Here is a 72089-nt window from a genome sequence, read left to right as displayed (position 1 = left end):
CTCTATTGTAAAGAGAAATTATGCAATATATAGACAAGTACCTTACCATGCAACAAAGTCAAGATATTGAGAAGATATGATCAGAGGATTGCTATAGTAGGGAGAATGCCTCGAGTAATATCTTGGCCATATGGAGTTTTACAATAGGAATTTGTTTTGGAAAACTTGGAGGCCTTGATACATAATGAGGATGCTCTTAGTAGAGAGAAGCTTGATGGATTGGAAAAGGTGATGTAATAAATTTTTGGTCATGTTTTCTAAGTTGCAAAGTATCAAGCAACATGACAAAGCTAAAAATCAGTCCTTGGATAATGATGATTTGAAGATTGATATGTCCCTACATTCCGTGAATGTGGGCAAGTCTTTAGGGCATAGGAGTTCCAGTCTTGGCAATACGAGCGACTAGGTCATGTGTTAACTCCTAGTTAGTTCTTTGGAATTGAATTAATTCTTCCTAAACGAGTCCCTTCGCGATTTTTAGGTGTTTAGGTTTAATTCAACTTGTTTAATTCTTGAAGATGATTACACTATCATTTCCATAAACACATGACTCATTGTCTACGTGTAAGTTGATTTTCAACCCTAACTTTTCGGTTTAAGATCAAGCATAGGTTAGGTTATAGCCCAATTCCAATTAATCACCCTATAACTTGCGAACAAGATTCATGCTAAAACATGCAGCCTTTTACGAATAAATATGCGGTTGAAAAACGATATTTATACCAATTTACTAGAGTTATGCAACCTAGGAATCATTTCATGCCTTGCAACTTCCTATGGATTATTAGCACTTTCCATAATGACTCATTCCGAAGAAGATATGCCCTAATAATGAGATATGCAATTTATACTTCCATGCCTAAACGGTGTGCACTATCTTAATTCCATTTTGTAAATGTGGACATTAATCTAAGTTCAGTTCATTGCAATGCATAAAACTACTTGCTAGAAATGCATATCAATTTTCTGCTCACTTTATTTTGTTCGCTTTATTGAAAATACTAATGACCGAACTTTTCTGGCTTGTGAGCTAATTCTTTCAGAGTTAGCCTCAGTATTTAAGATGAAAAATGCATCCTATCTCCAACAATTATCCTCGCATGATTGAATCATAACAATACCAAATAAAAATTAGGAAGGAAAACCTGGACTTGTGGTGAGATGTCCACGTGGATGCTAGGAGACGATCCTCCTGCGGTTGCACCTTGGGCTTTCTTAGGAGCCAGTTCGAATTCAGCCTTTTCGCCTTGGGCGCAAAGCTACGATCTTGTCCGTCTCCTTCTTACGCGAACACCCTTAGTGAATTGGGGGAAGGGATTTAGGTGGAATTCACGTGAAATTGGGTGGAAGAATCCCGGAGGGTAGGGGATATAAGAACAGTGATAGGGCTTTGGGAAAGAGCCACAAGAAAGGATTTTAAGGGTTTTGGATTGCGGGGGTGGGGAAAACCCACGAGAAGGGTTTTAAAACCCAGGGAGGAGGGAATTTATCAAACCTCTTTGGAAGGCCCATAGGAAAAGAGGGGAAAAGGGTATAGAAGACCCTCTAGGATATAGGGAATCCTTTTGTGGGAAAAAGGGCCTAAAGAGCCCTTAGGAGGATTTATGGTATGGGGAAAAAAAAGAGGCTTATAGAGCCCTTAGGAGGATTTAAGGTATGGGGAGAAAAAGGGCCTATAAGCCCTTGGGAGGATTTAAGGTATGGGGAGAAAAAGGGCCTATAAGCCCTTGGGAGGATTTAAGGTATTGGGAGAAAAAGGGGCTTATAGAGCCCTTAGGGGGACTTTGGTGTGGGAGGGGGGGGGGGGGGGGGGGGGGGGGTTTGGGGGGGAAGAGCTTTAATAGTCCATATGAAGGGGGGCCTTAGGAGCTATAGAAGCTTCCTAATAAGCTTCTGTTGCTGTGAAAGCCCACGTGGGGGAGACCAAGACTGGCGACGTGTCGATGGGGCGGAGTGCACTTTGAGCTGCTGATGGCGGTGATCTCCTCACTCTCCACGGCAGCAGAGTTTCTCCTCCAGCTCTCGACAGCGGCATAGCCTCCTCTCTCTCTCATGGCACACCTCTCTCACCCTTGCACAGCGTCTCGACTTCTTTCTCTCCCTTCAACCACACAGCAGCATCAATCAAGTCTTCACTCCCTCCTTGAGCTTTCTGGCAGTGCCATCCCCTTAATCCTTCCACCATCCTTAAATAGGTGAGGGGAGGGGATCCTCCCTCCCCTGCGTGGCATAGTGCATGTTTTCCCTCCTTGAGAAAGCTCCAACAAGGAGCTTGCTCATACATGCTATTCCCCTCCCCTCCAGCACGACTGTCGGCTGGGGGTAAGGGGAATAATTTTTTTTTTCCAGTATCCTATTAATTATCCACATCAAATATTATTATCCCCATGACGGCCTCTTCCCAAGAGGACATTCATGCGACATATGCGGTTTCGTAGTCTCGGTTTTTGCCAAAGGAGATAATGCTACATCGCATCTAAGTTCATACCATCCGGGATCCAATGCCGGCATTATCTTTTGCCGAGAATTCACATGGCCTCAATGTATATTTTTGGTAGAAATATTACATTTTATCATGGGATGACACATTATAGCTGATGTTCACACGCAACTAACACTCAACCTGGGTATATTTTTCTGAATTTTAAATCTTTCAAAATCGAAAAACAATTTTAAAAACACATAAAATTTTACAAAAACCCATTAAAAAATAAAAAAATCCCATAAAAGTTCCAAATAAATATTAAATTTTCTGAGAAGTGCTAAAATAATTTGAAATTTTGTGATAATTTTTAGACTTTTTCTCAGTTGAAAATGTCCACAAAAATTTAGAAAATAATTAAAAACTTTTAATTTCATGAAAATTTACCCAAAATACTTGAAAAATGGTTTAAAATTTAAAAATATTCCACAAATATTCCAAAAAAATCATACTCACTTTTCTTTATATTTTTGGATCACTTGCATGTGCTGAAATGATCAAAATTGATTAGAAACCAATTAATTGAATAAGAAACCCTTATTTAACGTGTAAATTCTTTGAGATTTTAATTTTGCACTTCAAAAATGGCTAGAAATTTTTTGGAAAATTCTAAAAAATCTATTAGACCTTTGTGCTTCTCTCAACCCACTATTGCTGAATTAAAGAAAAAAGAAAATATCAATCCAAAATTCATATCCCAAATCATTAATACTAGCAAAAAAATTTAGTTAGTTAGATTTTCTTGTTAGATTACATTGTGGTTGCATCCTCTTCATTATTGATAGCCCATTCAGACTATACTTGCATGCATATCCCTCCTAGGCATTCATTGTGATTGTCTATGTGTATGGTGTGTATGTAAACCATGTAAATGGCATCTCGAACCCCTCCCCCAATCTAGTATGTGCCTTTTGTATCGCATGATAATTCCTTGCTACTAGATTCTGACCTTGTTGCTAAAGCGGGATTATCCAAGTTTGTGGTCCTTTCCTTATCATTAGTTCTAGATGATCCTAACATTTGTGATAAGTTTTTAACCTCTTATAGTAAGAGGTCTGGTCTTGTTTGTGGTACTACTATTCTTATGATGCCTAAGAGTCTAGGGAAGGCTCTTTATTTGCCATATCATGGGGAGTCCTTCCCTGTTGCCCATTAGTTATTCTCCAACGAGGATATTTTGAAGCTCTTATAGAAGCAAACTTTGGATGTTTTGGATCCAAAGAAGGTTATTACCACGTTAGGGGTTAGTGTCTCTATGATTTTCAATTCCTTATGGAAGCAATTGTGCCAATTTCTTTAGGACAAGTTTATGCCTATCAAAACCATGTCTCATTACCTCTCCAAGGAGTTGTTCATAGCTTCACGTATGGTCCTAAAGGGTACTATCATTGATTGGAGTACCTATCTCACTACAAAGATGGATCAACATTTCAATAGAGCTACTAGAGGAAATGTGACTAATGTCACATTTGGGTCGTACATTTATGTATTCCTAATGCATGCTGCCCTTGCAAAGGAAGTCCCTTTACCTCTAGTTGTGATCCTCTAGAGGTTCCTCCTCCTCCTCTCATAAAGATGATGATGTGATCATTGAGGATGATGATTCTCCCCCACCTCTAGTTATTCAAAGAAAGTGCCTGAAATGAGCCATTGAATTAGTGATAGTTCCTACTCCTTCAGTTCCAATTACAATTTCTACTCAATCTTACAGCACACTCCCTGCCTTTCTTCAAATGCCAAATCTTTTCAGAGCCCGTAGGGATGGTATGCTAGACATTTCTATTCCTTCTGTGCAACACCTGATAGCAGGAGATGCCATTCCTTTTTTGTGCAAGGATATTGAGAGTTCAATTAAACTTTTAGTTTTCTGCATGTATCCAATAGCTTTCTTCTTCTTTTTATGGAGAAGTTCAGTAGTATAAGAATGTAACATGTCCACTTGTATCTTCAGGACACATCTTAGTAGTCCATCGGAAAGGATATCTAGAAAGCTCTGCCCGGCACTCCCATGGAATGTTACGGGGTTTGCGATCTAGGCCTTTCCACGTCTGCCACGTAGCGGAAGTATTCCGGCCGTTCCCACTTAAGATCGACCTAAATTAGGGTTTTCCTTATTCGTCATTTCCTAATGGCAACTAGCGTCAGACCCAAGCGAACTACTTTACGCAGAAATGCCAGGTCCGAAATGGATTCACGCTACACTTGGTTCAAGGAGAATGGGAAATGAGAGGGATGCAAAGCTCAACCTCTCTGCCATAAGGCATAGTCCCATTCCGTTCCCCTAAAACAGCGTAAATCGGGTCCAATCATAACTCTAGGTCAACGCTTTTGTTGTTCATGTTCTTTGACAATCTTCTTGCTGTCCATTGTGATTTGAGAAAAGTTCCCGGCCAACCGGGACCACCCATCCGTAGGACGGACCTATGGCCCATCCTCCACACTTTCCTCGGGTTGTTTTAGTTATTTAATTACCTAACACATTATTTGGACATGTAACAACCAGCTTCTTTAATTGACCCATTAGGCACTGTTTCCTTCACGTAATCTTATCACTTGACATAGAAAAACAATATCAAACAAGTTCCTTATTAACAAGTTATCATATTTATCTTTGAAATACAAAGAGTCCAGCCCGTAGGCTTATCCACAATCTTCCCGAAGGCTATCCGACAATCCATAGGGATCACTAATCCAAGTTTCTGCCCGTAGACTAGTATGCGGGCCTCGAGATCCAATCCCGAGTCACGTTAACCTCTTGTGCAGGTCCCGGAAGGTGAGGGATTTATGGACAGAGCCCCCCTGGCACCAAGTGTCCTCCTGCTCCAAGGAGCGCTCAACAGAGAGACCTCTCGCGGTGGGTTCGGTCCACTTGCCCGGCGCAGTTAACAACCCTCTTGGTTAGGGTCAGGCAGGCAGTCGGGGATAACTGAAAATGCCTCTCCCTTCAGGCCTTCAACCTGAAGTATAGATATCCATTTATCTTTTAATTCATTGATCAAACAAAGCCAAACAGTGCTCTAAAATCTGTATCAAGCACAAACATTTCCATTGATCGTTTTTGTTGGCAAACTGCTAAGGAATGAATCCTTCCTTTCGAATGCATCCAATACTCGATCCGGGATGACTTGCAACTTGGCAAGATCCCCTATATCCTGGGTTAGGGCGTACCCTATTATCCCAACTTGGTCAAACCTTAAGTTCATTGGTTATTTCCATTTATCGGCTAGTCTTTAGTTTCCAATCAATCTTCTTTACTCAAGAAAGATACTAAATTAGGATGATTATTCATCCTTTTGCAAGATAGCTTGCATAAGGACCTGCCAACCTCGTTGTGAGAATTTGGCCATTCCCTTGTGATCCAATCACAATATCATATGACTCCACACTTGCCGCGCAAGTGTCACATCGAATAATGAGACTTATTCTACGCATTGAACGGAGTCACGAAACAATCTATTCCTGATTACATTAGGCTGATGTCGTCAGTCCTAGAGTTCCAAGTTCCATTTCGAAAGATTCTTAGGGACAAACCCTAGTTCCCTTTCCAATTACATTTCACTGTCCCTACATTTAGTGAATGTGGGCAAGTATTTAAGGTATAGGAGTTTCAATTTTAGCAATACGTACGATTAGGTCACGTATTAACTTCCTAGTGAATTTCTTGGAATTTAACTCGTTCTAAACGAGTACTCCGCGGTTTAGGTGTTTTAGATTTATGCCAATTTGTTTAACTCTAGAAGATAATTTCAAGATCATTTCCACATGACTCATTGTCTATGCGTAAATTGATTTTTCAACCCTAACTTATCGATTTGAGGTCAGGCATAGGTTAGGTTAATTCCAACTAATCTTCCTTTACTTTGCGAACAAAATTCATGCTAAACAAGCAACCTTTTACTTGATAATTTATGCAGTTGACAAACGATAATTTCCTAGAGATATGCATCATAAGAATCATTTCATGCCTTGCACTTTCCACGATGATTCATTGCAAAGAGGATGTAGTTTATACTTCTAGGCTTAAATGAAGTATACTATTTTAATGGACAATAATCTAATTTTTAATTCATTTTGATGCATAAGCTATTTGCTAGAAATGCATTTATGCTTTCTTTATTTTGCAAGTTTCATTAAAAGTATTAATGACTAAGTTCCTCCGTTGTGAGCATTTAGCACACAAATATATCCTATTTCCAACAATTAACCTTGCATGATTGAATTACAACATTACCAAATAAGAATTAGGAAGGAAAACCTGGACTTGGGGTGAGATGTCCACGTGGATGCTGGGAGATGACCCTCCCACGGTTGCGCCTTGAACTTTCTTAGGAGGCATCACAATTGTAGAATTTTCCGTCGTCGATGCTGGTTTGCAAATTTTCTTCTTAAGTTTCACCGTCCCTTACAAGTTTCTTTTACTTCCCTTCATGGAGACTCTTTGAAGGTTTGGGTCTGTGGAGGAGGGAAAAACCACGAAAAGGGGTCAAAAATCCGGGAAAGGGGATATTGTGAAAATCCCCCGCGAGTAAGGCTCGTTTTTACACGGGAAAAAGGCTAGGGGGGTTCAAGGGGGGGAAATTCGAGGAGGGGAAAGAAAAAGGGTTAAGCGGCCCTTTGGAGGAATTCCAGGGGGTGGACTTAAGGCTATAAGAAAAGGCCCTAAGGGGGGGGAAATTTAAAACACGGGAGGGGAATTAAGACCTTTAAGGTCAACTTTTAATGGGGGAAGAAAGGGGGCTTGTGAAGCCTAAGGGGGAATTTTAGGGGGGGGGGGGGGGAGGGGTTGGGGGGGTTTCAAGATGCCCCAAGGGAAGGGGGCTAAGGGAATTTAAAACACCGGGGGGGTGTGTGGTTTCAAGATGCCCCAAGGGAAGGGGGGATAAGGTAATTTTAAACACGGGGGAGGGGGGCAGGTGGGGGGTATCAAGAGGCACAAAAAGGGGGGCTTGGAAAGCCCAACCTTGGAAGCTTGCAAGAAGCTTCCAAGGCCTCTTGAAGCTGCACATGGAAGGGAGGAAGGCGTCGACGACGGCAGCGAACTCCCTCTCTGATCGTCACAGCGTCTCCATTAGCAACATGGAGACTTCCCTCCTCGTAGCACAGTAGGTGACAGCCTCTACCTCCCTCGTGATAGCAATGATGACATGGCATGAGACTCATGGCTCATCCTCTCCATTCTAGAGCTTCCGGCAACAGCCTTATCTTCCATCACTCCCTCCCTCACAAGTTAAACATGGAGAGTTACTCTCTCCTTTCTGCAATAGGGCGGCGCTCAACGTCCTTTACCCGGTCTCTGGCGGCCCCCTCAAAAATATATAGGGGAGGGGATAAGATCCTCCCCCCCCCTTGCGTGTCGTTGGGCATGTATCATTGCCCTGGCAAGCTCCAGCAAGGAGCTTGCCTACTTACTAATCCCCTCTTCCTCCAGCTCGACAGTCAGCTGGAGGAGAGGGGAATTTTTTTAAAAAAATTTGCTTTTATATTTAAGAAAAATTATCCCTATACTCCCATAGAGGTAGTTCACGAGTGATTGGTAGTGTTGGGTATATTACAAAGAAGGAGTTGTGTAAAGCTAATATTGAGTAAGATTCTTCTCAAGAGAAATTTTTGACCTCTGTATACAAATGGAGTAGCAAACTAAGATCATGGATACATAGAAAGATGAAATCTCTACTTTGACAGCTCAGTCAGCATCATCAACATACAGAAGCAAGATAATCAGGTTGCCATCTACTGTCTTCTTGGTGTACAAGCAGTGATCCACTTGACTTCTATGGAAACCTTGAGACTGCATAAATGTATCAAACTTATGATAACATTCCCTGGGTGCTTGTTTCAGCCCATACAAACTCCTTTTGAGTTTACATACCATCTTTTCTTTCCCTTTTTCCACAAACCCTTCAGGCTGCTGTATATATATGTCTTCATGCAGATCACCATGTAAAAATGCAATCTTTACATCCATCTATGTGAGTTCCATATCTTCAACTGCAACCAAGCCCAAAATGGTTCTCAATGTAGGCATCTTGACTACAGGAGAGAAAATCTCATCAAAGTCAATTCCAAGCTCCTGCTTGTACCCCTTTGCAACCAATCTTGCTTTGTACTTTGGTGAGGAACTAGAAGTGACCTTCATCTTGTAAACCCATTTGGAAGTGTTTTCTGCCCTTTAGGCAACTACACCAAGTGCCAAGTGCCATTTTTCTCAAGAGATTCCATTTCTCACAACATCAAACTCTACGAAAACAATCCAAGCTAATAGTGTAAATCAATCCAAACATTATGGGGGCAAATCCCATCAATTGCATTAGTTGAGCCAAAAAAGACCATTCCAAATGGTCAAAGGCTTTTTCCAAATCCAATTGAATCATCAAAAATTCTTGATTTATGCAACATGCACGATCTATCCCCATTTGGACACTCAAGAATCATGATATTACCTAGAAAATTCCTTCCTTCGATAAATCCATATTGTGCAAGATGCACAACATCAGGGAGGTACTCATGCAATCTATTAGCCAAGACTTTCATAAAAATCTTGTACACATCGCCCACCAAGGAAATTGGTCTCCAATGCTTCAAAGCACAAGGGAATGGCACTTTGGGAATCAATTTTATGACACGCTCCTTCAAAGATATTGGCATTTTCCTATCATCCAAATTTGTTGATATAGAGTGATCAAAGGCATGATCAGTTGAGTTGCATATGTCTTAAAAAACTCATTAGTGAGACCATCCCACCCATGACTCTTTAGGCAAGTGCAACAAAACTTCTATCACCTCATCTTTTGATATGCTTGCATCTAACAACTCTATTTTATGAAACAAAACTTAATCCTTAACTAATTCACAAAACAAAGAATGGGCTACTAGGATTGCGTTTGAAAAAGATAATTGCAACCCGAGCAAATTCATAAAGTAATCCCTACACATATGCACAATAGCTTGGGGATCTATAATCATTTCACTAGTAGAATAACTTAGCTTAACCACATTTTCCCGCATAAAAGATGCATGTAGACCATAATAGAATTTATGGGACTGGCAATTATTATATTGCAAGCCCTCTAATAATGCAACAATCTTAGCCTACTAGTAAGATTGCATTTGAAAAGTGTCAACAAGCTTTGATAATCTCACAAAGGCAAAGAGTACGAGGAGGTCCTATGGCAAACCCATCAGGAAAGAATGCACCAAAACTAGGAGCTGATCCGCAACCTACAATCGTTATCTGCAAAGCATGGCATGATGCATTTCATATTGCCTAGCAATTGTTTCTAGATTATAGATCATTAGATCAAGAGAGACAGTCCCTTTAGATGGGAAGATCTAGTGAGCACTGATGCAATAATTGTATAGCCATTAAATATTTCATGCTTAAGAAAGGAGGAATTAAAGCACAAAGGGAACTTGCTCAAAAATATCGAGAAGGATGAACAAGGTGCCTAAGCATCTCAAACATTGGAGGGAAGTTATCAAAGAGCACATATCATTGCAAAAACTATATTTTCAAAACATGTGGCAAAAAAGAATCATTGTGCATAACATACATGTGATCCAAATGGCTCCAAGTTTCCAAGTGTTGTGCTGAATAAAAGGTATAATCATGGTCAAGTGGAGATAACCAAGACCAGAGATCCTATTTCATCATGACCGATGCAAATGCATTCCAATCGCGACATTCAAGCCCATCCATCAATCCATGTCTAGAGGTACAATGAGATGGATCTATACACATATTAAAGTCCCCCATGATAAGGCTAGGCCTTCCAAGGAAAAGGCATCATTGCAACCACTACCATAATTTGCAATGGCTAGAGACATCATTGGAAGCATACACACCAGTCAGCCAGAATACTTTCCCATCACAAATAATCTCAACAAGGGATATACCTAACACATCCCTCTCAATCAACACAAGTTGAAGCTTCTCATCAACAATTAACAACACACCAGAATCAGTTCCTACACAAATATCAACATAAAAGAGCTTGAAACCATGATAGTGCATTATTCTTCCTACTTCTTTGTGACTCTTATGCTCCATAGCATACAAAACATCCCAACCATTAGAATGCAAAATTTGCCACATAGCGTGTTGTCTACTATAAGAGCAAACACCACAAGCATTCAATCTAGTCAACTTTATGAAGAACAGTAATAGCTACCCAAATAGAGAAGATTAAATGCACTATATCTATCCTAGACCAGAGCAATGCTCAAATTCAGCAACTCAAGGATCAATTGGCTCAGTCTCACTCTTCTTCACATAGTCCTATGCAGCCAAATCCTTCTTTATCCCTTGTAGACTTAGGAGCTCTTCAAAGACAAGCCACATTATGCCCTTTGTTCCAGGCTAAGGTGGAAAGACTTCACTCTCAAATGGATTTAATGTGGTCTTCATTTGAGCAGTTCTAGAAATATGTTCATCCAAATCACTCATTTTTTGTGCATTATTAGTAGCAGAAGATGGCCTTTTACATTAAGCTTTCCATGATTGATTTACCTCTCCCAAAGGATGGTTGGAGTGGGGCTTGGTCTTCTCACTTGTTTACTAAAGTATTTAGAATGGTTTTTAAAGACTTTGTGACTTCAGATACTATGCTTTTGTCTTATATGTATTTGAGAGGTGATTTGTTGATTCCAAACTATGAAGATTTAGCTTGGTATGTTGGGGATGTGGTACTACAAGATACTTTGTATGTCAAACATTTGGAGTTGTGGATAGATGAGATGTTTCAGTGTTATTCCTCCAAAGTGGCTAATTGTCTTGAGAGTTTATGGCATACCATGATTGACTCTGTCATTTTGAATCAATGCTAAATTAAAGCTTCAGCTCATGCACAAAACATTAATCAATTTTAGGTGGATCTTTTAGCCCATCATTCGAAGCAACCCCCATTTGATTCCTCCTTCTTTGAAGCTTTTCATCATAGATCCAACTTCTTAGATCCATCAGTACCTTCTCCATCTCATTATCAATAGATGGCCTATAGGTATGACACTTATCTTTCCCTTTATCAATCTAACATCCAAGTCATTTTACCTCTTCTCTTTCAACCTTCAGGGTGTTCCCCATCTATAATGTTTCTCTCCACTTTTCCTGCCTATCTATTAACACCTTTCTTAATAGATTCTCCTAAATTTTCAGCCAATCCCTCTTTAGCTCATTCTTCATTTTACTATTTTGCCTACCAATATCTTCATCCTCTTTTACTAGTTCCTCTTCCATCTCCTACCACTTCTATTCATCATCCCCCTATGTTGGTTAGTGGATATATAGATTTTGATCTAAAGATTCCTAGAGGATAGGGGTAGAGTTCAATTGATTCTCTTATTGGATCTCAGTTTGATTGGCCATTGATTCTATGGGAGTGGAAAACTGTTAGTCAAGCATGTCAGAATTATCTACATTTTGCTCAACAACATTCTCAATCTACATATCCTTTAATGATATTAATGGCTCACTTTGCTTGGTACCTAGCGTATATGCACATGCATTCACATAATGATCTGAAGGCCATTCCAAAGTTGTGCATGAATTTAAATGTGAACATTGATTCCCAACAACTAGATGTATTGTATTTTCATGCCCTTTGTTTGCCTAGCACATATCTTGTCTTGGTAGAGAGGATGTATTGCCTTCAGTTTTTCCAAAATCCTCAAAAGACTTTTGTGGATGAATCCTTATCCAAACCATTTTTCGCAATCACCAAGCTTTCAAGAGACATCATCTTCATTGATACCTGTGGATGTATCTTTCATGATTCATAATGATATATCTCTCTTTTGGAGGTGCTATTCAGATGGTTATTTTGTGTTTAGTGTTTGTGCTATGTGTTAATTTATATGTGATGGGTTCATGGCCATGGTTGGATATTCGATTTGTTTGAGAGCTATATTTTTGGATATTTTTAGTAATGGTGATGGTGGATGGATAGCTCGAGATGTAAAGATACAGAACCTCTTATATCCTTTACGAGTTTGTCAGATTTTATATTGTTCAAAAGATGTGTTAATGGATAAAGGGCTTTCCTTTCGTTGTATTCTTTATTAAATGTAGGTTATAAGATGGGGTCGTGGGTTGGATGGTGTTTCCTAAATATTATTTTGGAAGATCAAGTTGAGCTATTTGATGAAATTTTATTCTCTTTTTCCTAGGTCACAAGGATGCTCCCTTATTAAGTGTAGGGATATGTTGAATGCTGAAATGACTTGTTTATTTGGTTGATTTTTGTTATTTTTGTGGGTTGAATGGTCATGATGATGGATTGGTTTGGAAGTGATTTGAGAGTATTTTGGATAGGGTGGAATGGTTTTGATAATATCATGATATTTTTCATTAAAGATATGAGGTTCTGTGATGTTTTGTTATGTTCTGCTGATGTCCTAATAGTGTTTGATTGGTTCTGATAACTTTTGTTTTGCTTCTTTTTTGTTTTGTTTTTCTTTTGTATGAAGGATGGAGTAATGATTGATGAATTTTAAGGTTTTCTGAAAGCTCATTGAATGGTTTTTGATGGTTTTGATTGGTTTTAGTTAAGCTAGATGCTTTCTGTTGACTTTCTGTAACCCTCTATTGAGCTTCTGTAGAGCCTATGTTCCTAGTCTGTTTTGTTCTATATGCCTCTGTAAGTGTTCTATTGGATGAGGGTCTAGTATGGGAAAGTTTTATAGCCTTGGAAAGAGGTGAATGCAAGTTCAAAAGAGCTCAAAGAAGTGGAAGAAATAGCTGCTGAAGACTCAAGAGAAAATTGGAGTTAAGTGACAGTAGTGAGCTATGAAGAGTCATTGTAGTGGCTTTGGTGACCTTTCATATCAAACATACCTCTTGGGGGACATATTCACAACTAAAGAAAGGTTACTGTGAGTGATTATTGAGAATTTTAGTTAGGATATGATGCACTATTGAGAGAGAGGGAGAGAGAGTCAGAGATAGCCAATTCTATGCAAGACAATGTATCTACCTATGAGAGATCGTGAGAGGAAGCTATGGAATCTCTAAAGATGAATAATATGTGATATATTTTCATTCAAAGTAGTGTATTATCTTGTTTTTTTGTGGTCTATCACAAAATTCTATGAAGAATATGAAAATCATGATAGATTTTGTTAAAGTTAAAGCCGTGGGAGAATTATTTCATTGAAGATGTGTGAAGATTTCTTATTCGCTGTGTTCTTTTCTTTGTTGTGAGATCATATCAAATATGAAAAAGATGGTTGTTGATGATACAAGATATATTTTCTTTCATTAAAAACCTCTTTTTCCTTGGTGTTCCTTTTGGGGCTCCAATCTTTTCTGATGTGTACTTCTATCGAGAGAATGATTGTTCTTCTCTAATGCATTATAACCTAGGCATTAGATGTAAAGAAGTATGTATTAACCCCTCAACAATAAGCATTTTAAGTCTGTCTAGTAATCACCAATATGCCATACAAATCAACATGGTATTAAGAGATGTTTACACTTTTGTAAATAGACAAAAACATCAATATCAAAACGCATGTGAATATGTACATTGACACAAAGTATAGATTCAATTTCAAGGCATCACTTTAATCATACCATTTACATGAAATATAATGGAAAGAATAGCATAAGAATACTTAGAGAATTTTGCCAAAATAATTTTCATTATAATGAATAGAAGTCGGATTTGACTCAATACATTGTATGAAACGTGGCTATTACAGAGTAGTTGTTACAAGGATAGCAGCCACATGGCATGTAAATCTTATTATGCACATTGGATTGATACCTGAGATATTCTATGACTCAACAGATTGTGCATTATATGGATGATATGATAAAAGAGTTTCACAGATCATTGTCAATTGGCATGGAGATTCGAATGGACACATGGGACCAATAAAGCAGAGGATTTTTGAACCATCGACTTCCAACAGATCTATATCATCCACCACAAAGGAATTACTCGAGAATTATATGTTGCACCTAAACCTTGTATAATACCTACATGTACAAAAAATTATATGCATGAATGATACCTTTTAATTAAAAATATCTAGATAACTACACGAATAGAAGCAATACAAAATAGGGCCAATTTACCTATAAGCTCATCTCTTGAAGATAAGATTGAATCATTGGTAATCAAAACCCTTTGCAAATGATGGAGAAAAGAAAACATCAATCCCATCAAACATAAAAGTCACTAATCAAATGAATAAATTTTAGCACCACAAATTATGGCAGATTTACCTATAAATCGAGCTACGGAATCTCTGGTCTACCTTATGTTAAGTACTACAACAACTATTGATCCTTAAGTTGGAACTAGCATCAAACCCTATTGTAAAGATAGTAGAAAATGGAAAACCCAGAGAGGAAGAAAGAGAGAGTGTGTGAGTACATTGGAGAGAGAAAGAAATGAGCACCTATCCAATCTAGCCCAAATTGATCTCTACAAAAGACAATAGCAAGAATTAGTATTTACATGAAGGTATACTGAAAAAATAGTAGAAAAGAGGAAACATAGAGAGAGAAAGCGAGAGGGAGAGAGAGATGAGCACTTATGCAATGTCATCCAAAATGATCTCTGCAATAAAACAACAACAAGGGTTAGAACTACCATCATGTTGTATTGAAAAGATAGTAGCAAAAAAAACAGAGAGAGAAAGAGAGAGAGAGAGAGAGTTTAACACCTTTGCCTCTTGCTCCAAAAAAACATGGTAAGAAAACAACAATTAGAACCTACTTCAAATTCTATTGAAAACACAACATAAAAGAGAAACAACACATAGAGAGAGGGGGGAAGAAAGGGGAGAGAGAGAGAGAGAGAGAGAGAGAGAGAGAATCGCCTATGCCTCCTGCCCAAAACAACCTCTACAATATAACAACAATAACAATAAGAAATGACATCAAACCCTATTGAAAAACTAGCAAACAAGAGAAAATGCAAAGAGAGATGGGCACCTGTGCTTTTCCCAAAATCTAGAGCTTCACAAAGAAGAAAGTGCAGAGGTAAGCTGAACGCTCAAAACCCTAATTATTCTCACCAAGGAGCTTCAATAGAGATGAAAATTCCCCAATATAGAGAAGCGAGGGAAAGTGATATGCTGCTTAACTTTTGGATCAAACTAATTTTGTAAGAGGGATAAAAACCAAAATTGAAAAATCTCCAAAAAAGGGGAAAAATACAAGGTGAGAGAAACTCAAATTTTATGTACTATTCATTCTCCCTTTTTTTGAATCCCCCACTGCCCCTTTTTTAAATTAAAAACCCAAGATTTGGAGAGGGAAGATTCACCCTCCATGTATGTCGACATCTAGCCTTCCCATTGGACAATCTAAATGGCTCACATCTTAAACTATATTATTTTTAAGGGCCTATTTGCGAGTTCATTTTTTCCCTAATGCTTGGCACTCTTGATCCTAATCATTTACAATCCTTGCAAAGTACACGGTCACTGACTTGATAGGTATAGCAACACTCCCCTTACTTATGTAAACTCTATCTTACACTTGGCAAGTCTTTGATGTATCTCCAATTTTTATTGTACTCCCATATAGTCTTCGAGATATAATCAATTTTCATTGTTTCTATTAAACACTAGTCATTACACAAGGATGATATCATAGAATTTCTATATAACTCGTAGGTTTTATTGAATAGATACACTATGTCATGACATCCACCCCCTTCAAACCTACACATCCTCCAACATGTGTTAATTAGTTTGACACCTTTTTTAATCATCTCATGTTTCTTTTTGGTAACACACACACATGCACATACACACATGCACATGCACACGCACACGCGCACGCACACACACACACACAATGTTCCTTGTCTTTGATGAAATCATCGTGCCTTAATAGTACATGTTATTTAGCTTGGTAGTAAAATACACATGTATAACAATGATAACAATAGTAAATTGTGACCATTTGAGATGTGATACGATCTCTACAATTGAATCATCATTAACAATATTCTTGGTTGATTTACTAATAATAGAAACTATCCCTTCTACTAATGGCATTTAAAAATTTATGATTATTTAATATTCTTGGATCAATATCTTCTCTTAATAATAATTAAAATAATCTTGACATTTTCTATGTTCTCTCTAGCAAGCCCAACAGAAAATGGATAATTGTTCTTGAACATGTAGATGTATGCATGTGTATGTTTGCATACACTTGCAAAATTTCTATAATGACCCCATTAGTTAGTTTATTTTAATGTGCGTATACGTGGTGTTGCATATCCACAAATGGAAAAACTACAAAATCTCTATAGGATTGTAATGTGTCTGCTCATCCGCTTGTGGGACACGTCTTAGCAACCCATCGGGAGGAGGGTCTAGACGGCTCCGCCTGGCACTCGCAAGGAATGACACAGGGTTTGCGATCTAGGTCTTCCCGAGTCTGCCCCGAGAGCGGAAGTGTCCGATCGTTCCCACCTCGGGTCAACCTAAGGTCAGGGTTCCTTTTCTATCAGCAAAGTCTCTAGGAAGAAGCTAGTGTCGAGCTCCAGATGAACCACTTTGTGTAGAAAGAACAGAGTCGAAGCGGATTCATGCTGCATTTGGTTCATGGAGAATGGGAAACGAGAGGGATGCGAAACTCAACCTCCCTGCCATAAAGCATAGTCCCATTCCTTTCCCCACTAAAACAGAATAAACCGAGATTCTACATCTACTGACACTAGGTCTTCATAGTCTTATTATCTCATCATTTGAGAAAAGTTCCCAGCTAATCGGGACCACCCTTCAGTAGAACGGACCTAAGTCACGTCCACCGCACTTTCTTCAGTTTGCTTTAGTTATCTAATTACCTACCACATTATGTTTTGACTTACAAAAGCAGCTTCCTTAATTAATCAAATTAATTATGGGTTCCTTCACGCAACTTAGGCACTAATACAAAAACAATGTCAAGCAAGTTCCTTTTTCTCAAATATCTATTCTTTATTTATCATAATTTTGGGGTTCATCCAATATCATGCCCGAAGGCTATCCCAACAATCTAAAGGATTGTTGCTCCAAGTTCCGCCCATTGACTAGTACACTGGCCTCAAGATCCCATCTCGAGTCACGTCGGCCTCTTGTGCGGGATCCAGAGGCAAGGGATTTACGGCCAAAGCCTCCCTTGGCACCCAAGTGTCCTCCCACTCCAAGCAGCACCCACAGAGAGACCTCTCATGGTGGCGGGTTAGGTCCATATACCCGGCATGGCTAACGACCCCCTTGGATAGGGCCAGGGAGACAGTCGAAGGTAACTGTTCCTACCTCTCCCTCCAGGCTTTCAACCTGAAGCATTAAGTGTTTTTCCATGCATTAGTTCTTTGAGCAAAGAGATCAAATAATGTACCTAAGTACAGCATGGACATTTTGGAGGTCGTTTGTACGACCGACTGCTAGGGTGTGACTCCTTTTTTTTCGGATGCTCCCAGCATCCGATCCTGGGTCTTTTACCTGGATGCTCCAGCATCCGATTCTGGATTGTTCATGACTGGGCAAGATCCCATTAATCTCAAACAATATTACGCAAGCAAATGTTCTTGGTAAGTTAACATATTTTGACTTGCCCTTTCCCTTGGGTTTTACCATATGTTATCTTAACCTAACCCAAGCATTAACTAGTCAATCAAGGCAACGGACATGCCTTTATTCGCATCCCAACCAAAGGTCTTTTATTCATCTAGTTCTAACCAAGTTCAGTTAATACACTTGGCAACACAATAATCCTCATCTAGGCCTTTAGGATACAGCCTAGATGCATGCATCCCTCTTAGTGTGGTACTATGCAGAGATTTCCAATCAACGTTACCCATCATGCACATGGGGCGTTTAGTCTAGTTGTACATCCTAAACGACCTTTATCTCTCTTCATTCTTGGCAACGAATACTTATTCCTAATACACCGGATCACATGTGACTTGTGTATATGAAAGTCTAGGGTTTTGTCCAACGGTGCAAGTGTATCTCATGAACGGAAACTAACATTTCATGTGTTTCTTTTAATCATGATTGCGAAGCATGAATTCTAAATGACTATTCATGCACTGAACTGGTTTAAAAGCTATCATTTTATGTGAAGTAAGGCGAAAACCTTATCATTTTATGTGTGTAAAAGCTATCATTTCATGCATATAAACTTATGTGAATTCCATACTCTACCATTTCATGCATGCAACCTAGCGCGTAGAGTAAACAAAAACCCTAAGACTCGTTCTTGTTCCATGCACGTAGCTAACCCCTTCATTTCTTCCACGAGAAATAATACATAATTAATTATAAAGCTTAGAAACTGGGTTTGATTCGTGACCATAGGGACGTTTGTTGCGTTGGGCGCTCCGCTCGCCTCTCCAGCATTACTAGTACCAATGGTAGCCTTGGCACCTACGCTTCCCGTGATTTTCTTCTTGGGAGCCATTTCTACTTGGGGTTTGGATAGTCCGGCCTTAGTGGCCTTCAAGATGATCGGTTCGGGAGGGAAAGGTCGCGGGAAGGGAATCCTTTGTGGACGAGGGGGTGGCTCTCGGGGGGGTCACTCATGAATATATGTATATATAACGTGAGTTCAAAATAAGGGGTTTTTAAAACACCATTTTTATACATTTTTTACATATAGAAGGGTGTCATATAAAGGGGTTACTTACAGATTGAATAGAAAAGGATTGTGTTTTATTCAAGAAAAATTCAGAGGTTAGGATATTTTTAAATTGGCCATGAACGCACGTTATATAGAGAATATATATATAGTGAACCCCCCGAGGGGTGGCTTGAATGTGGCTCCACGAACCGTCTTCACTCTCCAACTCTCTTCCCCTCTCTTTCTTTCTCCCTCTCTTCTTCCTCTTCTATTCTCCTTCTTTCTCTCTCTCCTTCCTCTTCTTCTTTTTTTCCTACTTCTCTCTTCTCTCCTTCTACATCTTCTATTTCTTCTTCACTACTTCTTCTCCTTCTCTCTCTCTCTCCTCTTTCTCTCCTTCCCTTCCTCTCTTCTCTCTCTCCTTCTCTTCTTCTCTCCCTCTCTTGTTCCTTTCCTTCTTTTCCACTTCTCCTTCTCTCTTCTCTCCTTCTACCTCTTCTTCTTCTTCTTCTTCTTCTCTCTCTCTCTCTATCCTTCCCTTCTTCTCTCCCTCTTTTCTTCCTCTCCTTCTTCTTACCCACTTCTCCTTCTCTCTTCTCTCCTACCTCTTCTTCTTCCACTTATTCTTCTTCTCTCTTCTCTCCTTCTACCTCCTCTTCTTCTTCTTCTTCTTCTTCTTCTTCTTCCCTCTCTCTCTCTCTCTCCTTCCCTTCTTCTCTCCCTCTTTTCTTCCTCTCCTTCTTCTTTCCCACTGCTCCTTCTCTCTTCTCTCCCTTCCCTCTCTCCTTCTCTTCTTCTCTCTCACGTCTTCTCTTCCTCTTCTCTCTCTTCTTCTCTCTCACTTCTTCTCTTCCTCTTCTCTCTCCCCTTCTCTTCTTCTCTCCTTCTCCTCTTTTCCTTCTCTCTCTCCTTCTCTTTTCTGCTCACAGCCCGCAGTGTCTAGCGATCATGGAGGGGGGGTTGGTCTAAGTCATAAGCCTGAGGTGGTGGCACAGTTGGCTAGCATGTAGGTCTCATAGCTTTGAGTTATCCTGAGGTTGGAGGGGGAGGGGGGTGGCTCAATCGTCGAAAGCCCCAGGGGGGGCCGTTCAGCTGAGTGGTAGAGGGGGGGAAGGTGACGCAACAGGGAGGGGGGTGCTCTCTCCTGTCGAGGGAGGGGGGAGGGTGCTCCTTTTATGGGAGGGGGAGGAGATGGGTGGCATGGCCAACCCTCTCACCTAGGGGCTGCATGCCCCCCATCACCACCACTCCCTCTCTCTCTCTCCCTGACATGCTGTCGGTGGGGAGAGAGAGGGGAAGTTTAAAAAATTTGAACTGACAATAATAAATTTTTTTCTTTTTTTTTTTGAAATTAAGGGGGGAGTTCCTATGGGGGAGGGGAGCACGCGCATGTTACAAGGATTTACAAGAAGTAGGACTGGTTTACTAGAATAGTCTGAAATATCTAGTATCATGTTTGGATGACTTCATTCCCACTTTAGATGGATCTAAATATATATTGTGACTTATTTTGAAGGAAATAAGTCGTCCAAGATAAAAGATGGATAAAAATAACTCAATTTAAGAAAATCGTACTTTTCATATATTTTTTTATAGATTTTCGTAATTCGACCTACGCACGCTTGTTGATCAGATGTGTTCTGATCATTTTGAGTACCCAAACAACTATTTTTGGAGTTCAAAAGGACAGAAAAGAAAACAAAAATAAAGAATAAGATTTAAAGCTAAGCACTAAAAGAAAGTATTCTCTCTTTGTCATCGATGATGTCATTGGAAATGACTAAAAAAGCAAGCTCCTCTATTCTAAACCCCCCTTGCAAAACTAAAAATTAAGGGCTTGGGGATGACCAAAGAGAGTGACAAGAGAAATCTTGACGAGGATGAGATGCTAATTGAGAAGGAGGAGACTGTATTCCATGAGACGAAGAGACATCATTCCATTCAAACCAAGGAAGGGGATACGCTAAAGATCTCTCATCCTGTTTCACTCTGATCCAAGAAGAGAAAACATTGAAGAAATCTATTTTATTCTATCATACCTCTATTCTCATCTCTATTTTGTCTACTAGAGAGTGTGGAGTATTGCTCTCCACGAGGCAAGAAGAATCATCTATGAGGCCTACATCATTGAATCCCTAAATATCCATCATCATCATCGAGAGTCTTACATCCTTCCCAACCGGTATTACTGCCACGTTCTTCTTCTTCTTCTAGGAATCATATTTCCCTCATGGCCCCAAAGAAAAAGAATTCAAAAGCAAAAATCGCGAATGATCCTACTATCATGGAAGCAACAGTTGGAGTTGTGAGTACGGGAGTCACTAAGGGAGTCATGGGTGCAGATAACAACCCTTTATCAATCGCGATACCACAGGTTTTTCTAAAAAAGTTCTATCCAAATTCAATAGAAATAAGATAAGTCTCTTGAGAAATACTGACTTAAGGCCAAGAAACTTGGTTACAAGAACTGGGAAGTTAGAGATCCCAAAATCTAGATGCCCCTAGTTAAATTCCAAGGGAAAGATTTCATTATGTGAAACTCAAGTGTCAATTGCTACTAGAATTAAGCATCACTTGAAAGTTTCATGATTGATTGAAGTCATAACTACTTGCAGACATCAATCTTGTTTGTGATCTTCTAGATTAAACACCATATTGGGGAATATGGGAATTTCCCATAAGTTTGGGACATGTGGTCAAATCTTTAGATTTGTCATAACTTGAATACTATAACTCCAAATCAAGTGCTCTATAGCTCAATAGATTCCATTTTGAAAGTGCTTTCCAATGATAGGTCACATCATATGGTTTTTAGAAACGTATGGGCATGTTATCCGTGTGCCACCTTTTAGTATTCAAAAAATGGGAATTGGGAGATTCCCAAACTCACTAATATTGTGTTATTAGATCCTGATTGAATTAAGAATTGGAACACATACGAGTTAAGGAGCCATATACATCCCCCAAGGATAGGTGTTGAATTCCTATACCAAGAGGGGATGTTTTTATGGCCACAGAAGCATGGACTGGCGAGAGCTCTCCTAGCAGGGATCGTATGAAGTAGGAGATGGATAGGGTGCCACGGGGGCTCTGGCTAGTAAATCCCTTTTTCGCACCTAGAAACTACTTAGTCCCCTGTATGGCCCGAGTTCTACTTGGGACACCTATGAACGCTAGCTATAGGTGGACTTGATCTTGGTGATGTCTAGATGCAACAGATCAGGCAGCACGTGTGATGGGACCTCAAATGGGCTGGCACTAGCCGGACCTCATGCTCATAACAAACAAACACACCCTCACGGTCTCGTGGCCTCGCGGGCTAGGTGCGTCTATTTACTGCTAAAGGACGAACCGTCCTAAAGCCTAATCTATGCGTTTATAGTTTTATAGTTTTGTAATCCAATGTTTCCCTTTCTATAAACTCCACAAAGGGAGAACCCATGCCACGATAATCACATACATGGGAGGCAACCTCTCGGTAGAATCACCGTGGCCCCACTGCAGCTCTCCTACATCGCAGGGATTGGCCCCTTGATGCACTGCTCAACATATAAAACAAACGAACAAACTCCACTCTTTCATTTTGAAAGTACTCCAGGAGATACCATGTGTCCTTTCCAAATAATCCCCTAAGAAACGAACGTCTATCATACAGCTTAGGATGCCTTTCCATACTCAAGCATGGGTCATTGTCATTGAAAACAGGTGCTATACATCCAGGTCTTTTTATTCCAATACCATGATCGTCATGCACATGCAAAAGTGAATGATTTTAAAGTGCTCAAACATCATTTTAAATCAGAAACAGGTGTTGTGTACAACCAGGCTTTTCTAATGCATTTACTAACCCGTTGCGGCGATGCAAGGATAGCACCAAGACAACACTCGTGCTACTATCCTCTTAATTAAAGTACAACGGACTCTATGTCATGATGTGCATCAGAAAATCAGCAACAATCCAGCATGCAAATCACACCATTCAAACCTCCCAACCCTCTACGTTTAGGTATTGCTTCCGTTGCATAGGTGTAGAGGTTCATTTTGTCATGTTTTGATGTATAAAAAGCGTTAAATCACAAACTTTGACAAGGAGATAGGACAAACTGAGGCTAAACCTTATGCTTTGACACTACCACACATCCACAAACAATCTTTATATTTTTTCTTATTTTTCCAAGATGTATTTCTATTTTTTTCTCGATTTTTTTCATTTTCTTGATTTATTTGGCAATAAAATATGCTATTTTCTGATTTTTCTTGTTTCAATCACTTCAGCATACGAACATTCAATTTATTTTCCATTTTTTCTCCATGGGAATACCTTTTACCCACCCGAAACAGAAAAACTACCATTTTACCACTAAAAAACCGCATTTTGGATTTACGGGAATTAAATAAAGCATGTAAATCATTGCAAAATCAGAATTTTTTGATGAACAACAATTACTCATAATGCAAACAGCACACAAACAAATTTTCATCCAACAAGAACATAATTATCATCATAAACCATAAAAAATCCTTCATTTTTTTCATAAAAATGGTCATACCATGTTTTTATGTAACCTGAGATGCCTTGAATGACTTCATAACCAGCAAATGGAGCCTCCATTGCGCTCAATCCAATGTTGTACTTCAATGTTCAACATCTCCATCAATCTCCATCACCATTTCCTTCATTCTCCTTCCCCGGTTCCTCCTTCAAGATGGTACACATGAACAGCCCATAGAGAAGAGAGAGAGAGGGAGGAGAGAGAAAGACTAGATTTTGTTCTCTTCATCCGGACAGCCATTTCTTACATGAAGACCGGTGATATCATCAGCCAAGAGGGAGAAGTTTAGGCCCAATATCGGTTGCATGGGGTACTTTCAGCTTGGAATCATGATGAGAGAGGATCATGGCGAAAAATGCGCCACCCTGCAGCCTCACGCCATACTCACGCCATTTTTTGTGAAAAAGGGGGGGGGTCAAGGTCCCAAAGGGCACCCCCCCTTTGGCCTTAAATTTGTCCACCCTTTCGTATCTTGCCCAAGTTTTGGCCTCTTCTCCGTTTCGAGCTCTTAAAAATCCTGCACGTCCATCTTGGCATCCCACACTAACTGGTAGCTCCTGGCATCCCACACGGCAGTCGAAAAAATTATCAAAAATCCACAAGTGTCACTCAAGTGCCTTTTAAAATCCATCTTTTACTTGGTGCTTAAAATCGTCTTAGCTGCAGCCGCCGCCTTCGATGTCGAATATTTTTTCCCTAAATTCTGGATTTTTCGGCAAATTTTAGGCACATTTGGGGCTCAAAACTCCACTCTCATTGGCAACCACGGGATAGAGCAACTCAGCCCGTTGAATCCCACAACAGATCTGCACAAAACAACCAAAGGAATGTTGAGATATCGAGCTCCACTCGTGATATGCCAGGGTGACCGTTGTGTATTTATGTCACCGACTTGTTAGTTGCAGATGCGGTTGGTACACCGCCCATGAATAATAGCTAGATGACAGCTATCCTTATCTACTCTAGTTCGTGGCTCAGTTAGTATGCCACCTTAGTTAGTTGAGTTTGGTTTGAGACCCATATATAGGGTTCTTCTATTTCTTTGTATGAGAGTTCTTTTGGCTTACACAACTAAGAAGAGGAAAACTGTTTTCAGCCTCCACCTTTGTGTGTATTCCCCCATTGTGCAAGCAAGAAAGCTACAAGTGAGACTCCTTCCTTCTCTCCCACAATCTTGACATGGTATCAGAGCCTTGTTCGTGGTAAGGAGCTCAAGAAAGCAAGCCAAGTTTGTGGTGTTCTGGTAAGAGGACCAGTGTTGCTTTCATTTTTCTGTTTTGGGAGCAAGTCTCTGCAGGTAGCACAGCGGGAAAGTGCAAGAGTGCATTGTCTCAGATTGAGACGCCCTTCACGGTGTAGCAAGAGGGCAGTAAATGCTGCGGGAGAGGGATTTAGCCCTTGGTTGCTCTATTTTTTTTTATTTGAGGCCATTTCGGGGCCTGTTTTGGAGGCGGAAGTTTTCTGCATGCACTCAGGAAAAGGCCCTGTTTTATGCTGTGCGACCACTGTTCTACGGGTCGGTGAAAAGTTACTGTAGAAATTGCATCATATGCCTGTGTGCAGAGACATTGGGAGTTACAGAATCATCCTTGTTGCATGTTGATGCAAAATCGTCACTAGGAAGTGACTGTGTGGTCCAATACCACTTTCGTCAGTTTTGCAGATTTGCCCTTGTGAGGCTGAAGTTGTGTTCTTTGCAGTGACATAATTTTTTGCAGTGTTCTATAATGGTGTCTAATTCTCTTTCACAGATTGCCACTGAAAATCTTGACAAGAACAACTTCCAAGCATGGAAGTTCGAAATGACGAATTTCCTTATGGGAAAAGGATATTGGGAATTCGTTGCAGGAAATGAAGAAGAACCAGTTCTTCCTGATGTTCCCAATCAACAGGAAAGGTAGGCATTTAAAGCATGGCATGAGAGAGCCAGGAAAGTTATGTACTGGCTGTTTATCAGCATTTCAGACTCTATGATTGTGCATATTCAAGATGCAAGTACGCCAAAGGAGGCATGGGATACTTTGTCAAAAATGTATAGCACAAATACACAAGCCAGGAAAATGCAGCTCAAGCAAGAGTTGCACAATGTGCAAAGAGAAAGTATGAGTATCAATGACTACCACATGAAGGTGAAGAAGATTGCAGATGCACTTGCTTCCATTGAGTCGCCAGTGGAAGATGATGATTTAGTTTCTGTGACCTTGAATGGTCTACGAAAGGATTATGCACAGTTCCGAACATCCATTTCCGTCCGTGAAAGATTTCCTGATTTTGAGGAGTTGATTGCTCTTCTAATTTCTGAGGAGCAGAGAAATGGTGGTGCATCTTCTTCAGGAGGAACTTCAAAAGAAGTTGTCTTCTACTCAAATGCTGGAAGAGGTAGAGGAGGCCGATCTGGAGGCCATGGTAGAAATCAGAATATGCAGCAAACTCAAGAAAACCAGTCCTATGGAGGAGGACGTGGTAACTCTAGAGGCAGGGGGAGCCAAAGAGGTCGTGGTGGATGGCAAAGAGGCCAAAATGCAAACAGCAATGTTGAATGCTACTACTGTGGTAAAATGGGTCATATGGCTAAAGACTGCTATAAAAAGCAGAATGACATCATGAATGGAAAACTACAACAAGGGAATTATGCATCTTCTAGTAGACAGGGTGATGACAGAAATGAGCATTTGTTTATGGTGCAGCACATGACCAATTATGTGACAAGTGTAGAAGAAAGCAACGATGTGTGGTATGTTGACTCAGGTGCATCAAACCACATGACAGGTCATGCAGAATGGATGCAGGATGCAAGGAAAATGGAAAAACCAAGATTTGTGGAGACTAGTGATGATACTGCACATCCTATTGTGCAGATTGGAAAAATTCCTTTGTCTATGCAGGATGGAAAAAAGAAATACCTGTCGAATGTATTTCATATCCTGAATATCACCAAGAACCTGGTTTCTATTGGTCAAATGGTTGAGCAGGGCTTGCAGGTCAAATGGTTGAGGATATGAAAAATAAAGGTCGCTTGATAGCAAAAGGAAAGAAGAAGGGCAGAATATTTATGTTGGATGCAGACATGCCTGAATTGAGTGCAACAATGTTTGCACATGGGACCTGTGTAGTTGCAGATATTGATATCTGGCATAAACGCATTGGTCATGTTAATGTACAGCGACTTAAATCAATGCAAGCCCAAAATATTGTTGCAGGATTGCCTAAATTCAAGGTTGTAGAAATGCATAAGGTATGTGAGGCCTGTCAGTTTGGAAAACAGGCAAGGAAACCATTTCCTAGACATGTTCAAGAGAGTAAGAAGCCATTGGAACTAATCCACTCTGATGTGTGGACTACTAAAGCTGTATCTCTTGGAGGCTGTCATTATTTTGTCACTTTTATTGATGACTATAGCAGAAAAGTTTGGGTGTATTTTATGAAAAAGAAAAGTGAAGTTTTTGGGCATTTCAAAACTCTTAAAGCTATGGTTGAAAAAGAAACGGGCCTGCAAATAAAATGCCTAAGGTCAGATGGAGGGGGAGAGTACCTCTCAAATGAGTTTGCAAGGTTTTTGTAGGAGCATGGCATAAAGCAGCAATATTCATGCAGTCATACCCCACAACAAAATGGAATTGCAGAAAGGAAAAACAGGCATATTGGAGAGGTATCTCGTGCCATGCTCAACGAAAAAGACTTGCCAGATTTTTATTGGGCTGAAGCAATTGCTACAGCAGTCTACATAATGAACAGGACTCCCACTGCAGCAATACATGGAATGACTCCAGAGGAGAGGTATACTGGTAGGAAACCAGATATTTCTCATTTGAAGATTTTTAGATGCATTGCGTATGTTCATGTGCCAGATGAGTTGAGATCCAAGTTGGATCCAAAAGCTAAGAAGTGCATCTTTATTGGTTATTCTCTGCAGCAAAAAGGGTATAGATGCAATAACCCTTCTACTCGTAAGTTTACAGTGAGCAGAGATATTGTTTTTGATGAGATGAGTAGCCGGTATAAACCAGTAAATGTGATTGATAATGTAGATGCACAAAATGGTAATGCTGCACAGAATTCACAGCAGCAGTCACAAGATATTAGTGGACCTGGAGCGTCCTCTAGCAGTGGTTCACATTCTTCGCCATGGACAGGCAGATTGAGATCAGGAGAATCTTCTCAAAGCAATGTAGATAGTGGTATGCAGGTATCACGAAAAGGAAAAGAGAAGGTAGATCAGCCCATGTTTGATGTGAATGCAGGTCACTCTTATGTGGATGGTGAATCCAGTGGCTCAGAACAGAGCATTGATGATGAGTTGGGTATTCCTTCTATTGTTACACCTGGAGTAAGGAAGACCAGGGATGTTTTGAGAGCACCTGGGAGTGAACCTACTTTGTGCAGGTCTACTAGAGCTAGGTATCCTGTGGATAGGCTGAAATATGATGGATTTACAGCCATTCACTATGCATATATGGTCAAAGTGATACAAGAACCAGAAACCACTTCTTTTGAGCAAGCCATGGGAAAAGAAAAATGGGAGAAAGCCATGGATGAAGAAATGGATGCCTTGGAAGCAAATGCTACATGGGAATTGGTACCTTTGCCTAAAGATAAGAATGCAATTGGTTGTAAGTGGGTTTATAAGGTGAAACACAATGCAGATGGTTCTGTGAACAGATACAAGGCAAGATTAGTAGTCAAGGGGTATGAACAAACATATGGCATTGATTATGAAGAAACATTTAGTCCGGTTGCAAGGATGGCAATCGTAAGAGCAGTCATTGCTATGGCTGCATCAAAGGAATGGTCTTTACATCAGATGGATGTAAAGAATGCTTCTTGCATGGTGATTTGCAAGAAGAGGTCTATATGGAGCAGCCACCAGGTTATGTGCATGTTGTTCATCCTGAGTTTGTTTGCAGGTTGAAGAAAGCCTTGTATGGCTTGAAGCAAGCACCTAGAGCATGGTCTGACAAGATAGGACAGTATCTTGTCACTATTGGCTTTCAGATTTCCAAGGCAGATTTCTCAATTTATGTGAGAAAAACAGAGAAAGGTATTATGCTGCTTGTCATTTATGTTGATGATTTGATTATCACAGGTGATAGTGATGAAGATATCCTTCATGTGAAAATGCTATTGAAGCAGAAGTTTGAGATGAAGGATTTGGGAGAGCTGCGTTATTTCTTGGGCATTGAGGTGATTAGATCACCAAGTGGGATACGGCTCTTGCAGAGGCAGTATGGATTGGACATGCTGTCCAAATATGGGATGACAGGCTATAAGCCTATTTCAGTTCCTTTGGAGCAGAATGTGAAGCTGAGTGCAGATGCAGGTGAGCTTCTTGAAGACCCTACTATGTACAGACGCATAGTAGGAAGTTTGATTTATATGACTATTACCAGGCCAGATTTGAGCTATGCTGTTGGATTGGTAAGTCAGTTTATGCAGGCTCCAAGAAAACCGCATTTGGATGCGGCTAGACGCATACTCAGGTATGTGAAGTCCACATTGCAGTATGGACTACTTTATGAGACTGGGGTTCAGATACAGTTGCATGGATACACTGATGCTGATTGGGCTGGTAGTATTTCTGATAGACGATCTACCAGTGGATATGTGTTCTCTTTTGGAAGTGTTGTAGTCACTTGGAGCAGCAAGAAACAACCTACAGTTGTCTTGTCGAGCACAGAGGCTGAGTACAGGGGCGCAGCAATGGCTGCATCTGAGGTAGCTTGGTTGCATAAGCTACTTTATGATATGCATCAGCCTACAGATGGGCCAGTTGTCATTTGTGATATCATGAGTAGTATACACTTGGCAAATAACCCAGTCTATCATGCTAGAACAAAGCACATTGAGGTGAATTATCACTATGTGCGAGAGAGGGTTTTACTAGGTCTTATTGATCTAGTTTATGTCAGCACAGAGGATCAGGTAGCTGACATATTCACGAAGGCATTGGGCGCAGACAAGTTGCGCAAGTTCAGAGACCTGCTTGGTGTGCAGGAATTGGGATTGAGCTCGAGGGGGAGTGTTGAGATATCGAGCTCCACTCGTGATATGCCAGGGTGATCGTTGTGTATTTATGTCACCGACTTGTTAGTTGTAGATGCGGTTGGTACACCGCCCATGAATAATAGCTAGATGACAGCTATCCTTACCTACTCTAGTTCGTGGCTCTATTAGTATTCCACCTTAGTTAGTTGAGTTTGGTTTGAGACCCATATATAGGGTTCTTCTATTTCTTTGTATGAGAGTTCTTTTGGCTTACACAACTAAGAAGAGGAAAACTGTTTTCAGCCTCCACCTTTGTGTGTATTCCCCCATTGTGCAAGCAAGAAAGCTACAAGTGAGACTCCTTCCTTCTCTCCCACAATCTTAACAAGGAAGCATCAAGCTGATACAAAATAAATACATACTAAAACACAACACAATGCTCACCCTACCCCCTGACAAAACCAAGGCATAACATCCACAAGGATTAGGCCTAGCATAATCTGATAGAAGGTCCGAAGCTAGTCACGAACTGACTGCTCCAACACAGCCAAACTAAAAAAAACTATCCAAGAGGTCGCCCTAAGTAGTGGTCTGAACTACCTACCTAACTAAGGACAACACAACCAGGAGCTCCTACTAGATGAGGACTCCTATAGCTTGATCAAGAAATCTTTTCTTTTTGCACATTTCTTCTTTTAGGTTTTTATTTTCCCATACTCGGGCATGTAAAAAGGAGGGAGCTGAGCGTAGTGACCCAAGGAGAACAGGGCATCGACCTCAGGTCCTGTCTCGGTACCCAAGAACCTACCAAGCCCTCACAAGGCGACACTTAATCCTTTGCTGACGCTCAGTTTTATTTTTGCTCCAATCTTCCTTACTTTCTTCTTTACCAGTGAGATGCCATCCCTAGGAAGACAAGGCATTGGCCCCAGGTCTGACTCGTCCCCAGAAACCTACCAGCAGGCCTTCGCAAGGCGATGATCAACTACTTCCAAGAATTTTCTTTCTTTGCTTTTCTATTTTTATAGGGGTTAGAACCCCTTTTTACACACCTTTGTATATATTTATTTTCTTTGAGATATTCAGGGTTTTTTTCCCCACTCTATCATCATCTTTTCCTTCGGGAGGCTTCTCTAACTGCCTCACAACTAAGCAAGAACTCCTAGAATGGCTGCCTAGCAGGCTAGCAGAACATGGTCACTAGAACTGCCTTCAAAAACAGGTCTTTCAATGCCTAGCAATGTCTTTACAAGAGGTAACGACTACTCAAACCTCCCTTAGACATACCGAACCTAAACCTGGGACTTCATGCCTTGGTCGTTGGTCCCCAACAAGAAAAGAAAATCCCCTACAAGTACACAGACACATATAGCATAAAAACACGATACTCGTAAAGGAGAGATATCACCTGGATAGGGCCACGAGAAGTCTCTCACGTGGCATAGGCTCCTTCCAAGCTCTTCTTTAAACCTGTCTAGCACAGGACTAAAACAAGAAACTATTAACCACACCTGTACTAAACAGACGACTGGCCCTCTTGGCCTAATGAAATAAAGCACTTAAAACCTCGCAAAATTGGCCCTCTTGGCCTAACGAAATAAAACAGAATAGCACCTACACATCCCTTCCTAAAATAGTATAGGTATACAATAATATGCTCCTTTCCAAGGAGAAAAAATAGGGCTCGCAGTCCTAAGCTAAATGCATAAGATTATGACCCATCTCTCCTGTATATATAGTAAGAGGCGTACGCATAACATATTGTCTAATCAGCCTATGGTTCCAAGATAACAACGGTAGATTGGTCCCGGCTACTCTTTGCATCACCCATATCAACCATCGCCTGCCATATATTGCATGCTCTGATAACATTCTCCAAAGTGACCGGGTCCTGTTTCATTATTAATAGCAATATCCAAACTAGGACCACAGTTGAAGAAAAGGTCTTCTTCATAAGCAAGATTTTCCAATGAATCTGCAAACTGATTCGAGTAACGTGGAATCAGCTGAAGAGACACTCTCTCGAACTCCTCAAGTAGGGTCATGGTAGTTCGATGATACATACAAAGGATGGAATTCCGCACTGTGTATGTCCCATCTAGCCGATTCAGAATCAATTAGGAATCCCCTTTTACTAACAACCGTCGAATACCACCTTGCTTGGCAATATGCAGTCCCATAATCAAGGCTTTATACTCCGCCATGTTGTTAGTGAATCCTACCCCGAGATAAGCAGCTAACTTCATCGTAACTCTACGTCGCGGATCTTGGATTACTACTCCAACACTCCCTTTTTTATTAGGGCCCCTAGACGCTCCGTCAAAATATAATGTGTACGTCCACAATGGGTTTACACAGCCTGCCATCATGAACTCCTCTATTCGTAATTATGATAGTCAAAATTGAGCAAGTTTAAAGGATGAACTGATGACTCCATCCCACCTTCTTCATTAAACTCAATAGGGATACTTGTCAACATGCGTAAGCAGTGATGGCAGAAGACTTTGATCTCCCACAAAAAGGTTCCGTCTTCTTGCTCAATCACTTTGTATCCTTTGCTCCACCAGATAAGTTTCCCCTCATGGTATCTCTACTCCAGATATGGGTGCTCCAAATAAGGAATTAACCGCCCCATCAACCAGCTCTCAAATCAGCCCCAGTATAGACCTGCAATGCATTGCTCCCTTGTTAGCATACTTAGAAATAATAAATAATGTTATTAAGATTAACCTTATTTTTAAATTCTACTCCCTGCAAATCAGCTATAGAGCCGTAGACCAATTTTTTCCTATCCTGACAATCTTGTAGGGGCCATCCCATCTAGGTTCCAGCTTCCCTGGAAACAGCTCCTTACGCGCATCATAGTACAAAACTAATTGCCCTTTTTTAAAGGTATACTTCTTTGCTTTAAGGTCATGCAACTGCTTCATCTGACGTTTAGCTACCTCTTGGTGTAATAAGCTCTGCAACTTCAGTTCATCCAAGTGGGCTTTGGTCGTGAACCGTTCAAAGAGTGAATCCTCATCTCCCAAAGAGTGGTTAATTGCAAACCATATGGTTGGCAACTCGATTTCAAGGGGTAACACACATTCTTCCCCATACACTAATTTAGATGGAGTATGGCCGGTAGCTCGCTTAAACGTTGTATTATACGCCCATACTACCAAAAACAACTTCCTGTCCCAGTCTCGTTTCTTCTCAGAGACTATTTTAGACAAGATACCCACAAGCTGCTTATTAGTACTTTCGACTTTCCCGTTGGCTTGCGGATTATAAGGGGTCGTTTTGTTGTGCTTGATTTGCCAAGCTTCAGTCAGACTTTTAATCACCTTTTTCAAAAAATGGGTTCCACAGTCCGACACTAATTCCTTCGGTGGACCGAAACGGCAGATAATTTGCTCTAAAAGAAAACTTGCAGTCTCTTTTGCATTGTCCTACCTCGTCGCCCGCGCTTTTGACCATTTTGTAAAATAATCAGTTGCTACTATAATGTATCTCTTCTGAGTAGTAGACGACGGGGTGATAGGACCCACAAAGTCAATTCCCCACTTTTCAAATGGAAGGATAGCCTAGGCGTAAGTGGGCGTTTCCTATTCTCTCTGTTGTCATGTCTTTGACAGGTATCACATCTCTTAACGTACTCAAAGGAATCTTTGAAGATGGACGGCCACCAATATCTAGCTCTTAAAGCTTTCTGTGCCGTCAATCGTCTAACGAAGTGCCCTCCACATGCAGAGTCATGGCACTCTTCCAAGATCAAAGGAACCTCGTCAGGCATCACACATCAGCGATAGATATCATCAACACCCTGCCGATATAGTATTCCTGCGATCAAGGAAAACTTCAAAGCCTATTGTCTGATTTTCCTCTTTTCAAATTTTGATAAACCAACTCCAGTCTCTCCCGTTGATCGATAATGCGTGATAGCAGCATACCACGATGGGATAGAAGCTGTATCAATTTTAAACATTTCTTCAATATAACTTCCTTCAGCCAAAGTCTCTTTCGGCTCCCCGAAATCCAGAAGGCATTCCACAATCCCCTACAACCTCGGTGGCTTACTCTTAATCTCATAATCGAACTCCTGCAAAGTGATTAACCACTTTGCCAGACGATCAGGCGGTTGTAGCTTGTTCATAAGCAATCTAAGCCCTTCCGCCTTCGTATAGAAAACTACCTTCTCATAGAGGATGTAGTGCCTAAATTTTTTATTCGCAAAGACCATCGCAAGGCACAACTTCTCCATATAAGTGTAGTTAATTTCTTATATGCCCAATGTTTGACTAACAAAAGCTATCGGATGATACCACTTTTCCTCCCAGATTTGGGCTAAACAACAGCTAATACTATGCATGGTGGCTATTGAAAATATGTAAAATACCTCGCCTCTTTTAGGTGCTTTTAAAACTGGTGCTTTTACTAGCTCCTGTTTCACATCCTCGAAAGCTACTTTACAAGGGGTCATCGATAAATACTTTCAACTCATCTGGGGAGATGTTACCAAAGGTCTTGTCTACTGTTCGTTGCCATGATCCAGGTGCATTGCACAAACCAAAGGCCATCACATGGTACGCAAAAGTACCAAAGATAGTAATGAAGCCAAAGCTCTCTTTTCTCGCCAAACCATTCTTTCTTTGGCTTTGGTGCTTCTTTTTTAGCTCTTGCCTTCTTTCTTAGCACTTCCTCATCCTTCTTAGGATCGACTTTTCTATCAACAGGCCTTAGAGGTCCACCTTCCATGCCAGGATTCAGGACTTGCGCCCCCTTATCCCCTTGCTTAGGGTTCTCCCCTCGACCGGTTTTGTATTATCTTTATCAACCTCTTTAGCCTTTTGGCCTCTTGTCACGGCTCGTAGGTTAGAGGTTTCAGCAACATTGACGCGTACAGCCTCGATAAGGCTAACTCCATTGCCTTGTGGCACCTCTTCTATAGTGGTCTTTTCCCTTTGCAATATTTGTCTTGGTCCATCATTTTGCTGGAGGTTATTACCTTGCGCTCTATGATTAACTGGACCTGGCTGTTTACTCCCTTGTTGGAGGGAACTAATCTTACTCTAACAGGTAGCGGCTAAGTGGGCCGACTTTCCACAAATATCACATTTCACATTTGGACAGTTTCTAGGGAAATGTTGTCCGCCACACCACTTACAGCTGAATCTTGAGGGATCACCCTCTTCAGGGTGTCGACTCCCTATCAGATTCTACTGCTTCTTCAAGAAATTAACGTCAACATCTATTTGCCGATATTGTTCAGAAATCATGTCAGTGTAGTGCTTCATCATATCCTTAACTTCGCTAAGGACATCAGATGCACTCGACTCATAGCCTTGATCGTCTATCCCTTGTTCCATTGGCCTAACAATTTGATTGGGCATTGGTTGTTGACTCACAGGAACAACATTAAAATTCGAAGCTTGGCCTCCAACATTTGGTGGAGCCAACTGACTAGCAGGGGCTATGCAAAAAGAACCCAATGTCAATTCCAATCTGCTAATAGTAACAAGGCTAAGACGTCGGCAGTGGATAACTTTAATGGTGGTATTAAGAATACTTTCAGGTGCTATTATTGTAACAAACTTTGCCACACCCAAAGACGATGCCCAAAACTTGGACAGAATGAACGCCAAAGCAAGTTCCATAACAACCAGAGCCGGACAACCACAACTAGAGGAAGAGTTGTTGGCATAACCCTTAAGGAAGTAGAAGGTGATGAAGGTCCCACCTTGGAAGTTGACATGGAAAGAGTAAGAATTCATGCCTCCCTCAACAAAAAGGGACCAAATCGACAATTCTCACTAATTCGAATACCATTACCCTATAACGGTAACCCTTTAAAATTTTGATTGATTGTGGAAGCACACATTTATTCATATCACCAAGGTGTGCTAAAAAACTAGGCATAGATACAATGCATGCACCTGGGTTGATAGTTGAGTTAGCTAATGGAAAAGAAGTTTCCTCAACATAGCAGACAAGTAAGGTGGAGTTTAATCTGGGTGGGTCTCAAACCAACATGAAATTCAGAGTGATGAACCTAGGAACATATGAGTGCCTATTAGGAATGGACTGGTTAATTCCCAATGGTGCTCATATTCATTGTGAAAAGGGCCAAGTGACATTCTTGAATCTTGTAGGACAACAAGACCACACAAGGAGAAGCAGAAAAACCGAAGATTGAATTAGTGAAAGCTTCTCGAATCACTAAAGTTTTAAAAAAAGGCTCACCTATATACCTAATCAAATTAAATAAGACTGAACAGGATAAAGAAAAAGCCACAAATGAATCATTCTAGCTTAGGGAATATGCTGACGTAATTCTTGAAGAATTAATTAAACTTCCACCATAGAGAGAAGTTGACCACGAAATCAAGTTAGTGTCAGGAGATGCACTAGTTGTAAAGCGACCATATCGAATGTCAACTCTAGAAGCCATAGAACTAAAGGAACAACTCAAACAGCTCTTAGATCAGGGATACATTAGACCTGATAACTCACCCTGGGGAGCTTTGGTGTTATTTCAAAAAAAGAAGGATGGGACTCTCTGTCTCTGCATTGATTATCGAGGGCTAAATCAGGTAACAATAAAAATTAAGTATGCGATTTCAAGGATTGACGAACTACTTAATCGACTACAAGAAGTGAAGATTTTCTCCAAGATTGATCTCAGATAAGGGTATTACTAAATCAAAATCAAGCAAGAAGATATCCCAAAAACCGCTTTTAGCACAAGGTACGGTCATTATGAGTTTATCGTAATGTCATTTGGATTAACCAATACCCCTATTACCTTCAACAAATTAATGCAAGTTATATTTAGACCTTATCTTGATGCTTTCGTCCTTGTGATCTTTGATGACATCTTAACATATTCCAAGGATGAAGGAAGTCATGAGTCACAACTAACTGCTAGATGATTCTTGAGACAATGTGGTCTTACAAGCTGTATGCTAAGAAGACGAAGTGCACATTCTTCAAGAAGTAAATCGAGTATTTAGGGTTTATAGTTTCAACAAAGGGAATTTCAATAGATCACTCAAGGATATACAAGATTGGCTGCTTCCAACCATTATAAGCAAAGTTCGTATCTTTTTGGGTTTAACAGGATGGTATCAGGTCTTTATCAAGAATTATGCCTTGATTGTTGCACCCCTCACAGACCTACTCAAGAAGCAAGCTGCCATTAAATAGACCCACCCAGTTGAACACTCTAGCTTTGACAGGCTCAAGCTAAGTTTAGTCACAGCCCCGATCCTCAAAACTACCTGATCTTAGCAAAGAATTCAAAGCGGTGACCGATGCAAGCTCTCTTGCTTTGGGATGCATACTCATGTAGGAAGGACATCCAGTAGCATATTCCTCCAAAAAAAATTTGAAGACTCATGAGAGAAATTATGCTACTCATGCCTTGGAATTACTTGCAATTATCCACGCTCTTAAGTTATGGAGACATTATCTACTCCGGAAGAAATTCTCACTGGTAACCGACCATAAAAGACTTAAATGGATCTTCACTCAACCAAATCTAAATATAAGGCAACGTTGGTGGATCGGAGTCTTGTAAGAGTATGATTTTGAGATCAAATATAGACCGGGCAAAGAGAATGTAATTGCAGATGCTTTAAGCCGCAAATCATTTCTCAATGCACTTATCTCAGAAGAACCTCTTAGAGCTCAAACACTAACTACAATGATATCAATGCCTAGTAATCCTATCATTGAGCTAGCCAAGGAGAAGGCAAATAATGATCCCAAATATCAACAAATGCTGAAGGAAATTTCGGAATAAAGAACAAAATTCTAAGCTTAAGACAAAGTATCTTAACTTCTCTGTTGACAAAAGGCTTATCTACTTCAGGACACGATTATGTGTTCCTTCGAGTCAAGATCTTAAGAAGAAGATACTATGGGAAGCTCATGATTCCCCATTTTTCAAGACATCCTGGCTATGCCAAAACTCTCAATGCAGTTAGGAAAAGCTATCATTGGGAAAAGCTCAAAAGTGACATACTTAAATATGTAATCGAATGCTTGAATTACCAACGAATAAAAGCCGAACAAGTTAAGTTGCGAGGAAAGCTACAACCACTTGATATTCCTAAGATGAAATGGAAATTCATTAGTATGGATTTTGTAGTTGGATTACACTCAACTCAAGGAGGATACAACTCGATCATGGTAATTCTAGACATGTTGACTAAGGTTACCTACCTTATTCTGGTCAAAACCAATCACAAAGCTTCGAATATTGCCAGGTTATTTATCAAAACAATCTTTAGACTTCATGGACTACGAAAGAGGATTATTAGCAATCATGATTCTCTATTCACTTCATATTTTTGGAAGGGATTATTTTAAGCTCTTGGTACATAGCTTTGTTTTAGTACTGCTTATCACCCTCAAAGTGATAGGCAGACAAAGCATGTAAATCAGGTCATTGAAGACATACTTAGGGCATATGTTGCAAAGAATCGAGACGTTGGATACAATATCTACCTTTGGTAGAAATTGCTTACAATGCGTCCTATCATCAGATCATTTAGATAACCCCATTTCAAGCTCTATACGGGCAAGAATGCCTAACCCCACTAAACTTCTTCGACCCTACCTTGAATATTGAAGCTTCTAAGAAGATTCTTGAAGAGATGGACGATCAAGTTAAAAGCATCAAGCAAGATATACAAGTTGCCAAGGATCGGCTGAAAGCCTATGTTGACCTAGGGAGAAAAGAGCAAATCTTCGAAGAAGGGGACAAGGTTTTTATCAGTGTACACCCAAAGGGGAGTTCTTTATCCTTGGGAAATTTCAAAAAGCTAATCCCAATATACTGTGGACATTACAAAGTCATAAAGGCTCTTGAACCTAATGCTTATAAGCTGCAGCTTCCTAGAACCCTAAAAGTTCATGATGTATTCCATGTAAGTCTCTTGAAGCCCTATGTATCTAAGCCTAATCATATTCTTGATGATCAACAAGTTGTAATGCAAAGCCAAGGTTTACTTGAACTTCAATCTAATAGAATCTTGGATGTAAAGAAATAATCCTTAAGAATAGGACCCTTAGATAATATCTCTTCCAGTGAGGATTATCCTGAAGAGGATGCCACTTGGGTCGATGAGGTAACCCTTATGAAAGAATACCCCCGATTTCTATCACGATGAGGACATCTCAATTTCTCTAAGGAGGGAAGAATGTAATGACTCCATTAGTTAGTTTATTTTAATGTGCATATACGTGGTGTTGCACATCCACACATTGAAAAACTACAGAATCTCTACAGGATTTACAGGAAGTAGGACTGGTTTACTAGAATAGTTTGAAATCTCTAGTATCATGTTTAGATAACTTAGTTCCCACTTTAGATGGATCTAAATATATAATGTGACCTATTTTGAAGGAAAAACGTTGTCCAAGACAAAAGATGGATAAAAATAATGTGATTTAAGAAAATCATCATTTTTATCAACTTTTGATGGATTTTTCCAATTTTGCCCATGCTTACTTGTCCACCAGATGTGTTTTGATCGTTTTGAGTACCCAAATAACTATTTTTGGAGTTCATAAGATAAAGTTATGATCCAAACAAGTTGCAAGGCAAAAAAAAAAAAGCATAAGCTTTAAAGCTAAGCATTAATAAAAGAAAGTGTTCTCTCTTTGTCATCGATGACGTCATTGGAAATCACTAAAAAAGCAAGCTCCTCTCTTCTACCCCCCCCTTACAAAACTATAAATTGAGGGCTTGGGGATGACCAAAGAGAGCGACAAGAGAAATCTTGACGAGGACAAGATGCTGATTGAGAAGGAGGAGACTCTATTCAACGAGACAAAGAGACATCATTCCATTCAAACCAAGGAAGGGGATACGCTAAAGATCTCTCATCCTCTTTTACTCTGATGCGAGAAGAGAAAACATTGAAGAACTCTATCCTATTCTATCATACCTCTATTCTCATCTCTATTCCGTCTACTAGAGAGATTGAACTATTGCTCTCCATGAGGCAAGAAGAATCATCCGTGAGGCCTACATCATTGAATCTTGCAATATCCATCATCATCATCGAGAGTCTTACATCCTTCCCAACCGGTATTACTGTCGTGTTCTTCTTCTTCTTCTACAAATCATATTTCCATCATGGCCCCGAAGAAAAAGAATTCAAAAGAAAAAATCGCGAATGACCCTACTATCGTGGAAGCAACAATTGGAGTTGTAAGCATGAGAGTCACTAATGGAGTCACGGGTGCGGATAACAACCCTTTATCAATCACGATACCACAGGTTTTTCTAAAAAAGTTCTATCCAAATTCAATAGAAATAAGATAAGTCTCTTGAGAAATACTGACTTAAGGCCAAGAAACTTGGTTACAAGAACTGGGAAGTTAGAGACCCCAAAATCTAGATGCCCCTAGTTAAATTCCAAGGGAAAGATTTCATTATGTGAAACTCAAGTGTTGATTGCTACTAGAACTAAGCATCACTTGAAAGTTGCATGATTGATTGAAGTCATAACTACTTGCAAACATCAATCTTGTTTGTGATATTCTAGATTAGATCATGATTGAATTAAGAATTGAAACATATAAGAATTGAGGAGCCATATACCTGCCCCAAAGGATAGGTGATGGATCCCCAGACCAAGAGGAGACATTTTTACCGCAGTAGAAGCATGGACCGGCTCCGATGGCAAGAGATCTCCCATCAGGGATCGTATTAAGTAGGAGGTGGATAGGGTGCTAGGGGGCCTCTAGCTTGTAAATCCCTTTTTTGCACCACCTAGAAACTACTTGGTCCCTTGTATGGCATGAGTTCTACTTGGGACACCTATGAACGCTAGCTATAGGTGGATTTGATCTTGGTGACGTGCAGATGCGCCGGATGATGCATCACTTGAAATTGTAATTTTTCTCTTGTATGGGTAGGAGAACACACATTATGGAATATAATCAATGAAATTGTTTTATTTTGAATATCGTATGTCTGTGAGTAAATTACGTAAATGAACAACTGTGCTTAAAGGGATTTTAATTAATGAAGCTATTTTTATATGTTTCACGTAATGTGGTAGGTAATTAGATAACTAAGAACTTCCATAGAGGGAAGCAGGTGGATGGATTCCTGACGAATCGAGTCCTATGGCAGGGTGGTCTCGGTTAGCTCAAAGGTTTTCATAAAACAAACACTAGGAAGAAACTCTAGGAAGGGCCAATTCGTTGACTTACTTAGGGTTTGGTCTCAAAACCGGAACCATAAATTATCTTTGGGGAAAGGTACGGTGGCTGTGCCAGAGCACTGCAAGGGAGTTTATAAATCCTTAGCCTGCTACAGGAAAAAAGTATTGTACTCCATGAACCAAGGGTAATGGCAGTTTCTCCTTTTGGCGGACAAGAAGCCTCTCAAAGGACACCTCTAGATGTGAGTTGGTTGTTGATAGGTGATTGTTAGGTCAATTAGGAACCTTCAGGTTGGTCCTCAGTGGGTAACGGAATGATGCTTCCCTTGCGGGGTAGACCTAGGGTTAACTAGCTAGCCGGACAAAATCCGATCATTCTGGTTAGAGTACGGATGTCGACAGCTGGAAGATAAACTCTAGGTGACTACTAAAATGTTACTCGACACATAATCAAAGGCGACTATGTTACAAGTGCTGGAAGATAAACTCTAGGCGACTATTAAAGTGTTATTCGTCACGCAATCAAAGGCGAGTACATGACAATTTCATACATAAGTTTTTTATGAATTATATGATAGGAGCTTAAGCCATAAATTTGGCTCAATTTGGAATTTGGCATGTAAGTCAAGATCTTTTCATTTGATAGGTCTTATCATAAGCACAAACACAATCACCTAGAATATTTGGTTTAGGCATATAACACCAATTTTTTTCTCCATTCCAAGAATATGCAATGATAAATTGGTACTAGGTTGGATTAGCATAGGTTTTTATGTATGAAGTTTGGCTCAAAAATGAAAATAAACATTGGAGGTGTTCCATCAATTTGAAGATAGTAGGAAGAATGCGCATATAAACTAGAGAGATGATTGAGCATGATGCATGTTTAAGAAGAACTTTCAAATTGTATTTTTTAGTAGGATTTTGATAAGATAACTAAATATTGTCAATGGACTAGACAACTACTTGCAAGTTGTGACCCATTTGATATTTATCTTCATATAGGATGAAAGGGGAACATAACTATGGATTTCACACTGATTGTATGTACATTAAATTTAGACATATGCTCTATTTGTCAAAAGAAAGGTTAACCGGAAGAGTTCTTCAACCACTCATTCATCAAGAAGTCATGCACATAATAATATGCATGTAGCATTGGGTGTTGCTTAAAATAACTTTCATAATCCAATGAAAAGGGTTATTGGTTCCTTTTTCATTGAGCTTCGTTAGTAATAATAGTAACCATAACTACTACATGGACGATTACATTGATTGGAGTTTATTAAAGATTGTGGTTTTGATTTTTGGCCAGGAACAAAATTTTTCCAATTTGAAAGAGCCTTTAAAGGTTGTAAAGGTTTTTGCTGTAAATTCCAAGCCGGAGGACTTGTTGATTGTTGTAGGGGTTGTAGTTGCAAATTATTGTTTGGAATATGTTGTCTGTAAGGTCATGAAATAAAATTAGGGCCCTTTGAAGCACATGGCAGCTTCACATATGTAACAAAAGAGCTCAAGATTTAAGGTTGATACCTTAACCCTTGCAATCGTTGGATTGACTTATATTGCTTAGGTATCTCCATAAGTGCTGCAACAGCAAATTCTGCCTCTTTCTCCATAGGAGTAGAGCATCTTGACATGACCTCGGTAAAGTCTACAAACTGCATAAGCTCTATAGTTTAGGATAATGAAATCCAATATTCACCAAAAAATCCAAATAATATGTCATTAGAACCATTAGCTTAATTGTATTAATAATTTTAAGATATTGCAACCCTAAAAATTCAAGGTTGCATGGACATATTTCAACTAAAAATTTCTTATAATCACATGAATGTTGAAGCTATTCATTTTTGGGTATGTCAATGGAAAGATTAGTTTCTCTAATGAGTTGTTTTGCATTCATTAAATGACATGACAAATATTTTCCTTGAATTTTTCATTTTATTGCAATCATGACTAACCTTCATCAATAGACACCCCATTTCCCTCTACCCCTCTTTGCCTACCCATTCCCTTTCTTTGTCCCTACCTATAAGAAAATTGAATTGTTATAAAGAAAGTTCCATACAAGAAAACTAGATTAGGACTAATGGAATCTTTAATAAGAGCACCTGAAAGTTGTCAAACTTGCGTTGTGGAATGGCATCGTCAAACCATTTCATCTTATCCCATGGTCCATCACCAACCCCAACCAATACGATAGATAACGAATAATCACTACAAAGAAAAAACATATCTATTAAGCTCCCATAAACTTTGGCTCTAATTTATATAGAACCATACGTACCTTGCAGCAACAATAGCATCAATTGTTGCCTTCTCTTGCACACTTAGCATTCCACCTCGCATACTACCAGTCACCTATCAAAACACTCCTAAATTCAATCCCTCTATTTGAAACTTTTAGAATCATATACACAGAAATATCACAGACAAAGGATGTAGATACCTGGCCATCAGCAATGATAACAAGAATATGGAATTGGTTTCCATTTCTTTTCACAGCATCTATTGCAGCATAGATGACAGGTGCATAAGAGGTGGGTCCTACAAAAACAATATTTCTTACCTAATGATATATATTTAATTACTTATTCAACCTTCACATGAAATGAGAGCATTTTCAATTGGAGAGGGATGCACCTTTATGTAGACTTACCTGAAAGGTTGACATAGGGAAGTATTTCTCTATAGCGTTTCAAGACACCTTCGAAACCAACACAAGGGCTTCCATCCGGATTGAAGTTGAAGCAACTTTGATCATGGGTAGTCACTATTAGGAAGACAAAAAAAAAGAAGCAAGACTTGAAAAGGACTATCTGGAGCAAACAAACTTAAGACTAGCATGGAAAGTGTAAAGATTGCTTACCATCACCAAAACCAAAACAAGGGATCAAATTGTCTTCATCAAATTCAGAGAGAGTCCTTCCAATGATGGAAATAGCTTGTTCATATGGATTCATTCCATTAGAAAGAATTGCATGAAGACTAAGTCCATCAAATGAACGCATGCCTGCACCAATAAATATCCACTAATTAAGTATGCTTACAAGGTTTGTATTCTTAATGGCTTACTTATATATATATATATATATATATATATATATATATATATATATATATATATATATATATATATATATATATATAAACTCTTATTTATATGTATCAATGCTTTGGAGAAAATATCATTCTAAATGGGGATTTCTTTAATAAACACATGATTTGATCATTGCTACTAGGTTGTCTATTTGAACTCTAATATGATTTATTAAGTAGCAAAGTAGTGAGCTCTAACTGTTGAAGAAATTATGATAACATTTTTCAAGTACAATAAACTCATAAGAAGTTTCCAAAAACAATAAGCTTTCATCAACATTCTATATTGTACATAATTCAAATTGTATTTTAATAATCATTTATCTTTTGGGCCTTTGCCTTAAGATGAAAAATCAAGCAAACTAACTTCATTAAATATTTTGATCAATATTTCATCTTGTGCCTAGAAAACCTACTAATCATCATATGAGTTTGCCCAAACCCGTGATATAGTATGTAACTATCAAACTATGTCACTTGACAACTTTGAGCATAAACATATATAATGAGCAAACAAAAACACCATTTGATATAACGAAACTTATCGATGGGAAACTTAAATATTCTATAAACTTTCTATCATACAAGGAGTATGTTAGACTTTTGTTCAAACAATAGAATATGGAGCATACGTTGTGTGGGTCACCTGTCCACTCATTACTTTTGGTAAAGTCAACACCAATAATAAGATTTGATGATTCAAGTCCAGCCTTCTTCAAAGCTTGTGTAACCTGCTTTACCAACATGCTCTCTCTCTCTCTCTCTCTCTCTCTCTCTCTCTCTCTCTCTCTCTCTCTCTCATGCACAAACACACATACAACAATGTTATAACTAGCCTAAAATGCTCTTTGACTTGCCTTAGAAGTGGCTTGTTGAATTGAAAAGAGTATATGCAATAAAATACTTTTTATTTCAAAAAGTAAACCTGGTTGATATCCGTGTACTTGTCACGAATGTAGGAGTGGATTGCCATCTTGTTGTGTGCTACTTGCAATTTTTTTTGAGTCTGAGTATATGCAAAACTTCCATTAGGTACATGGGAACATGCTTGCACTTGTAACAGTTTGAAAGATACTCCCGGGAAATATTAATTGTTACACATTGATGCATTAGACTTTCAAATGAGATTTCAAAATCTTAGCTAGACTTCATGCATGAGTTGTGTTCACTTGCAAGAGAAGAAGAAGTTTCATGTATGAGAAGACAAAAGAAATGAGTCATCCAAAGAAATGAATGCAAGCTTAGCCATGTCTAAACTAGGCAAATAAATGGTGGTGAGTTTGTTCTAAAACCATCTAATAAAATTGGGTTTGTCATATAAAGTATATTGACCAATCTTTGCACGCACATCAGAGACGCACAATCACATGCAAGAAAATACACCTTCTACACTCAATGTTTGCGAAGATTGTGTTTCTCATGATTTGCATGTATCCACACGCACACGCACATGCATACGCACACATCTGTGCACACTTGCACATTGACACGTATATAGACACATGCACATAGACACGTGCACATAGGCATACACATATGCATGTCAATGTGGGCACACTTGCACATTGACACGCATATAGGCGCATTCACATTAGACACGTGCACATAGACATACACATGCGAGCAGGTAAGCACATGCACGTGTGTGTGTGTGAGTGTGTGAGCGTGCGAGTGTGCACACGCATGCGTAGATGCACAGTGGCCTACCATTCATTCCTCTACGCAAATGCTGCAGCTATATATGGTAGGGTAAATACAGCCATACAACTGCAGGCCTGAGAGCGGATGTGCAAACGAATATAGCATGCCACATTTCTGCTCAAGCGGGGGCCGTCATGTTCTACTGAAAGGCAATCATGGCTCTTATAATCATCGATCAAGCACTGCTGCTTTCTGGCCAAATCAATACGTTGACGACTGCAAACAAGGCACACAGGCGACTGCCGACACGACCCAATTATGTATCGCAAACAGTATCGACTGATGATCATCTCAGACGCAGAGATAATGCTAGATTAATAGCATGATCAATAATTAAAACCTAGCTTATACAAGATCAACAAGCTGGCGAGATTAATTACCTGTAGCTGAGAATCCTGATCATCAGCGGCTTCTTATACCATTAATGGCATCATCTGCAAGGCGAGGAGATCTCAATTTATACTGCCTGGAAAGCAAGAATATAATCACGGCGCTGATAATTGAATGGAAGGGGGGGCGGCGGACTCCATAATTGAATTACACAGGACTTGGCGTGATTAGCTTTACTCTGGTCTGTGTACAGCTAAAGTCGATGGCGAAAGCTCGAGATGTCGATCGCATCTCTCTCTTTCTATCTCTCATTCATAAGGCACCTTTGGAGCACACCATAATACGCTTCTTTTACCTGTACATGTATTGTGCTTAAGATACCGATGTTAATCGTGCCGCCTAACTCCCCATCTAATCGTTCAGCCTAACAGCCTATTTAGCCACCAATGGGGTCGTAGCTCAATGTTTGGTGCCTAGGTTGAGTTCCGTGGGTGTGTGAGATTAAAGCCTTGAGTAAACTACCGATGGTATTTATCTAACTTTGCATTACCAAGAAAAAAAACATACTTAGCTATAATCTTTTTACTATTTTTGAATTTCATGTATAGTTTATGTACATCTTTGCTATAATTGTTTCAGAGCTAACAAAGATGTGGGAGTTTTCATGACCGTTGCCCTTTAAGGTTTTCTTTCCTTTAGGATAATGCTTTGTTGCAAATTTCTAGTTCGTTCTAGTTGTTATCGTGGTATGGCTTACTTGGATCATATGTCATTTAATCTTCTAATAATAGGAATGTTAGGCTAATTTAACTACTAGATGTATATTCCCACATAGAATAACAAAGAAGCAATGTGTACAACCTCTTTTTGAGCTATGCTCACATGTGTTAAGTTCTATCATGGAGAAAAAAAGAAACAATGTGTACAACCTCTTTTTGAATTATGCTCACATGTGTTAAGTTCTATCAGAATAATCTATAATTTAATATGGAACCTTGAGAAGTAATGGTAGAAACATGTTTTTGACATTGGTTAGCCATGCTTATTTAACCAAGAATTGCTCACACGAATTTGAAACAATGTTTAATGTTTTTAAGGGCAAGGACTTCTAAAATCATGCTTAATCCTAGGTGAATGAAGGTTGTTGATAATAGATATATTCAAGTAGGAAACCCAATACTTTTGTTCATCCTTTAAAGCAATATGTCAAATAATCGAAAATGGTGGGGAAGCATAATGTGTTTGCCCCACCCCTTTAGGAGAAGCTAATTGTACACCCTCATGCACTTTTGAATCACAATGAATGAGAGATATTGAACCTTATTGGCATAAGAGACAAAAGTGCATCAACAAAAATTACATTTGGAATTGTTGGAGGCTATTTTTAGCACCATTGATATCATATTGGTGCTTTACATTGGCCTGCAATAAGTACCCTCTAGGAATAATCATGAACATATATCCTGCCCGCATACAAGATTCCTCTCCTTCCAATAATCGCTCTCCAAAACCATTCATTCCATGCAATCCATGCCTTTTTTTCTACTTCTTTTTCCATTGTTGGAGGGGTTTTAGTTGAAAACTCATATCCATTAGGGATCAAAGAGAGAAGGAAGTAGAGAAAAGGAGATAGAAGAGAAAAAAAAAGAAATCAAGAGGTACACAAGATAAAGACAAACCTCGATGAATCGAAGCACTATGTATTCATAGAACCCTGGAGCTCCCTAATAGACCAAAAGCATGCACCAAACACCAGCTTCTTCTTTGCTTCTTAGACGGCAAATCTGATGGTTCCCTTGGCTCCAAAAGGGAGGTCAAACCCCATGAAACCTAATCAAAATTCTCCCAGATCACTTCTTGTTCTTTTCCCCGTTCAAAGTGCTATTTAATCCCTGAAAAATGTGATCACGTATTGCACGAATTCAGAAGCCCCTTCTTCTTGCATGAGATCTCCCAAAATTGATTGAAAAGCCACTTGCTTTTTGCATGTCACTCTATTCTAGAAGTTTTCGATACCTTTTTAGGATATTTACAAGAATAATATCCAAAACATCAAAAATAAGCTAAACTTGTCTAATAATCCCATATTTTGGAACTAACCATACTATGGACACTAGCACTAATGACTAAGATGACATTGAATCCGGATGATGATGCACTCCAGGTTATTTCACACTGTGTTTACGTAGCGACACGACATCCACCCCTCTGAACCTGCACATCCTTTGGTGTGTGCCCAAGTCCTAGTTGTCACCAAATTTTGAGTCATGCTCATCCTCAGCAACCATATCCTTTGCTTCTTCATCTTCCGTATCATCTTGGCTAGCCCTTATATCATGGCCACTATTTTCTTCCAGTTTTGGCAACTCATAGATAGTAGATTACTGCCTCTTGAATAATTTGATTATTTTCCCTACTTATGAAATTTTATGGTTGTTCCATCCATATCATTTAATGCATAAGTAGCATTATCAAATACATGTTTTACCATATAGGATCCAAACCATTTTTTGGAGTCTTTATGCATGACACTATGTTGGTTTTCTAAATTGCTATCATAAACTAGTACCCAATCCCCATCTTGTATGATTCTTGGCCTCAATCTATGTCTTTTGTCAAACCGTTTCTTGTTTTGTATCCTTGCTGCCCTTAGCTTTGCAATTGCTGCCTCTATGTCTTCTGACTTTCTTTCCAACTGTCTAATGCACAAGGCCAACAACTCCTCTCAATTCAACTCCTCTTCCCAAGGTAGCATTCTCCATGTGACTGTCATCTCTTCTATCAGCATGATAGGTTTTTGACCATACATCAATTGAGCATGCATATATCCTGTAACAACACTATGAGTTGTTTTGTTAGTCCAAAAAGCATAAGGGAGCAATCGTGGCTACTCTTTTACCTTCTCTCCACATGCTTTTTCCAATGCCTTCACAATAGATGGATGACCTCTTTCACTTTTTCCATTTCCTTGAGGGTTATAAGTTGAAGTTCATATCCCTAGCAGTGCAAAGAAATCATGGGCTTCATTTGCATCCAATTCACCCCTATCTATTGTTACTTTTCCCATATAGCCATACCAACAAAAGATCTCTTCTAAGAGAAAAGTACACACTGCACTTGTTGTCTTAGTATGCAGTAGAGCTCTCCCTTCGACTTGATTAGTGAAGTCTTCATGGGGCACGTACAAGATATCTCATTTTCCAAAGACCTATAGGCATCATGACTAAATCCACCACCCACTTAAAATGAAGAGACAAGGGATATGTTGTAATGTACCCACCCTTGATTATGTAATGGATAACATTTTAATAGTTTCCCAAACTTTACCTTCCTACCGTCACTATCCGTACTTTAACTAGAATGATCGCATTTTGTCTGGCTAGTTAACCCTAGGTCTACCCTACAAGGGAAGAGTCCTTTTGTTACCCATAGACGACCAACTTGAAGGTTCCTAATTGACCTAACAGTCACCTATCAACAACTAGCTCACATCCAAAGGTGCAACTGCCATTACCCTTGGTTTATGGAGTACAACACTTTTTTCCAGTATAACAGACTAAGGATTCATGAAATCCCTTGCATTGCTCTGGCACAACCGCTGTACCTTTCCCCTAAATTAATTTACAGCTCTGAGTTATGAGACCAAACCCTAGGTAAGTCAGTGAGTTGGCCCTTCCTAGAGTTTCTTCCTAGCTTTTGTTTTTGGAAAAACCTCTCGGCTAGGCAAGACCACCCTGCCATATGACTAGATTCGTCAATAATCCATCCACTCGCTTCCCTCTATGGAAGTTATTAGTTATCTAATTACCTACCAAATTACATGAAACATATAAAAATAGCTTTGTTAATCTAAAAAAATAATTTTATGCACAATTGTTAATTTGTGTAATTTACTCATAGACATACAATCAGAATAAAACAAATTCATTGATTATGTTCCATAGTGTGTGTTCTCCAGCCCATACAGGAGAAAAATTACAATTTCACGTGTTGTCTCATCCTGTGCATCTGCACATCACCAAGATCAAAACCACTTATAGCTAGTGTTTTTAGGTATGGCAAGTAGAACTTGGACCATACAAGGGACCAAGTAGTTCCTAGGTGCATAAAGGATTTACTAGCCAGAGCCCCCTGGCACCCTATCCACCTCCTACTTAATACAATCCCTACTGGGAGACCTCTCGCCATTGGAGCCGGTCCATGCTTCCGCGTTAGGAAAAATATCCCCTCTTGATATGGGGATTCAACAACTATCCTTGGGGGAGATATAGGGTTGCTCAATTTTTATATGTTCTAGTACTTAATTCAATCAGGATCTAATCTAGAAAATCACAAAACAAGATTGATGTCTTCAAGTAGTTATGAATTCAATTAATCATGTAACTTTCAAGTGATGATTAATCTAGTAGCAATCGATACTTGAATTTCACACAAAGAACTCTTACCCTTGGAATTTAACTAAGGGTATCTAGATTTTGGGGTCTCTAACTTTCTAATTTAAGGTTTATTCTTGTAACCAAGTTTCTTGGTCTTAAGTCACTTTCTTTAGCTTAGAGTTCTTTCCTTTTCTTTTTAAAAAAAATATTCTATTAGAGCTTTTAGATTAAAACTATATCCTTGGCTAGTTTCTTCAGGGTTTTGTTCTTAGTAAATTCGTCTTGAATTCACTAGTCTTCTTTTCTATGGGTTTAACATTCAAATTCCTCATGATTTCTCTTGAGTTCTAGGTTTTCATAGTTCCCTTAACAGTTTCTACTCTATAAGATGGTCTAATAATTTACCAAGTGAATACTCAAAGATCACAGTATTTCTCAAGAGACTTATCTTATTTCTATTGAATTCGAGTAGAAATTTTTAGAAAAACCTATGGTATCGCGATTGGTAAAGGGTTGTTATCAGGGCCCGTGACTTTGTTACTAACTCTCGTGCTTGCAATTCCAACTATTGCTTCCACGTTAGTAGGGTCATTCCCGATTTCTACCTTTGAATTCTTTTTCTTCGAGGCCATGACAGAAATATGATTCGTAGAAGAAGAAGAACACAACAGTAATACCGATTGGCAAGGGTGTAAGACTCTTGATGATGATGATGGTTATTGCAGGATTCAATGATGTAGGCTCATGGATGGTTTGTATTGCCTCGTGGAGAGCAATACTTCTCTCTCTCAGTAGACGGAATAGAGATGAGAGTAGAGGTATGAATTCTAACCAAATTGATAGAATAGGATAAAATTCTTCAGTGCCTTGTCTTCTCAGATTAGAATAGAAGAGGATGAGAGACCTTCTGCGTATCCCCTTCCTTGGGTTGAATGGAATGATGTCTCTTCATCTCATGGAATAGAGTCTCCTCCTTTTCGATCAGCATATCGTCCTTGTCAAAATTTCTCTTGTCCCTCTTCTTGGTTGCCCCCAAGCCCTCAATTTAAAGTTTTGCAAGGGGGTAAAAGAGAGGGCGCTTTCTTTTTTGGTGTTTTTCGATGACATCATCAATGACAAACAAAGAACGCTTTCTTTTAGCATTTCTAATGACACCATTGATGATATCAGAGAGGGAGCTCCATTTTTGTAGCATGAAGATAAAAATTTACAAATAGAGTCTCCTCCTTCTTGATCACCGTCTCTTCCTCATCAAGATTGCTCTTGTCTCTCTTCCTGGTCATCCCTAAGTCCTCAATTTATAGTTTTGCAAGGGGGTAAATGAGAGGACGCTTGCTTTTTTAGCATTTTTCGATGACATTGTCGATAACAAAGAGAGAATACTTTCTTTTAGCGCTTCTAATGACATCATTGATGACGTTAGAGAGGGAGATCTATTTTTGTAGCGCAAAGATAAAAATTTACAAATATATGGGTGAGCACTGCATGGTGCATCGTCGGCGGGGTTGTCACCCTAAGGCTTATAACTAAGGCGGCAACCAAGGCATAGACCTTGGCATCTTGGCCTTGTCATACTTGCCAACAGGCTACAAAGGCTTCATTGGCACCATTGGCTACGCGCAAGAAGCTCCCACTAGCTTATAGAAAAAACTTCCCGGGAGGTCACCCATCTCGGCAGTGTAGTCACCCAAGTGCGCTTACCTACCAAGTGACTATCCACTAGGTTGGTTCTTTTTTGTTGTTCTATAATACAAACATAGTTTTAATCAGCTAGTCTTGGGAGGGTCTCCCAAGTCTTTCTTCCATGAAGTGGTATATAATATCTCATTTATAATAATTATTTTCATAATGAGAGTCAGTTTCATAATTAGAGCTAGTTTTTTTTTAAATATGCAACATAAATCAATTTTCTTTGGAGTGTATACACACATTAAAATAAAGTAAGTAATGGGGACATTATATTCTTTCCTCCTTATAGAAATCGAGATGTCCTCATCTCGAGAGAAACTGGGGGTATTCTTTTCAAGAGACTGACATGGAATACATCATAAAATTTTAGGGTTTCAGGAAGTTGCAGCTTATAAGCATTAGGTCCAAGAGCCTTTATGCCTTTGTAAGATCCATAGTATCTTGGGCTTAGCTTCTTGAATTTTCCCAAGGATAAAGAACTCCTCTTTGGGTGTACACGGATAAAAACCTTCTCCCCTTCTTGGAAGATTCTCTCTTTTCTCCCTAGGTTAGCATAGGCTTTTTGTCGATCCTTGGCAGCTTGCATATATTTCTTGATGGTTTTGACTTGTTCGTCCATCTCTTCAAGCATCTTCTTAGAAGCTTCAACCTTCAAGGTAGGGTCAAAGAAGTCAGTGGAGTTAGGCATTCTTGCCCATATAGATCTTGAAATGGGATCATCTGAATGCTCTGATGATAGGATGCATTGTAAGAGAATTCCACCAAAGGTAGATATTGTATGCACCATCTACGTTCTTTACAACATATGCCCTAAGTATGTCTTCAATGACCTGATTTACATGCTTTGTCTACCCATCACTTTGAGGGTGATAAGCAGTACTAAAACAAAGCTGTGTACCAAGAGCTTCAAATAATCCCTTCCAAAAATGTGAAGTGAATAGAGAATCATGATTGCTGATAATCCTCTTTGGTAGTCCATGAAGTCTAAATATTTCTTTGACAAATAACATGGCAATATTTGAGGCTTTGTAGCTAGTTTTGGCTGGAATAAGGTAGGTAACCTTAGTCAACATGTCCACAATTACCATGATGGAGTTGTATCCTCCTTGAATTGAGGGTAATCCAACTACAAAATCCAACATACTAATGAATTCCCATTTCATCTTAGGCATATCAAGTGGTTTTAGCTTTCCTAGTAGCTTAATTTGTTCGTGGCTTTTATTTGTTGGCAACTCAAGCATTCGGTTATGTATTTAAGTACGTCACTTTTGATCTTCTCCCAATGATAGCTTTTCCTAAATGCATTGAGAGTTTTGGCATAGCCAAGATGTCCTGAAAATGGGGAATCATGAGCTTCCCATAGTATCTTCTTCTTCAGTTCTTGACTTGAAGGAATACATAATCTTGTCCTGAAGTAGACAAGTCCTTTGTCAACAGAGAAGTTAAGATACTTTGTCTTAAGCTTAGAATTTTGTTCTTTATTCTGAATTTCCTTCAGCATTTGCTGATATTTGGGATCATTAGTCGCCTTCTTCTTGGCTAGCTCGATGATGGGATTACTAGGCATTGATATCATTGTAGCTAGTGTTTTAGCTCTAAGAGGTTCTTCTGAGATAAGTGCATTGAGAAATGATTTGTGGCTCAAAGCATCTGCAATTACATTCTCTTTTCCCAATCTATATTTGATCTCAAACTCATACTCTTGCAAGACTTCGATCCACCGACGTTGCCTCATATTTAGATCTGGTTGAGTGAGGATCCATTTAAGACTTTTATGGTCTGTTACCAATGAGAATTTCTTCTCGAGTAGATAATGTCTCCATAACTTAAGAGCATGGATAATTCCAAGTAATTCCAAGTCATGAGTTGTATAATTTCTCTTACAAGTCTTCAATTTTCTATAGGAATATGCTATTGGATGTCCTTCCCACATGAGTACACATCCCAAAGAAAGAGAGCTTGCATCAGTCACCACTTCGAATTCTTTGCTAAGATCGGGTAGTTTGAGGATCGAGGATGTGACTAAACTTAGTTTGAGCCTGTCAAAGCTAGACTATTCAAATTGGGTCCATTTAATGGCAACTTGCTTCTTGAGTAGGTTGGTGAGGGATGCAACAATCAAGGCATAATTCTTGATAAAGACCCGATACCATCCTATTAAACCTACGAACTTCACTTACACTGATTGGAGGCATCCAATCTTGTACATCCTTCACCTTGGCCGGATCTACTGAAAATCCCTCTGCTAAAACTATAAATCCTAAATACTCAATTTGCTTCTTGAAGAAGGCACACTTCTTCTTCTTAGCATACAGCTTGTGAGTCCGCATTGTCTCAAGAACTATCCACAGTTGTGACTCATGACTTCCTTCATCCTTGGAATATGTTAAGATGTCGTCAAAGAATACAAGGATGAAATTATTAAGATAAGGTCTGAATATATCTTGCATTAATTTGTTGAAGGTAGCAGGGGCATTTGTTAATCCAAATGACATTACGGTAAACTCTTAATGATCGTACCTTGTGCTAAAAGCGATTTTTGACATATCTTCTTGCTTGATTCTAATTTGGTAATACCCTAATCTAGGATCAATATTGGAGAAAATCTTCACTCCTTGTAATCGACCAAGTAGTTTGTCAATCCTTGGATACTTACTCTTGATTGTTACCTAATTTAGCCCTTGATAATGAATGCAAAGATGGAGAGTCCCATCCTTCTTTTTCTGAAATAACACCGAAGCTTCCCAGGGTGAGTTACTGGGCTAAGAGCTATTTGAGTTGTTCCTTTAGTTCTATGGCTTTCGGAATGGACAATTGATATGGTTGCTTTGCAACTGGTGCAGCTCGTGGTACTAGCTTGATTTCTTGGTCGACTTCTCTCTGGTTTTCTTGCTTCTCCTTGTGTGGTCACTTATTTTTCTACAAGATCCAAGAATATGACTTGGCCCTTTTCACAATGAATATGAGCGCCATTGAGAATTAACAAATCCATTCCTGGCACTCATAGGTTCCCAAGTTCATTACTATGAATTGCATATCGGTTTGATTGCCACCCAGATTAAACTCCACCTTACTTATATGTTGTGTTGAGGAAACTTCTTTTCCATCAGCTAACTCAACTATTAGCCCAAGTACATGCATTGCGTCTATGCCTAGTTTTCTAGCACACCTTGGTGATATGAATGAATGTGTGCTTCCACAATCAATCAAAATTTTAAAGGGTTTACCATTATAGGTTGATGGTGTTTGAATCACTGAGAACTATCGATTTTTCTCCCTTCTTATTGAGAGAGGCATGAATTCTCGCTCTCTCCAAGTCTATTTCCAATGTGGGATCTTCCTCATCTTCTACTTCCTTGAGAGTTATGTCGATCAACTCTTCCTCTAGTTGTGGTTATCTGGCTCTAGTCGTTACAAAACTTGCTTTGGTGTTCATTCTATCCGAATTTTGGGCATCGCCTTTGGATGTGGCCAGGTTCGTTACAATAATAGTACCCTAAAAGTATCCTTATTACCACCAATAAAGTTATCCACCTCCGACATCTTAACCTTCTTGCTATTAGTAGATTGAAATTTACCTTGGGCTCTTTTTGCATAGCCCCTAGTTATATTTTTGTTTTGGAACTTATTATTCCAAGGCTTATTGTTTCTTGGTTTGAACTGGAGTTCCTGTACAATCGGTCTTGCTCTTATCAATGCATCTTGGAGGTTAGATGGATGCATTACTTCAAGCCATGTGTTCACGGGATCATCGAATCCATGGCAAAACTTGTATACTTGTTGCGCAATATCCATATGTTGAGAGTGGAAAAAGACTGAATTTTTGACTAATTTTTGTTGTTTTTGAGGTCTGAATGATTGATTTTGGATGGATTTAAAGTGATGTTTGGTTGTTAATGGAAGTGTTTGAGAGTGTTTTGGATGATGTTGATTATGTTTTGGAAGCTCATGATGATTCTTAGTAAAAATATGAAGCTCTGTTATGTTCTGATAGGTTCTTGTTGAGGCTCTGATTGGTGATGATACCCTCTGTATAGATTCTATTTTGTTCTGATTTTTTTCTATATAAAGCATGGATTGAGGATTGATGGAGGTTGAAATATTTTGGAAGCTTATTGAATAGTTTTTTATAGTTTGGAATGATTTTAGTATGAGTTCTAACGATTTGTTGTTCTCTTATGACCTTCTGTAACCCTCCGTAAACCTTCTGTAGAGCCTTTGTCTCTGCTATATTCCTGTTTTGTTCTGTTCTGTAAATCTTCTCTAAGTGTTCTGTAGAATGTATATGTGACTTTGGAAAAAAAAAATTAACTTTTGAAAAGGATGAATCTAAGTTCAAAAGATCTAAAAAAAATGGAAGAAGCAGCTGCTGAAGACTAAAGAGAAGACTAAAGTGACAGTGGCAGTAGTGAGCTATGAAGAGACACTGTAGTGGCTCTTGTGCCTCTTCGCATCAGACATATCTCTTGGGAGATGTATCCACGACCTTATTGAGAGTCATTATTGAGTATTGTAGTGAGGATATTATGTACTATTGAGAGAGAGAGAGAGAGAGAGAGCCAATTCTATCAAAACAGTGTATCTGTATATGAGAGATTGAGAGAGAGAACTATGAAGACATTGAAGATGAATATTATGTGATTGATTTCCATTAAAAAATGGTGTATTCTTTTATTTTCATTGTTCTATTTATGGATTATGTGAAGAAGTTGAAGATTATGGTTGATTCTATCAAATCCGTGGGAGATATCTACTATGATGTTGCATGAAGATTTGTTTTCTTTGTTTTGGTCATCAAAAGAATAAAATAAAATCTTGTTGATGTTACAATATAGATTTTCTTGTAGTAGAATCCCCTTTTCCTTGGTGTTCCTCTTGGGGCTCCATGTTTTTGGTGCGCAACCGAGGAAACTTGCCATCATCAAGCATCAGCAGAGGCTGAAACCGAAGGAAATGACATTGCCAAGAAGTGGAGAATTCAATAGATGTTTGCAAAGTTTCTTCTTCCATTGAAGAGTTGGATATTCTTATTACCAAAGCCACTTTCCACAAGAAGTTTATCCCACAATGGCGAAAACATATTACTATCATAATGCATGCTTTATGTGGTGGACTATTTCCTCTTCCTATTAAGGCAAAAGAGACGTGCATCTTGGTGGCAAATTATTGGGAACACAATGAAGAGCAAAAGCAGAGAGAATGACTATCCATGGAAGATTTGGTACTCATTGAGAAGTTTCCAGACATCATCAAGTGGGATATCGTGAATAAGCTTTGGGAGTCGTGGTCTGTGGAGGTTCACAAAAACAAGAGGGAAAAGAGTTGGGATTTGTTTGTGGATGCTCAATAGCAAGTTACGTGGGATGCTTGGTGTTCTGACAATCTTTTGTTTGTCCAATGAGCAACCCATTGGAAGTTGGTAGACAGAGTGTTTTTCACAACACTGTTGAAACCCTTGAAAGCTGGCATTATTATGATGGCACAACAACGATCCTAAGAAAAATGAGTTTTGATACTTTCAGAATGGAATATCTCCCCCTCTATATTGGTTTGAAAGCCGAATTTAGAGATGTTGAAAAGAAGGAAGTAGAGGAGATGTTGGCCAGAGAATCCCCTAGAGACTTAAGCCCCTCTCTGATTCTATTATGTTGAGTACTGGTGCACAGATCGGATGTCGTAAGCACGCGTGGTGAGCGTCAGAAGGTCCCCAAGAACAAAAGAACTCTACTCTTTGCACAAAACTCAAGGTAGAAAGCATGCACGATATGAACAAGAGACCAATTGGGTACAATCTCCCCCCATGCCTTGTGTGAGCACTCCACAAAGCATGTATTTTATGTATTAATCATCTTCAAGCTCAAATAATAGCCCAAATTACAAAATAGCACGCTTTTGGCTTTTGAGTTTGCTTTAGTGCTAAATAGAAATAAAGCTTATGGGCAGACACCCAAGAAGTCAAGCATACCCAATACAATGTAATCGTGCGCCCATGCGCATACAAAAATAATAAATAAATATCCAACACCTTAATAAATAGGTGCGACAAAATATAGGCACCATGCCTAAGGTATGCACCCATCAAAATATAGGTGATAACTCAAATACACACTATCCTCCAATGCTTTCCTCCGCCACTGCTGCTATCTCTACACATCAACTGAAGCATTCACAATCGTTAGTAAAATAATACAATTAAACCGACAAAAGTGAATACCTAGCAGTCTTCAGCTACATAAATAAATCAATTGCTTAGAAATCAATCCTAACCTTAATTTATCACGAGTACGCACTCTAAACTCATACACGTTTATTAATTTAATATGCATTTTGCAGAATCACCCGCTATGGAATCACCCACGTACACACTAAATTAACGAAACGCCCGAAAAGGATAGGCGTCCCCATCGACTTCTCGCACAAAGAATCCACTTTGTGTATGAGATCCGACTATAAAAGTTTACAGAATCCACCGTAAAACCTCACGGAATCCACCGTGGCACGAAATCCATCGTGAAATATGCCTCTGGCATCATACCCCTGGGGTGGGATAAGTCAATTTTGATCTCTGTAGACTTGATCGACCTTTGTGACTTGCAGTAATCACAAGACGTGGAGAACTTAGGAGTTACTTAGTAGTTTAAGGCTTTATGAAGCCTATGTGATTTTCAAGTAACGGAGTATGTTGACGATGGATTTGAATGCGGCAATAGTATATTGACGCCGCTCGATGACGAATTTGGGGATTAAGCTTCTTAAAGCTTAATACTAAGCTTTTCTAACCTTTAATTTTAAGCTTTTAAGCTTTTTGAAAGAGATGAAGCATATCTGTGTTGACTGTGGAAAAACGACTTGGAGAGGGAGATGTAGGAGTGGTCCTCCATCTCCTCAGGCCGGTCCTTTACGATCAGAGGCTGTAGACACAGGTTCTTGACCGCCAGGAATCCACCCGTATCGATTGTTTGCGATGAAAAAGGAGAAAAGGGTCATATCTCCCCCAATTGTCCAAACCCTAGATGATCTGTGGATTACAAGCCCTTATGCAGTCAATGCAAAGGAAAAGGCCACATTACAAAGGACTGTCCAAGTCCAGTGTCTATAAAGGCCAAAGGCACTGATAGCCAATAGAAGGTACAAGAGCTTGCCTCCAATTTGGTAGAGATGGAAGTTGTCGCTGTCACGCGCGCCAAGAAGAAGGAACCAGTTATTCAGAAAAAAAATAATTCTCCTGCCAAGACTGTGAAATTCAACCTGTTTAATAGAGGGACATAGCAGTACATGAGAGAACAGTGCAGTATAGAGCACTATAGTGCCACAAAAAGTCATAGAGACAGTCCCAGAAACAGGACCAGAGGTCTAGGAGATAGATGATACAAAAGCAATTCCAGAAACACAAGAAATGTTGATGCTGCCATTGCTAGAAGAAAAAGGAAAGATGAAAATGGATGTAGCCCCATTCCCCAGCAGGCTGGAGAAGCCCGTGGATTCTATCAAAGAATATGACCTAGTCAAAGACCTAGACACTTTTAAACCAAACTTAACCTTCCGGTAGTTGCTGATGCTGTCTCCCAGCTCTGCCGAAAGAAATTCAAAAGCATTTTGACAAGAAGACACGGACTAAGGATTGCTCGCCCAACAACAATAAAGTCCAATAGAGCCATAGAACCTGCAAAGGAAGTAGATGTGGCTAACGCCTTTCTAGATCCTGGAACCCCAGGGATTAGTGTATGGATAGAAGGATGCTTTGTTTCAGATGCATTGATTGATGGAGGCTCATCAATAATAAAAATAATAACGGATATGAAAATGAAGGACTTAGGGTTGCAAGGAATTCAATCTACACAGTGACTTATCAGATTGGCAGACCAAAGCAGAATTAAACTGTTGGGCATCCTCCCATACATAAAAACAACCTTTGCAGGGAGAGACTATTGGCTGACATATTTGGCGGTCAAACCAAATTCTTATGGGACCTCATAACCTCTGCTACTGGGAAGACCTTGGCTTCTTGAAGCGAGAGCCACGACAAACTGGTTCAAAGGAACCCTAACCCTAGGTAGAGGACCAAAAAAAGTGGTGTTGAAATTGTATGGATCGCAAAAAGGCAATGGATCCACATCCATCAAAGTCATAACTTACTCCTCCAATGAAGTAACAGATGGTACATCAGGAGACAAAGAGGCTGTTAAGCAGATATTTCCCAAGAAAACAGAGGCACAGTCCCTAACAGTGGGGGCACTGTAAGCCAATTACCAAAGGAAGCAAAGTCCTTGTCCATGGGAGAATACCTCCTTCCTCAACTAGAATTGACTTCTAATATTACCACTGATAGTGAAATAGAAGCATGGATGTATTTTTCTCCCTGTTACATGGTAGTCATAGAGACAGTAACAGAGACAGAGCCAGAGACAGAGGTAGAAGTAGAAATAGACAAGAGGCAGAAGATCTGTTCTTCTCCTACAGAGCCTCTACAGAAGCAGAGACAGAGCCTCCAAAAGAAGAGGATGATAATGATGAGGAAGAAAACAAAGTAGGTTACGAAAGTGCAATTGAAGAATATCCTCGAATAGTGGATGATCTTTTTGAAGTCCCTATAGAGACCTCAGAGGCCGAAGATCTCAGGGTGTTGGAGGGAATGACCATGGTTCCATTTGGATTGACCAATGGACCACAAAGTATGCAGAATCTGCATAAGCAATGGATCAAAGTCATAAAAATTAAGTTTACCAATGGTTCTTGTCGCCCTGCCGTTCAATCCAGAGAAAAGATGATGATGATGCCCCCTACCAATAGAAGCCAGAGCTATCAAAGCCTCGGCTTCTAGAAGGTCCGTGCTATGCGACATTCTTGGACGCATCCTCTGAAGATGAATCCCTAAGTCCAAAAGAAATCACCGCTCACACAGAAGCAAACAAAGCTCTGATACCCTTCCAGCAATCAAAACAAACAAATGAATCATCTGATTAGAAGGAGGACACTGGTTCTAGTGGAACATCGGACGATGACACTACTCCCTTTTGAAAGAGTCAAACCTCTATCTAGAAGAAAACCGTGGGACATTCATCCGCGAAGTGGAAGGTGAAAGGCAAGTAACATTCTTGGATACTAACGGTACTGAACGTCACCTAAAAGTGGGTCTCAATCTTCCAGAAAAAGAACTAGTGGTCCTGCGAGACTTACTAAACAAGAACAAAAGACCTAAAGGGGATTGATCCCACAATATGCCAACATCACATTGACCTAGAGCCCGATGCCAAACCTGTAAGGCAAAGACAAAGGCATATGAATCCTAATTATTATGCTCTGGTGAAGGTTGAATTATTAAAACTTCTTGAAGCCGAGTTCATTTATCCAGTGGCTAACAGTGAATGGGTTTCGCCCATTGTGGTAGTACCCAAGAAGAACGGGAAACTTCCAATATGTGTGGACTTTCGGAAGCTAAACTCGAAGACGAAGAAGGATCATTTCCCTATCCCTTTTACATACCAACTACTGGACACAGTGGCAGGCCATGAGCTGTATTCCCTCTTGGATAGATTCAGCAGATATAACCAAGTCCAAATTGCAGAAGAGTACCAATCCAAAATAACCTTCACCACAGAATGGGAGACCTATGCCTATAGAGTGATGCCATTTAGGCTCTATAATGCTCCTACCACCTTCCAGCGAGTAATGATGGCTGCCTTTCAAAACCATTTTCATGATTTCATTGAGGTGTATCTTGATGACTTTTGTGTCTATAGTTTGATCCGTGAGCACTGGGGACACCTAGAGCAATGTTTTGACAGATGCCGAGAGTATGGGATTTCTCTCAACCCTGACAAATGTGTCTTTTGTGTTTCATCAGGAGTTCTTCTGGACTATATTGTCTCTGCACAAGGGATTGCAATAGACCCGGCGATGATTGAGAAGATTGCCGCCTTGGCAGCACCAATAAATATCAAGCAATTGAGAGGATTTCTTGGCCATGTGGGTTACTACATAAGATTTATTGCACATTTTGCAACCAAGGCAGCCCCTTTGCACAAGATCCTAAGGAAAGATGTGGATTTTCTTTGGACTGATTGACTGTGAAGAAGCCTTTAATACCCTAAAACAGTGCCTTATCAAAGCACCTATCTTACAACCTCCTGACTAGACGAATGAGTTCCATGTGCACACAGATGCATCATTTTGAAGGGCTAGGTGTTGTCCTATGTCAAAAGGGCCCCTCTAAATTAGATCAACCAATATATTATGCAAACCAGAAGGTCATTGATAGGGAACAAAACTATACAGTGATAGAGCTTGAGTGCTTGGCAATGGTGTTTGCACTAGAGAAGTTTAGACACTATTTATTGTCAACGCATTTCAAGTTCTATGTGGATCATGAAGCCTTGTCCTTCCTAATGAACAAACCAGATGTTAAAGGATGACTGATGCGATGGTTGCTCCTATTCCAAGAGTTCGATTTTGAAGTGGTCACTAAGCCTGGCCATTCCCATGTCAAGAAAAAGAATAGACAAGAGGTACACAAGATAAAGACAAAGATTCATGAATCAAAGCACGGTGTATTGATAGAACCTGAGAAGAGAAACAAAATCCTTGTTTGGGGCTACTCGGAAGCAATCGCCAAGCATTAGATCTCCTGGAGCTCTGTGGTAGACCAAAAATGCACTCCAAGTCTCTGCTGCTGAAACGGCAAATCTGATGATTCTATTGGCTCTGAAAGGGGGTAAAACCCCATGACACCTGATTAGAATCCTCCGAGATCACTCCTTCTTCTTCTCCCCATTTGGAGTGTTGTTTGCTACCTGAAAACTATGATCACATACCGTGTGAATTTGGAAGACCCTTCTTTTTGCATGAGATCTCCCAAAATTGACTGAAATGCCACTTGCTTTTTACGTGTCATTCTATTCCAAAAGTTTTCTACACCTCTTTAGGAAGTTTACTAGAAATAATATCCAAAATATCAAAAATAGGCTAAAATTGTTCAAAAATTCCATATTTTGGAACTAATCATACTATGGATGCTAGCACTAATGACTAAGATGACATTGACTCTCTAGATTCATAAGAAAGCCAGATGATGATGCACTCCATGTTTTTTCACACTATGTCCATAGCAACGTGACACTGTCCTATAATCACCTTTTTCTTTTCTCCATGAATAGACTCCCTTTACCCCGATATTCTCTCGGTTTCTTTTTCTCCTCAGCCTTGTGTATATACATGTCATAAGGCAGTCCTATCTTAGTGCTTTATGTATATGTATGTATGTGTATATTCATGTGTATACATATACACATATGTGATAGAAATGGCTATTTGACTAGCAAGCACCATGAATTTGGTATATATATGGCATGAGACAAGACAATCCTCTACTATGGCTCATTGTACGTATACGCATACACTTTATAAAAACATTAGCATGTCTTATGCATGCCATGAGGTGGTTTTCCCTTATCATCCATTACCTATATATAATGAGAGTTTTTATGCATATATATATATTATTTTGTTACTTCTAAGACAAGTGGTGCCTTGCCATGCCTACATCACAAGACCCCACATCTTTCTGGCGATCATGTGCAGAATGCTTCAATAGCATATGCTCTTTGTTTGATCAATGTTGCATTAGGAACCTAGGGTTGTTATGAGTTGCAATACCTCGTTCAATACCTTTCAGCTCTTGCATGGACCACACAAACACATCAAAGGACTCTTTCAAGAGATGAATGAGATTGATCTCTTTCTCTCTTTCATGCCATTAGTATGAATACAAGTGGGTGCTTGTCCCCTTCCCTTACTAAGTTGACTTCCTTGACCTTAGCAGGTACCTGGATGGGTTCACTAGCCTAGCCTTTTCTCTTGGCTCCCACTAATACGACTATTCGATCACCTTTCTTAAACTTCATGAAACCTTTTGATAGATCACGGGGTCTCTTCTCCTTGGGCTATTTCTTTTTTCCTCCTTCAACCATCTATACCTCAAGTGGATTGAAAGGTCTCCTTTAATGTATCGAGTCTTATAAGGTTGTCTTATACCTCCCTTACACTCGTGGTACCATACAGTAAACCCTACTGGACCCCCCGGGGTTTATGACGAGGGCCACTCTATGCTAGATATTTATTGATCCTCATCGTTTGTAATTGACTCTCTTATATACTCTTGAGTTTTCTCTACCCAATCTCTCATTTTTTATATTATTTCTAATTTTTGCTTTAAGTTGGGATACTCTTCTACCTTAGCACTCCCCTTCTTCTCATTCTTTAGGGTTAAGGTTTTAGGTTTGATGTTGGTACGTCCCTCTTTGACATCAATATGGTGGCACCATCACTTTTTAGGTTGAACTTTCACTCAACTCTCTTCTTCTTCCTCTTCATATTCTTTTTCCAATAGAGAAAACATCCACGCTACTAGGTCTATGTACTTTGGCTTGCTTGATTGATGCCCTAGTCATCACATTTAATGGAATGGATGTGTCTTCACCATCAAGTGATTCAATACCAAAGAGACCTAGGGGCATTGAAGGCATGCTTGCATTGCTAGACGATGTTTTCCTGCTTGGAAAATTTGCATACAAGTGTGTAACCCTACACTCCAAGCATCCTAACCTTTCTTTGTCTTTGTTCTCTTGTTCCCATTTAGGGAATCAAGAAGAAACATGTTCAAGATGGCCAAAATTCCAACAAGTCTTTGGTTCCTATGACTGCATTACTACTGATCCTTGTCGTCTTCCCCTCCCAGAGTCATTGTAAGAATTGGCCTATAGTCCATAAGAATAGGGTCTCCCTCTTCATTATATGAGATGTAAGGGTTCACATATGTCATTTTCTCTAATGGCTCCTTGACCTATGTAATGTGTCCACTCGTATCTTCAAGACATGTCTTGGCAGTCCATCGGAAAGGATGTCTAGAAAGCTTCGCCCGGCACTCCCATGGAATGTTACCGGGTTTGCAATCTAGGGCTTCCCACATCTACCACGTAGCGGAAGTATTCTGGCCGTTCCCACTTAGGACCGACCTGAAATAGGGTTTTACTTATTGGTCATTTCCTAACGGCAACTAGTGTCGAACCCAAGTGAACTACTTTACGCAGAAATGCCAGGTCCGAAGCAGATTCACGCTGAACTTGGTTCAAGGAGAATGGAGAACGAGAGGGATGCGAAGCTCAACCTCTCTACCATAAGGCATAGTCCCATTCCGTTCCCCTAAAACAGCGTAAATCGGGATCAATTATAACTCTAGGTCAACGCTTTTGTTGTTCTGTTCTTTGACGATCTTTTGGCTGTCCATCATGCTTTGAGAAAAGTTCCCGGCCAACCAGGACCACCCATCCGTAGGACAGACCTATGGGCACATCCACCGCACTTTCCTCAAGTTGTTTTAGTTATTTAATTACCTAACACATTTATTGGACATGTATCACTCAGCTTCCTTAATTAACTCGTTAGGCACTAGTTCCTTCACATAATCATATCACTTGACATAGAAAAGCAATGTCAAACAAGTTCCTTTTTAACAGGTTATCATATTTAACTTTGAAATGCATAAAGTCTAGCCCATAGGCTTATCCACAATCCGCCCAAAAGCCAGCAAACCACAGGGATCACTAATCCAAGTTTCCACCCGTAGACTAGTATACGGGCCTCGAGATCCAATCCCGAGTCACGTTAGCCTCTTGTGCAAGACCCGGAAGGCGAGGGATTTACGGCCAGAGCCCCCTCTGGCACCCAAGCATCCTCCTGCTCCAAGTAGCGCTCAATGGAGAGAGCTCTCGCGGCGGGTTCGGTCCACCTTCCCGGTGCGGTTAACAACCCCCTTGGTTAGGGTTAGGCAGGCAGTCAGGGGTAATTGAAGCTGCCTCTCCCTTCAGGCCTTCAACCTGAAGCATTAGATATCCATTTAACCTTTAATTCTTTAATCAAACAAGGCAAACAGTGCTCTTAAATTTGTAACAAGCACAAAAATTTCCATTGGTCGTTTATTGTTGGCCAACTGCTAAGGAATGAATCCTTCCTTTCGAATGTGTCCAGCACTCGATCCGGGATGACTTGCGACTTGGCAAGATTCCCTATATCCTGGGTTAGGGCGTACCCTATTAACTCGACTTGGTCAAACCTTAAGTTCATAGATTATTCCAATTTATCGGTTGGTTTTTTGCTTCCAAGCAATTATCTTTACTCAAGAAAGATACTATATTAGGATGATTATTCATCCTCTTGCAAGATAACTTGCGTAAGGACCTGCCAACCTCATTGCGAGAATTGGCCATTCCCTTGTGATCCAATCACAAGATCATACGACTCCGCACTTGTTGCACAAGTGTCGCATCGAACTATGAGACTATTCTACTCATCAAATGGAGTCACGAAACAATATGTTCCTGATTACATTAGGCTGACATTGTCAGTCCTAGGGTTCCAAGTTCCATCTTTTTAGTGAAAGATTCTTAGGGACAAACCCTAGATCACTTTTCAAGTATGTTTCGCTGTCCCTACATTTGGTGAATGTGGGCAAGTATTTAGGGAATAGGAGTTTCAGTTTTAGTAATACATGCGATTAGGTCACGTATTAATTCCTAGTGAGTTCCTTGAAATTGAATTAAATCTTTCTAAAACGAGTACCCCGTGGGTTTAGGTGTTTAGGTTTAGGCGAATTTGTTTAATCCTCGAAGATAATTACGCTATCATTTTCATAAACACATGACTCATTGTCTATGCGTACATTGATTTTCAACCCTAACTTATCGATTTAAGATCAAGCGTAGGTTAGGTTATAACCTAGTTCCAATTAATCATCCTATAACTTGCGAACAAGATTCATGCTAAACAAGCAACCTTTTCCTAATAATTATGCAATTGGAAAACAATAATTGATCAATTTATGCAACTTAGGAATCATTTCATGCCTTGCACTTTCCTATGGATTCTTAGCACTTCCCATGATGACTCATTGCAAAGAAGATATGGCCTAATAATGCGACATGATTTTATACTTCCATGCTTAAACAGAGTGCATTATCTTAATTCGGATTTGTAAATATGGACAATAATTCTAAGTTCAGTTCATTGAATGCACCAAAAACTACTTGCTAGGAATGCATATCAATCTTCTGTTCATTTTATTAGAAATACTAATGACTGAATTTCTCCGTCATGAGTTAAATTTTTTTTAAAGCATTAAGACGAAAAATGCATCCCATTTCCAAAAATCATCTATGCCCAATTGAATTATAACGATGTAAAATAAAATTTGGAAGAAAAACCTGGACTTGTGGTGAGATGTCCACGTGGATGCTAGGAGACGATCCTCCTGTGGTTGCGCCTTCGGCTTTCTTAGGAGGCATTGCAAATGCAGCCTTTCCGTTGTGGATGCAGCTTTGCGAACTTCCTTTTTAAATTCCACCGTCCTTTATGGGTTCATTTTCCTTCCCTTCCTAGAAGTTCTTTGAAGGGATGGGTGTGTGGAGGAGGGAGAAACCACGGAAAGGTTTCCAAACCAGGAAGGGGATGTTTCAAAATCTTTCGCGAATAAGGCCCATTAAAGCCATGGGAAAGGCTTAATGGCCTTTTAGAGACTCACAAGAATGGGGAATAAAAGGTGTAGAAACCCTTACGAGGGCTTTTGTATGGGGAAAGAAGGTGTCACAAAAACCCTTAACACCCTCTTCTCTTTTACGTGCGGGGGGAAAAAACAAGGTATGACAGGGCTAAAAAGGGTATTTTTGCATAGGGAAAAAAAGGGGCTAAGGGGCCCTTAGGGGGATTTGAGATACGGGGGGAAAAAATGACCTTTAAGGTCAAACCTTTTTTTTTTGGGGGGGGGGAGGGGGCTTTATAAAGCTCCAAGGGGGAAGTTTGAGGGGGGTGGGAGAAAAAGGGCTTATGGAGGTCTTAGGAGGGAATTCGTGGGGGGGTTAGTCTTAAGCCACAAGAAAGGGGGCCTATAGAGCCCCCTCCTTAGAAGCTTTAGAAGCTTCTGGAAAGAGGTACGTGGGGGGTAGAGGCCATCGACAGGTGGCATTCGACGGTCTTCACGGCAGCTGGTTTTCCCCCCTCACTCTTATGGCAGCGGCGACCTCTCTGGCCATCGACAGGTGGCATTCGGCGGTCTTCACGGCAGCTGGTTTTCCCCCCTCGCTCTTATGGCAGCAGCGACCTCTCTGGCTCGACGACAAAGTCTCGTTTTTGCAGCGTCGCGTCTCTCTACCTCAGGACCGCCAGGACAGAGTCTCTCCTCCCTTCTCTCCCTCACGCACTCAGAGTATCTCCTCTCTTCTCTCCCTCATGCATTCAGACGTCGTCCACTTTAGGCTTTTTATCGCAGTGCCTTCCCTTCTCCTCTCTGCCTGCACCCCCCAATTATATAGGTAAGGGGAGGGGGATCCTCCCTCCCCTGCATGGCAGCGGGCATGGCCACTTCACTCACGCAAGCTCCAACGAGGAGCTTACTCACTCCTACTATTCCCCTCCCCCTCCAGCTCGACAGTCGGCTGGGGGGGTAAGGGGAAAAAAATTTTGCCATTATCCTACTAAATTATCGAAATCCAATATTATTATCCCCACTACTTATAAAGGGGGGTTCACGCGTGACTCCGGGATGTTACATTCTCTCCCCCTTGGAGGAATCGAGATGTCCTCATCTCGAGATAAGCTAGGGATATTGATGGTTGAGAGTGCCTTCATCTATCCAAGTGGCATCCTCTTCGGGACAGTCTTTCCACTGGACGAGGCATTCTCTCAAGGTTCTGGATCTCAGTTGTCTCTCCCTAACATCTAAGATCCTGTCATGTCTTAGTTCAAGGACTCCTTGACTAGGCATTACAACTTGTTGGTCATCAAGTACATGGTTAGGATTAGATACAGACTTCTTCAATAGGCTGATATGGAATACATTATGAACTTTTAGGTTCTCAGGGAGTTGCAGTCTATAGGCATTAGGTCCTAGGCACTTGAGGATCTTGTATGGTCCACAATACCTTGGACTTAGCTTCTTGCAATCTCCTAAGGATAGGGAACTCTTCTTTCGACGTACTCGAATGAAGACCATGTCTCCTTCCTTGAAGATTCTATCTTGACCCTTCAATTCCGCATATGCCTTCTGTCTATCGTTGGCGGCTTGGATGTCCTATCTTATTGACTTTATTTGGTCATCCATCTCTTCCAACATCTGCCTTGAAGCTTCAACCCTTAAGGTTGGATCTGAGAAGTTTAGGGGACTTCGACAGTCATGACCATACAATGCTTGGAAAGGGGTCATCTGAATGCTTTGTTGATAAGAAGCATTGTAGGAAAATTCAACCAAAGGCAAGTAATGAATCCACCTTTTTGGCTCACGACAACAGTATGCCCTAAGCATGTCCTCGATGATTTGATTGACTTGCTCTGTTTGGCCATCTGTTTGGGGATGGTAAGTTTTGCTAAAGCAGAGTTGAGTCCCAATGGCTTCAAAGATAGCTCTCCAGAAGTGTGGTGTGAAGAGAGAATCACGATCACTAATGATTCTTCTAGGTAGCCCATGTAGCTTGAATATCTCCTTGATAAATAATCTTGCAATGTCCGAGGCTTTATAGTTTTTCTTTACTGGAATAAGGTGTGCAATCTTAGTTAGCATATCAACCACAACCATGATGGAGTTGTATCCTCCCTGAACTTGGGGTAGGCCAACAACAAAGTCCATACTGATGAATTCCCATTTCATTTGGGGAATGTCAAGCGGTTGCTGCTTCCCTGGCATCTTGACATATTCAGCTTTGATACGTTGACAAGACAAACACTCGGTGACATATTTGAGAATGTCACCTTTAAGCCTCTCCCAATGGTAGCTCTTCTTAACTGCATTGAGAGTCTTGGCATAGCCAGGATGTCCTGCGAAAGGGGAATCATGAGCTTCCCACAATATCTTCTGCTTAAGTGACTAGCTTGCTAGTATACACAACCTTGTTCTATAGTAGACACATCCACTATTAATAGAGAATTCATGATACTTAGCCTGTAGCTTTTGGTTCTGATCCTTGATAGAGATCCCCCTTAGCATCGTTTAGTAGGCCGGATCATGGCATGCATCCTCTCTAGCTAACTCAAGTATTGGATTGTTTGTCATAGATACTTTAGTAGCTAGAGATCTAGCTGTTGATGGATTCTGCAAGATTAGGGAATTAAGGAATGCCTTACGACTGAGTGCATCGGCAACTACATTCTCTTTTCCTGGTCGGTACTTGATTTCAAAGTCATACTCCTCCAGTACTTCAATCCACCGACGTTGCCTCATGTTGAGCTCGTTCTAGGTAAAGATCCACTTGAGACTCTTATGGTCAGTTACTAGTGTAAACTTTTTACCCAATAGGTAGTGTCTCCAAAGCTTTAGAGCATGGATGACAACTAGCAATTCCAGATCATGCGTAGCATAATTCTTCTCATGACTCTTCAATTTCATTGAAGAGTATGCTACAGGATGACCTTCCTGCATGAGCACACACCCCAAGGCAAGTGTGCTAGCATCAGTTACTACCTCGAACTCCTTATTGAGGTCTAGAAGTTTTAGGATAGGTGCTGATACCAAACTTTGCTTCAATCTATCGAAGCTATATTGTTCCGGAGTTGACCATGCAATGGACGTTTGCTTCTTCAGTAAGTCCATCAGAGGTGCTGCAATCAAAGCATAGTTTTTTATGAAGACCCTATACCATCCTGTCAAACCAAGAAAGCTGTGTATTTCTTTGACAATTGTTGGTATTGGCCATTCAAGCACATCTCTGACCTTGGCTGGATCCACTAAGATTCCTTCTGCTGATATGATGCGTCCCAGATATTCAATCTGATGCTTGAAGAATGCACACTTCTTCATTTTAGCATACAGCTTATGTGACCTCATTGTCTCAAGGACAATCCGAAGTTGGGGTTCATGATCTTCTTCCTATTTGGAATAGACTAAAGTGTCGTCGAAGAAGACGAGCATGAAGTCATCAAGATATAGCCTAAAAATATCCTGCATTAACCTATTGAAGGTGGCCGATGCATTCGTAAGCCCGAAGGACATAACTAGGAACTCAAAGTGTCCATATCTTGTATTGAAGGCCTTCTTGGGGATATCTTCTTCCTTGATCCTTATCTGATAGTAGCCTGACTTGAGATCAATCTTGGAGAAGATCTTTGCACCTTGAAGACGATCAAGAAGCTCATCTATTCTAGGAATAGGGTACTTGTTTTTGACAGTTGATTGATTCAACCCTCGGTGATGCCAGGAGGCATATTCCACGGTGGATTCCGTGAGGTTTTACGATGGATTCCGTAAACTTAGATGACCGGGGCTCATACACAAAGAGGATTCTTTGTGCGAGAAGTTGATGGGGACGCCTGTCCTTTTTGGGCGTTTCATTAATTTAGTGTGTACATGGGTGATTCCATAGCGGGTGATTCTGCAAAATGCATATTAAATTAATAAACGTTTATGAGTTTAGAGTGCGCACTCGTAATAAATTAAGGTTAGGTATTTTTAACCAGTTGATTTATTTATGTAGCTGAAGACTGCTAGGTATTCACTTTGTCGATTTAATTGTATTATTTTACTAACGATTGTGAATGCTTCAGTTGATGTGTAGAGATAGCAGCAGTGGCGGAGGAAAGCATTGGAGTTTAGCGAGTATTCGACCTTTGGACTATATTTTGATAGGCGCCACGCCTATATTTTGTTATGTCTATTGAGACATTGATTATTGATTATTATTTTGTATGCGCTTATGCGCCCGGATATGTTATTTCTATTTGGACATTGAGATTGGGTGTGCCTGACTCTATGGGCACCGTCCATTAGCTTTATTTTCCTATTTTTGTAGAAAGCAAACTCAAAAGCTAAAAAGCTTGTCATATTTTTGTAATTGGGCTATTATTGAGCATGAAGATTGGAAATATACATTAAAATACATGCTTTGTGAAGCGCTCACACAAGGCATGGGGGAGATTGAACCCAATTTGTCTCTTGCCTCTTGTCGTGCATGCTTTTACATTGTTTTTTGTGCAAAAAGGTAGAGTTCATTGTTCTTGGGGACCTTCAGGGATTCACTACGTGAGCTATCTGCGACCGATCTGCGCACCAGTGGTATCAGAGGGGAGCAGAGATCAAGAGCTTCCAATCGCTCCCAATCTCGGACGAAG

At 39.9% G+C, this 72089-nt stretch overlaps 1 protein-coding gene across 2 annotated transcripts; it reads right to left on the bottom strand.

Moving 5' to 3' along the window:
* Nucleotides 1–41712: 41712 nt before the first annotated feature.
* LOC148010725 (E3 ubiquitin-protein ligase RGLG4-like) lies at nt 41713–45998 on the bottom strand. 2 transcript variants are annotated; one of them, XM_087671065.1, is made up of 10 exons: nt 45933–45998; nt 44777–44857; nt 44498–44582; nt 43622–43765; nt 43412–43525; nt 43202–43299; nt 43040–43113; nt 42864–42969; nt 42283–42410; nt 41713–42192 (listed from the first exon to the last, which is right to left on the bottom strand). In XM_087671065.1, exons 2-10 carry the CDS (start codon nt 44822–44824, stop codon nt 41979–41981), a joined length of 1011 nt encoding a protein of 336 aa, XP_087527191.1. In that variant the 5' UTR covers nt 44825–44857; nt 45933–45998; the 3' UTR covers nt 41713–41978. The 2 variants fall into 2 exon arrangements, with proteins under 2 accessions (XP_087527191.1, XP_087527192.1); XM_087671066.1 differs by lacking the exons at nt 44498–44582; nt 45933–45998.
* Between the last annotated feature and the right edge of the window lie 26091 nt (nt 45999–72089).

Source organism: Lygodium microphyllum, chromosome 29 (genome assembly GCF_053477565.2).
Source record: "Lygodium microphyllum isolate KBCC chromosome 29, Lygodium_microphyllum_v1.1.10, whole genome shotgun sequence".
NCBI lineage: Eukaryota > Viridiplantae > Streptophyta > Polypodiopsida > Schizaeales > Lygodiaceae > Lygodium > Lygodium microphyllum.
This window is presented reverse-complemented; position numbering and strand designations above follow the sequence as displayed.

Coding starts and splice junctions, on each gene's coding strand:
- LOC148010725 (XM_087671065.1), bottom strand. CDS start 44,824: ATGGCAATCCACTCCTACATTCGTGACAAGTACACGGATATCAACCAG. Junction 43,114..43,201: donor TTATCATTGCTGATGGCCAG/GTATCTACATCC, acceptor GTGTTTTGATAG/GTGACTGGTAGTATGCGAGG. Junction 42,411..42,863: donor GCAAGTTTGACAACTTTCAG/GTGCTCTTATTA, acceptor GAGCTTATGCAG/TTTGTAGACTTTACCGAGGT.